The sequence below is a fragment of the Archocentrus centrarchus genome, chromosome 19, assembly GCF_007364275.1.
Source record: "Archocentrus centrarchus isolate MPI-CPG fArcCen1 chromosome 19, fArcCen1, whole genome shotgun sequence".
NCBI lineage: Eukaryota > Metazoa > Chordata > Actinopteri > Cichliformes > Cichlidae > Archocentrus > Archocentrus centrarchus.
The window spans coordinates 22612301-22666973 of NC_044364.1; the positions used below are offsets into that span (position 1 = coordinate 22612301).

At 41.9% G+C, this 54673-nt stretch overlaps 4 protein-coding genes across 5 annotated transcripts in view; 2 read left to right on the plus strand and 2 right to left on the minus strand.

Moving 5' to 3' along the window:
• Positions 1 to 245: 245 nt before the first annotated feature.
• Positions 246 to 3510, plus strand: LOC115797825 (E3 ubiquitin-protein ligase TRIM21-like). Its single transcript, XM_030754346.1, has 2 exons — positions 246 to 362; positions 1326 to 3510. Exon 2 carries the CDS (start codon positions 1335 to 1337, stop codon positions 2979 to 2981), a length of 1647 nt encoding a protein of 548 aa, XP_030610206.1. The 5' UTR covers positions 246 to 362; positions 1326 to 1334; the 3' UTR covers positions 2982 to 3510.
• Positions 3511 to 9027: 5517 nt separating this feature from the next.
• Positions 9028 to 15948, plus strand: smim36 (small integral membrane protein 36). Its single transcript, XM_030754350.1, has 2 exons — positions 9028 to 9707; positions 13824 to 15948. The coding sequence occupies exon 1, from the start codon at positions 9238 to 9240 to the stop codon at positions 9577 to 9579; it is 342 nt and encodes a 113-aa protein (XP_030610210.1). The 5' UTR covers positions 9028 to 9237; the 3' UTR covers positions 9580 to 9707; positions 13824 to 15948.
• A 7334-nt stretch (positions 15949 to 23282) lies between these two features.
• Positions 23283 to 37891, minus strand: hlfb (HLF transcription factor, PAR bZIP family member b). Of its 2 annotated transcripts, none has more exons than XM_030754349.1 (4): positions 37570 to 37891; positions 34702 to 35058; positions 27450 to 27664; positions 23283 to 26277 (listed from the first exon to the last, which is right to left on the minus strand). In XM_030754349.1, exons 1-4 carry the CDS (start codon positions 37700 to 37702, stop codon positions 26062 to 26064), a joined length of 921 nt encoding a protein of 306 aa, XP_030610209.1. In that variant the 5' UTR covers positions 37703 to 37891; the 3' UTR covers positions 23283 to 26061. The 2 variants fall into 2 exon arrangements, with proteins under 2 accessions (XP_030610209.1, XP_030610208.1); XM_030754348.1 differs by having other exon boundaries at positions 23283 to 26280.
• An 11567-nt stretch (positions 37892 to 49458) lies between these two features.
• LOC115797829 (transcriptional coactivator YAP1-A-like) overlaps positions 49459 to 54673 on the minus strand; it is a 10512-nt gene continuing 5297 nt past the window's right edge. Inside the window, exons 2-3 of the mRNA XM_030754351.1 lie at positions 51201 to 51258; positions 49459 to 50532 (exon numbers count right to left, since the gene is read on the minus strand). Of these exons, the coding sequence (XP_030610211.1) occupies positions 50376 to 50532; positions 51201 to 51258 (215 nt within the window). The 3' untranslated portion in view covers positions 49459 to 50375. The remainder of the gene's footprint in view (positions 50533 to 51200; positions 51259 to 54673) is intronic.

Consider the following 54673-nt stretch of genomic DNA (forward strand, 5'->3'; position numbering starts at 1 on the left):
ACAGCAAACTAAAAAAGTTGTACATGAAGGAGACTGGAAAGAGAGAAAAACTCAAAGCTGTAAAGAATTCATTTCTAACATTACTGTGTCAGCTTTACGCACACAGCACTCCTCACACCTCCCACCTGCTGCACAAAGTAACTGAGTATAAACCAGCTGATTCCTCCTCCTGTAAAGGGAGAGACAGCAAAACCAGGCAAAGAGCTGCAGGAGGAGGAGCAACACCGGAAACACAAGAAGGTTGACGTCATTTTCCAGAAGTGAAAGTTAAAGTGTGAGAGCAGCAGCAGAGCTGCAGTCGAGTCCTGTTTGTCTCTAAAAGAAGATTCACCGAGTCCATCAGGCTCCTCTCAGCAACAGTGGTGAGTGCAGCTGATCACATTTCCTGTTTCCACACAAATCTTCAGTTCACTCCGTTCATTTCATGCTGACTCATCACAGTCACACTGGGTCAGTGGAAATGTGTTCATGTAGCCACAGATCCACAGCAGAAACATCGAGCTGCTGTTTGAAAGTCTCGCTGCAGAACTGCTCAGGACTTTGGACTGAATCTCTGTGCTTTGGACTTCAGGCTGACTCCAAACTTCCTGCTCTCACACTGTTTGTTTCCTTTAGCTCTTTCACAATAAAAGCAAAGCAGATGGAGGCTTTTATTGTGAAGCAGTGAGAATAAGTCCAGTGTGTTTGCAACTGAGTGAGCAGAGCTTTGTTAGCAGATGTTCTTCTGTATAAATCAGTGGTTCTTATATTTTGTGGCAGCCTCACATCCCACCATTTTCATCATGAACAATAAAAACATGAACAGGAAGTTAAATGTGAGCTAAATAAAGGTGGAGCAACAGCATCAGCAAACTTCATCCATCTATTTTCATAACTGCTCATGGAATTAAAGGTCCCAGATGGTACTGAGTGAGAGGTGGGGTCCACTCTGACAGGTCACAGTCTATTGGAAGGCTAATGCTACAATTATATTATACATGACTGTAATATAACTATATAACTATAACATTACACATTATTCAAGAACCATCAGAAAGCTGAAAATCTGCCAGTCACACCTGTTTTAAATGTTGTGGCTGAAAAATAGAGTCATTTTGGTGATTTCCATCTTTCAGTGTCACTTGCAGGTTTGGTCATTCAGACGATTAAACTGTTTCATTCTGCTTTTACAAGAAAATAAATCCAATCACAGCAAAGAATCAATAACTCAAACTGTTGATAGACACATGTGAATCGTACAATACTGACACCAGATTCTTTCTTTCTAAAAATGAAATTTAAACTGAATTTCAACTAAAATGTATCTTTTTTTCTTTCTCCCTCAGAGTGCAGACATGTCTGCTTCCAGCAATCTACAATCTGAAGATCAGTTTCTGTGCTCCATCTGTCTGGATGTGTTCACTGATCCAGTCAGCACATCATGTGGACACAACTTCTGTAAGAAATGCATCACTCTGCACTGGGACATGAATCAGAGCTGTCAGTGTCCCATGTGTAAAAAGGTGTTTAATATCAGACCTGAGCTTCATGTTAACACCTTCATCTCTGAGGTGGTTGCTCAGTTCAGACGTGAAGCTGAGCAGAAAGCCAGCAGCAGCAGCTCAGAGCAACAAGCTGCCAAACCAGGAGAAGTTCCCTGTGACGTCTGCACCAGAACCAAACTGAAGGCCCTGAAGTCCTGCCTGGTGTGTCTGACCTCCTACTGTGAGACTCACCTGGAGCCTCATCTGACAGCTTCACGTCTGAAAAGACATCAGCTGGTGGAGCCTGTGGAGAACCTGGAAGGCAGGATGTGTGTGAAGCACGATAAACCTCTGGAGCTGTTCTGTAAGACCGACCAGACATGTGTCTGCATGCTCTGCCCTGTTTTAGACCACAAGAACCACGAGTTTGTTCCTCTCAGAGAAGAATATGAAGGAAAGAGGACAGAGCTGGGGAAGATAGATGCTGAAATTCAGCAGATGATCCTGAAGAAACGACTGAAGGTTCAGGAGGTCAAGAAGTCAGTGAAGATGAGCAGAGATGCTGCAGACAGAGAGAAAGCAGAAGGTGTTCAGGTCTTCACTGCTCTGAAGAAGTCTGTTGAGAGAGGCCTGAAGGAGCTCATAAAGGAGATCGAAGACAAAAAGAAAGCAACAGAGAAACAGGCTGAAGGTTTCATCAAGGATCTGGAACAGGAAATCTCTGAACTGATGAGGAGAAGCTCTGAGGTGGAGCAGCTCTCACGCTCTGAAGACCACCTCCACCTCCTCCAAAGCTTCTCGTCCCTGAAAGCTGCTCCACCCACCAAGGACTGGACAGAGGGCAGTGTCCATCCAACATCATATGAGGGGACTGTGGTGAGCGCTGTGGCTCAGCTGGAGGAGACACTCAGGAAAGAGAAGAAGAAGAAGAAGCTGTTTGAGGCTGAGCTGAAGAGGGTCCAGCAGTATGCAGTGGATGTGACTCTTGATCCTGATACAGCACATCCTAAACTCATCCTGTCTGATGATGGAAAACAAGTGTATGATGGTGATGTGAGGAAGAATCTTCCAGACAACCCAGAGAGATTTTCTAACTATACTATGGTTTTAGCAAAGCAGAGTTTCTCTTCAGGCAGATTTTACTTTGAGGTTCAGGTTAAAGGAAAGACTGACTGGGATTTCGGGGTGGCCACAGAGTCCATCAACAGGAAGGGAAAAATCACACTGAGACCTCAGAATGGTTTCTGGACTGTGTGGCTGAGAAATGGAAACAGGTACAGAGCTCTAATTGGATCTCCACTCCCCCTCTATCTTCAGTCTGGTCCTGAGAAGGTGGGGGTGTTTGTGGATTATGAGGAGGGTCTGGTCTCCTTCTATGATGTAGATGCTGCAGCTCTGATCTACTCCTTTACTGGCTGCTGCTTCACTCAGAAACTCCACCCATACTTCAGTCCCTGTCGTAATCAGGGTGGTAAAAACTCTGCTCCTCTGATCATCTGTGCTGTCAATCAAACTTAGTCGATCACCAACTGATTTGATTTGATGATTTGATTGATTTTTATTGAAGGGAACAAATGAACATATTCAGTGTGAATATCAGACAATAAGTATTAAAAAGCTTCATTTAAGAATAAAGTTTGTTAAATGCTGTTAGTGGATACAGAAACATGTCATTGTTATATGAAGCATTCAGAGCTCAGCTGATGTTTGCTACACAGAGCTTTGGTTACTTAGGGTCTCCTGACATGGCTCAGTTTAGTGCATAGACAGTATAACAGATGAACGTAACTTCTAGCTCTGAAACGTGAAGCTTTTAACCTGCATTCCCTTTAATGGCCACTAGGGGGCGATACCTGTGGTTACAAAAAGACCTCCAGTCCTTTATAAGTGTACGGAAAATGTTGCTCTGACTGACCTCAGTAAACAGTTTACTGCTGACTTTAATGTCTCAGACACTAACTTTGATCATCTTCAGTGTCAGATGGAGGATCATTCATTGAGTTCAATATGAGTTCAACAAATCTAGTCGGTATCTTCTAAAATAAAACAGCTGTTTGCATAAAATGTTCTCCGTTGTTTCCTGGTTGTTTCTTGTTGATTGTGAACCCACTACTCAAAGAGACAAAGGGGTGAGAACTGGCCAACCAAATGGTCCCATTCGGCCCACTGGATGGCTCTGCAAAGTGTGAAAACTGCAGCAGTGAAGTCATTAATTACTCCAAGTTTTCAATAAAATGCTCTGATACCCCTGGTGATGCCAGCTGTGCTACAGAGAAGTGGAAAAGGATGTAAAGTTAAAAGACTCTTAACTCCAGAACAAGTTAGTTTACATAAAAGTGTAAACTACTGTTGTTTAGACACAAAAGCTACGTATGAAGGTTTCACTCTCTCTCCACAGGTTTACATGTCATGACTGCTGCCTCTGCTCGGTGGGAGACTGACGCACATGGGTTTTTTTGGAAAGCGTTTTTCTGTGTGGCTTTTTAGGTGACATTTTTTGTTTTTGTTTTTGAAAAACTCCGTCCAGGGTGAAGATTTCAGAAACTCAGTTTCAGCATTTACACATGGACAAAAAAACAAAGGTTTTGTCTTGTAATGAAAAAAGCTGTGCGGCTGATTGGCTGACGTTTCACTGTGGTGAGGGGGTCGCTTGCTTTGGCATGCTCTGCTCTTGACAGCACTTCGCCATCGTTTTTTGCATTTTCATTTGGATGAAAATATTTTTCAAAATGAATGTGGAAAATCTATGTTTTAAAAAGTACCTGTGTACAAACCTTAACCTTAAAAATGAATCAATCTTGCTACTTTAAAAACTTTGGGGAAAAAAAAAATTTGTGTTTTTACCATAAAATTTCTTTTTTTTTCTTGTTAATTTGCCACTTTTGTATTTTTCTCTTTTTTTTTTCTCTTAAATTTTTAAAGTTAATCTCATAAATTTGCATTTTTGGGGGGAGCCCACCCTGGGGTCCTTTTTTGTTTTTTTTTTAAATTATTTATGTATTTTTTTAAACCTTCAGTGGCCCTCCTTGTAGAGGCACCGAGGACTATGAAGAGACAAAAATTCTGAATTAGCAAAAGTGGGAACAATATTGACTGTAGAAGACTGGAATGCTTGATGTGGCCTGAAACTGAACAAAGGCCCAGAGTAAAACAAAGTTAAAGTGGAAAACAAACAGGGATTACAAATTAAAACTGACAAAAACTGAAAAAATAAAATCCAAACACAATGAGGCTCGAGGAGCAGTTCACTTTTGCTTTCCAGGTGTTTGAAACATCTCCCGGTTAAATCATAATGGCGTTAACGTCATTATGATGGAGACGTCCAGACAGACAAAGCAAGAATGTTTGATCAGATTACCGCAATGCAGAAATTAAATGTACATGATTGTTTTATTTAAAATGTCATTTGATTTAAAACTACATTCATTTGGACAATAAATGATTGTGATTGAACTCCCACACTCTGTTCCTGTACAGACTTGTCATTTTTAGCTGTTTGCCTCTCTGTAAGTTCTGTCTCACTCTTTGTACGGTGAACTAAACATAGTAAATGGTCTAATTCTTATATAGCACTTTTCTACTCTTGCTAAGCACTCAAAGCGCTTTCTACCACACATTTTGCATTTACCCATTCACACAAAGCACTATTTTCAAAGTGCTTTCTGTCTAACATTCACACACATTCATACTCTGACGGTTGCACCGGAAAGCAACCACTGTGCAGACAGGTCTGTGATTGCATTCAGCAGAGATGCACATTCATAACTACATGTTGTCTAAAGAGAACTGAATACTAGCACTGAAGTTTGTAGGCCTGTTTAGGAACTCGCTGAGAGGATTCTCAGATGCACTTGTTTCTTCTTTCTGAATTTTTTTGAGCCTGTCTTGTAGTTTATTAGGTCAGGTTGATGTTCTACCATCAGCAGGTCATGTCAGCTTGTTTGGGTGCTTCTCTCTAAAGTCTAATATCCGCTTTGCTATATTTTTCCTGCTCTGTTACTTTTACTCCGCCTCTTCCCCCCCAGCACTCACCATCTGCTGTCGAGGACAGTAGTTTAGGTGTCCCTGGTCTGAAAGGTATTTCCTGATTTTGTTATTTTACAACATATTTGAAACAACTGGATTTCCTCTTCTCATATTTGTGTTTTATTTACTGGGGATGACAGAGTTCCACAGACAGCAGATTCATTCACAATCAGATCTGTGAAACATGAACTCCAGTTTTTACTGTGAACTTGTTGAACTGTTTCTGCACTCAGAGAAAAACTATGGAGGTTGTTTAAGCCGTGTGTCTTCATGTGAAGCTTGCTGGTGATGCTGGGACTCTGTGGAAGCTGTGACAGTGATGAGTAATGGAGAGCAGATGCAGGATGGATGTTAGATGGAGTTTTGTTCTGCTCTGACACTCAGTCAGATCCACCATTGGTCCTGTGAATGTAAAGTACTGTCTGTGCACGCCTTGAGGCGACTGTTTGTTGTGATTTGGCACTATTTAAATAAAAGATGGACATTTTAACATGGAAGTCATTGGGGGTTGACTCAGACTTTACAGAGATAAAAAAAAGAAAGCCTTTTTCTCACAGACTTCTATAGGACCATTTGCAACCACAGCTTTCACCATCTGATGTCCATCAGACAGAATGCAGGTTTAAGGAAGCTACGTCCATCATTTTTACTGTCTGTGGCAGGGGTGGACAATTCATTTTCCCAAGGGGCCACATGAAAAACTGGAGGTGTGTCCAAATTCAGGGGCTGCATCCTATGAAGGGCACATTCATAGGCTGATCACAGCAATGAATGCTGTCCAAATTCGAGGGCACCTCCAAATGTGCCCTTCTTTGTCCAGACTTTGAAGGGTGTATTGGGTGGATCCTTCAAGGCCCCCCCATCCCAACATACATGGAAGGCCGAAGCCAGTGAGGGATTGTTCTTTTAAAATAGCGGTAGCAGCAGAAGAGGTAGCAGGAGAGGAATACACTTTTAAATGTAAACATATGAGAATCTTAAAGCCTGTGTGCTGATAAGCTTTTGACATTTTTCATAGAATTTTTTTAACACAGAACTCATTGCTGCAGCCAGGGACGATACAGAAATGACCCCTTAAACTGATTTTTAGTTTGCTTGTTTTCCACTGAGTTTTTGGTTCTATCACTAGTTAGCTAACATAAACTAATGCACGTCTGTTACCGGCAACCAACCAACCCACCTACCAACGTTACATTCTGTACTGGCACAAGATGGCGCTGCGCATGCTCTAAAAACTAAAACATTTATTTCTTAAATCCAGCTTCACAGGCAGAGTTAAATCTGGGAACGCTTTGTAGAGCAGGATAAACAAACAAACACAGGACAAAAAAATTAGTCTTTATATGTGTAGTGTTTCATGTGCACTTGAAAGAAAACGCCTACTGTAGTAAACCTGGGGAGGTGTATGCTCATATGGTGGGTCCATTTTTTTTTAAAGTTCATATGAATTGCTGCACACACAAACATGTCAGGAAGAATACACAGCTATTCTCAATTTATATTTTTTGCTAAATAAACTTTTTTTTTTTTTGGTGGTATTAAGCAATGGGGTATTGGGCGGGTTTGTAAAGGGTAGCACCACTGTATGGTACTGGCCACACATCTGCTTCTGTTACACCCTGAAAAGGGGGATAAATCTATAAAGGTGCTCAGACACGATGCTTCTCTTTCACCACTTTCATTGAGAATGAGGCATCGCGGCCGGAGCGCCCCCTTCTGGCAGCTGAAGGCATGACTAATCAATCACATGCATCACATCTCAAAAAAAGCTCAGCAAGTAGATCACAGAGTGAATCATGACAGGTTGTATTCTTATCAGTTACAATGAGGCTTTTTACCTCATTTATAAACATACACTCTTTCAAATGACTTATTTTACTTTCGAACCATGGCTATTTTATTGCTATAATCAATACAATGATAAAATCAATCTATCACACTTCATAGATGTGAGTGCTATGCATTGGTCCTCCACAACTCATGAAGTCATCAAGTATGGCTCCAAATAGCTGGTAGTGCACACCAGGGGCCATATGGCCTGGGCTACACTAAGTAAGGAAAACTCAATTAAAGGAATGTCACTCGTCAGTGCATAAAGACTGGGAATGTTGGAAGAGGCAGAAGAACCTGTAAGTAAGGTCACTGGCTCCAAAGGCATGACAGCAAGGTAATGTGACTCACCAGGACACCCTCTGACAAAGACAAATGAGTGACCAGTCACCTTGGAAAGGACCAGACCTACCAATAATTCACCCATAATCAGCAATGGTAGGTAGTCATAAAAGCAAATCAAGTCATGGAGACCAATCCCGCCTCGCTGCAGTTACGTCTTCTAATGGCTACAGAAGAGGCATCTCTTCTTCCTCTGTGAATAAGGAGGCTAGAAGTGATGAGGTAGGCTCAGAATCTCCTGAAGAGAGGTCTACAGCTGATATCTGTCAACTGAGAACAAGAAGAAGATGCTCAAAGCTGCTCCCTGGAACGTAAGGACACAAAGCCCAGAATATCTGATGTAAATGTTGAGAGGATATTCTCTGGAGGCAAAGAGCACAAAGTATGTTGTTGGCATCATGATGAAGAAGAGAATTGCAGCATCAATGATAGGCTATTGGCCTGTGTCAGACAGATTCATCACGACGAAGCTAAAGAGAGCACGATTCAATATCAGCATCATCCAGATCTATGTACCAATGTCTGACCATGAGGAGGATGAGACAGAGAAGCAATGGCACTCACCAAATCAGGCAAGATTACAGTACCATCCTTATGGGGGACTGGAATGCCAAGGTGGGGGAGGAGAGTGAATACCCAGATGCACTGAGATGTAGAGTAGGAGAAAGAAATGAATGTGATGAGGGTCTGATCAGTTTCTGTTGGACAAACAAAATGTAATTGCCAACACCCTGGCTTTCTTCTTGCTAATGTCCCTAATGTCCCTGCCAACAGGGACATGTTGTTTGATACCCAACATAGCAGCTAGTTCGCTAACCCGAGCTTATTACTTCTACCAAAATTCTATCAATATAGCCAACAATATATTTTTTATCCATATGTGAGCTTTGTGTGTCGTAAAGCTGTGACTCCATAGGTTAAAGGATAAAGTTGGCCTAAAAGAGCAGCTCAGCAGAAATAAGAGCTTTATCAGGATGTACTCTCAAAATTACATGTTTAGAGCAGCCTGCTGTGGGCCCTTATTTCCTTTTAATACAATTTAATTTCAAATGTAAAAATAATCTCTGAGAGTGACATAATAAAGCAGTTGTTTTAATACATATTACATGACTCCCAAATCCCCACAGCAACACTTATGGCAGGCTGACAGGTGTGTGCTACAGCCCGGGGCTCCATTTTGCTGAGTATGATTTTTGTCACTGCGCTGGACGTGTAGTTGGCAAAATCAAAATGGTGGCTTAAGTTATTAAAACTGAGCAGCTTTAATCATTGGCTGCTGAACGTCAAGGTTGGAGGAGCAGCGGGGATTAATGTCCTTTAAAGCACAAAGCCTCATATCCACCCTGGCCTGCTGTCACTGCCCGCTCTCTCTCAGCTGATCCCCGTCATTTCATCATCCGACGCCGTCCTCTGCTCTCTTTTGCTCTTTCTCTCTTTCCGGCCAGCTGTCTGTCCAACATCCATCATCGCAGGCTTTTTTTTTCTGCTTCTCTCTCTCACTTTCCCAGACTTCTGTTCTTGATTTTCCCACCATCTCTTCCTTCTCTGGATCCAGGGCAAGATATGAAGCGGCACCATGGGATTTATGGAATTCTACCTGGAGATTGACCCCGTCACCCTGAACCTCATCATCCTGGTCGCCAGCTATGTCATCCTGCTCCTCGTGTTCCTCATCTCCTGTATCCTGTACGACTGCCGTGGCAAAGACCCCACCAAGGAGTACGCCCCCGACACCACGCCGGCGCCGCCCAGCCAGTCACCCATACGCCTGGTGGTCATGCAGAACTCGCCCGCCACGACCCGCTATGAGCCCAACAACAAAGCAGGCCACGCAGAGCTGCCGACGCCGGACCTGAGCCGGGACAGAGGAGACAGGGAGCGAGAGAGGGAGAGGGAGAAGAGGAGTACTCTTGTCTGAGGAAGGTTATGACTCATAACCATGAAGTGCTGCTGCATCACTGTGCAGTGTTTTCATTCTCAGACACTTATTTTTACATTTTAACATCCCTGGATGGTGTTGATGAGCAGCTGAGGAGCCAGCAGGAGGTAAGGAGCAAGGAGGTCCAAGGAGGCTGAAGGAAAGCAAAGGCTTAGACCTAGTTATTATTTTAACTGGGGGTTATTCTGGTAATTATTTGCTGAATTTACTGTTGCGTCTATAAGGAAACAATTTCAGTTTCAAAATCTTTCTTTTTTGTAATCACAGCCCAAAATACTCTCACATGTCTCACATGCCAACCCACCTGTTCACCTACATTAGTGGGGACACCTACCTTCTGAGGACCTTGATGAAGCTGTCTTCCAAAATGAATGGTTTATTTTGGGGTTAAGTCATATTTAATAAGTAAAGGCTAAAATTGGGTTAATCTTGTGTTTAGCAGCAACAGAAAGCATGTGGAAGGCCCCCAGAGGGATATTATACATCAGCTGGTCCAGTGATGGTCCCAGTAACAGCACTGGTTAGATTAGTCAGTGTGGGGGGGTCCCACGGGGATCTAAAAGGTGTTTCACACACTTTAAAATAAACCTTCAGATGAGAGCCAGAGATGAGTAAAAACGTTCGGCAACAGTGAAACCCCCCCCAAAAAGATCTTCCCCAAACCACATCTGTTTAATCATCTCACATGTGCACATCTGCGTGTGTGCAGATGTTTCCGTTCGCTGTGTGGCCTGCTCGTCCCATACATGCAGGACTCATTCAGACCGGCGGGTGCTCTGGCGGTAATCTGTCGAGCATTAGCAAATGCTTGGAAATCAATTATTTGTGATATGCGTCTCAGTGTGGGACATGAATTGAGGCCGTTGTCACGGCGCCTGTGTCGGAGCAGCTGATTGGTCCCCTTTTGTTAAATCAGATTAACAGAAAATCAAAACCTGATTAATTAGTTTGAGGATGCAGCGGGACGCTGATGTGCTGATGCTGAATGAAAACAGTCACGCGCTCTGCACAAACTGTTCCTGCTCTGTTCAATATGCAGTAAAATGAGAGCCATAGAAGAAATTAGCCTTTCATTTTAAAGCAGTGACATTAAACCCGAATGTCTGGAATCAATGCAGTTATAATGTTAATTAAAGTTAGATGTTTAAAACTCATCATCTGCATTCTGCAGTATCTGTGGCATCCATTTACAATCATATTTAGCAGATTAACAGCTTGATTGTTTAATGTTCACTGAAATATTTGGATGTGACGGCTGCATTTTTCCTGTTGATACTTGGAATCTATGACCATATCTTAAAGTGAAAGTTTCACTTTGTCCATTTCAATATAAATGTAGCTGATTCAGTGACTGATGACATCAACACAGGCGTTTTTTAAACAGAGTTTTTTTGTTTTTCTCTGTTTCTAAAATGAAATGGTGATATTGTAAGGTACAAATATCACGACCATAATTACTAAAGGAGAGAATATTCTCTTTAAATTGTATTAGTTTTAACAAAGAAAACAACAGAGAAATTTATTTGTTTCAATTTTTATTAAAAATGTGTTGAGTGTGAAGAGGTTTCAGACAACATAAGACATTGAAAACTGTCCTCTAATACTCAGAGATGGATATTTCTGACCAAACATAAAGTTTACAGCAATAATCTGCAGATTAGCCAAAGGTGAAAATTTTAAAATGAGCTGACAGGCTGACACACTCAGCGCTCGGTTGCGGGAATGTTTAGACCAAAGGTCATGTATGCTTCAGCTGCTTTCACAGCTGCTTTCTTCTGCAGTCAATTATATTTTGCCAGAGGATGATTACCCTCACTGTGGAAAACCTCATGAGTGAATGTTTTTCATAAATCATGCATGTAAATATGCAGCTTTTTAATGTCCCCTCCATGGTGTGTGTACTCAGATTGTATAGAAAAATATTAAAGTACTGACTGGTGGATATGAAGACAATGAAGTGACACAATATTTTATTTATATTTAGTGACTATAAGCTGATCAAGAATAAATCTTCCCATTCTTTAAAACAATGAAATTCTCAATCATAATATTATATACATAACATCAGAGTTAAGAAAAGTAATTGGATTAATCCAGAGGTGGACATGGATGTCACTGTACCATATCCCCACCATATCCACAGGAAATTATGTTTATATGAGATTAGTGAAGTAAAATAAGGTCAGGTTGATCCAATTGTTTTCTCCTGATCCAAAGAGTTTAAAGTGCATTAAAGGTATGCAGTCCACAAACCACGACTGTCTGTAGAAAATAGGTCAGTCTGTCTAGTGGATGTCCAGATATTTCACTGAAATATTTGCTGGTGGTGCTCAGTGGAAGTTCAGAAGATCATGCTGTTATTCGGGTTCAAATAATGTCAGAGTTTGACGTGGATCAAATCAACTAACCAATCAACCAGTCAGAGGTTACATTTTTGGTATATGACACAACTGCTATGTCAGTCACAGATGAAATAAATAGCACTGATCATCTCAGAACAGTGGCCCATGTGAAACTCTGAGCTACGGTAGCTCAATATGTTTCAGACTTTCTGAACCCAAGGCAACATTTGAAGCACACCTTCATTAATATTGATGTAAAATAGTCTCAGTGCCTCAGTTCTTCGCCGCTAGTATGTAAGTTGCCTCTTTTATCAGATGCTTCACTCAGTCCAACAAATGCTTTTGGAGCTTTGGGCTCAGCACTCTTTTGAAGTCATTTGTTTTAGAGGAGTTTTTGTTTTAAGTGGCTCTTAAATTGCTCTGCGTCACTGTTAGCATCAACCAGCTGCACTCAGGCTGGAGGCTGTTGACATCTCTGTTCCCGATGAAGCCATAAGATGGGTAGCACTCACAAAAGTTTCTTTAGCCTTTGAGGGCTCATGCTGTAATACAGTATTTCCCACAATCTGAAGAGGACTTCCAGTCCATATGGAATTTGGTAGGAGGTTTGGTAGAGCTGGGAGACTTCTGAAGTTCTGGTGGAGTTCTCTGGAGCTGGTTTAGGCTGGTAGTGAATGGTTAGTTGGTTTGGACTGTGAGATATATGACTTCAGAACATGGTCTCTAGTTCTAACATCTTTTTTTTCCATAAAATGTTGACGCAGTTGATCGAGGAGTGTATGAATTGCATAAAAACTGCATGTTCAGACCAGCACCAGACTGCATCCTCCGCCCCCAACCTAAGGTCCCCGAGGACCCAGACTCTTAAGCTTAGCTCCTGCTACATGAAGCTTCAACCCAGCCTGTTAATCCCCTGCCTCTCCCCACCCCGCTTCCATCACAGAGATCAAATAAGCTGACAACATAAACCCTCACTGGACAGGGAAATAATCAATGGAAAGACTCAGGCGTTAACGTCACTCATCCCTTTGACGTACGCTGGACAGCAGGGAGAACCATTTAGATGCCTGATTGTAAGGGCTAATATTTACAGATGTGGGTGGCAGCAGATGCTGGTGTTATTAGAGATTTGTTGGATGTGTTAAAAGAAGCTGAGGGTTGGTTGGAGGGAAATCCTCCATCTGACACACTGCAGTACAGAGAGAACATCCTCTGTTTATCTTGTACTGAAGGATACTTTATACAACAGTGCTAATGATGGAGAGCATTTGTACACGTTTTGGTTCTGAGCACTGACACAAAGCCCAGCTGAGGTACTGTATGGGACACATTCACTAGCAGATATGCTTGTTAAGGAATTTAGGATGGTTGTATTTGATGTTTTTCTTCTGTTTCCATGAGGAACTTCGTGTCTTGCACATTAAACTTTATCTTGACAGAACATTTAACATCCTTACCAACAATCAAAAGGCTCCTTCTAGATGAACTCAGAGCTGCTAGCTGCCTCCAAGCTCAAGAACGAAGTCTGAACCTGAAATTGTCAGGCAGCTTTTAGGGTTTCTTCAGTGACAAATTGTGCAACACGTCAAACTCATAAACACTGAGTCATGACCATTAATCAGTTTGTTGGAGCACCACCAACATATGAAACAGCAAGCTCTGCAGCACTTCAAAGGCTCATACATATGACTCGATTTTGATGAGAATTTGTTGGGATTCAAAGAAAAAGTAATATACAATCTTAAGTACTGCATATATGTGTCACTTTGTATATATCATTATTGAAAAGTTATTAAGAATGGAGAATACTAAAGATAAACTGTAAATCAAAGTATCCATGCTTAATCACTGTGTGATATTTTTCCCCTCATGTTTTTCCAGGGTTTCAACCTCACCTGCAAGTCCCAGAATTCCCTTGAATTCCCACCATTGGGCTCCACTCACCTACAGCATCATCAATTTTTTTGAGGGATAGTTACCCTGTGGGACTCTGGAGACTGACTCGGCTTCATGGGAACAAACAAAAGACCTCACAGTGTGTGAACTTCAGGTCATCAGTATCAGATTCTTCATCTCACTCCGATCTTAACGAGAAACTGAAGAAGACAGAGATCAGCTGGGCTATGACACAAACACAGCTGATTTAAAAAACATCGTTACCCCAACCTGACATACTGAAAAAAGTGGTGAAGGTAATGGTGACATCAGCAGTTTCCCCGTAACCTGCAAGTGTGGCTATCACAGGACAACTGAAGATGACATTAATGGAGGAGGGCGTCGATTGCACTTTTTCAAAGGATGCCATCTTAACGTGAGGGCAACACTATTAATAGCTACCCTGCAGGAGTTTTTTTTTTTTTTTTTTTTTAATTTAATAACTATGTGAAGTCTGACTGCGGAGTTGGATGACTGAACATTTAAAAAAAAACCCACCATTGTACTGTATTAAATCTGAGTGTTTGATTACCTTTAAAGACACATTTTAATAATCTAAGTGTGCTTCCGCATTTTGGCTACACCAGAAAAGTAGAAAAAGTAAATCAGCTTGGTGTTCATGACAAAATCCAATAACAATGATCATTTCCCACACAACCAAAGGGAAATCCAAATGTGTTTTTACCTTTTAAAGTTAAAGCAGCTGATACACCTGTGACCTGCCCTTGCCTGCCAGCTGGTTAACACCGAACGTGTCACCACTGAGACGACTGATCAAATGCACTTTGAATTACCGTAATTATGTGACTGTTTGTCCTATCGGAAAAATTCAAACAGTTTCTGAAAGCTGAGAAATTGTGCATCACAGCCAACATTGGGTTATTACAGTCATTGTTGCCCGAAGTCTGCAAACAGCTGGACATTTGAAGTGCGCTGTGTCCCCGTCGACACGTTTGACTTTATAGGGTTAAAAAGGTCCTTTTATTATTTTATGGATACATGCCTCCTACAATTGATGACTTTAAGGGTACAGACAATATTTTAAAAAATAAATAAAAATAAAATAAAAATAAAATAAATAGTTTCAACACCTTTTAAGTTAAGTTTACATTCCTCAGTACACTAATTCAAACTGATGACGCAGAAAACTCTGCGCTGTCTGCTGGTCTGGCTTACGAACCGACATGGAGGTGAACGTCACAAAACTGTTATTTTACAGATCTTCACCATTTGGAGGTCCCCTCAAGCCAGTGAAACTTGACCTTAAATATTAAACAATAAATGCTGTTGTGCATAACATGTTATAGTTTGAATTTTCATGGACACACACCTTAATTATGATATAGCACCTGTCAAGATGTCTGCTGGGCCTGATTAAGGAGGTTCCCGACTCAGTGGTCCCTAATCCCAGCTTTGTGGTAATTAAACTCCAATTTTGTTTGTATTTACAAAAAACATATTGAAAAATCTAGTTTTGAACCCAAAGATTTTAGTTTACATGCCTCATTACCATTTCATCCTTCTGAATCAGCAAAAAAAAAAAAAAAAATACACGGCTCTTATGCTGGACATGAGGAGGACTTTCTTCAGTTTGTTGCTGCAATTTCTTCTCGTGTTTTTAGGCATATTTTAGTGCTAGAAATAAACTGTAGACATGCAGGTTTACTTCTCTGGTTCTTATTCTGAGATATGTTAAAGCTTTTATTGTGCATAAAAAATATAAATATTTTCAGTTTTTATAGAGTCACTACAGGTGATGTTGCAGTACCTGTGGTGCTATCTGCTGGGCCACATTGTGAACAAAACCAGCAGGTTCTTTTGCACATTTAACCCTCGGGAGGTCTGTTCCAGTCAGTAAAAGACAAAAAATGTTGAAAGCGTTTTAAAAAAAAATGCTGAAAAAATCTGAATAGTTTCACTTTTTGCAGCTGCCCTCTATGCTCATGCTCTGTACCTGTGATAGCACACTCTGTTGGGCTGTATTAAATGGTAAATGGACTAGTTCTTATATAGCGCTTTTCTACTCAGTATGAGCACTCAAAGCGCTTATACAACCTGTTTGCATTCACCCATGCACTCCCATTCATACAAGCACTTCCATTTTTATGAAGCTAAGTGCTTTTAATTAACTAACATTCACTCACATTCATACTCCGACAGAACGGTCGGAGAGCAACTTGGGGTTAAGTATCTTGCCCAAGGATACATTGGCATGTAGCCCGGAGTAGCCAGGATTCGAACCGCTGACCTTCCGATCAGTAGGTGACCTGCTCTACCTACTGAGCTACAGCCACCCCAAGGTGGCTGTAGGAGATCTACGTTTGCTAAATCTGACCTTAAAACACTAAGGTAATGCTGTTATCCATTAAAAAATTAAATTTTTGTAGGCATGTGCTGTGATAACACCTGCAGTGCTGTCAGCTTCGCAAGATTATGAGCTATCCCCAAAGTCCCTGCTTTGTGCTAATTTAAGACTTTTATCATTTTAGCGGTCCATTTGATAAGCCGTGTTTGGATTAGATGATGCTATAGAACCTAAACTTTGCAGTTTGGATCTGCTGCAGTGAGAAGATTTCTTTCTGTGATTCTAAATGTTAGAATTTATTCAAATGTTCATTTGATCTTTCTGGAAAACACTACGGCTATGCTTCAGCAGAGATACACTTTATAAAATGGCAAACTAGCTTAATCCCTCTCCCTTCCTGAAATGACAAAATCCTCCTTGACCAGAAAGACTCCCACCCCCATCCACCGTCACGCTGTCCCCTCCGTTCATTGGCTCTGGCGCCATCTGACAGATGATCCAGCCCCGAGTCTTTTTAGAGGACTTGTGCCACAGAGGCCATCACTGGAGCAAATCCTCTTATATAAAACAGCACAACCAACTGAGCAACCCACCAATGGCTGCATCGCATCCATAATATGAATTGCACAATTATCCACCCCCACTGCATGTTTCATGTTTGGGGATTATATAGTGACCACCGCAGAGTATTAGATGGATGTATTTGTTGATGTCTTTTTGTCCGTGGGGAGGGTTACGTAAGCTTCAGGTTGTCAACAGGCTCAGATTTTGTCATGTTCGGGTCGACCTGGTGGCTCATCTGATGCCTACACAAGCCACAGCACGCAGCACTCAAGAAATGACCAGAAGCCTGCAACGCCAGGCCAGAAGGTCAGGAATCCAATCATGGTGCTGAGCACCCACCGGTATCAGATGATTGAACCAGGCCCAGCTTTCTTAAGAAAACACCTTTAAACACATCAACTTTCCAAACGCCACAGTTTAAGTTTTCACCTCAGCGTCAGAAGCACATTCCAGGTCAGTCACCCGTCTGGGGTTTAGATTGAGTTTTGCTTTAGCCACATACCTGCTGGCATCACCCCCGAGCTTTACAGTTTAAGTTAATTAAAATCAAACGTACGAGGAAAGTGACCCTTTGAACCAAATCAGTGAGATAAGAATTACTTAAAATCTGAAGTGAACTTTTTTCTTTTTAGTTTGATCATTATTTTCTGATGATGCAACCTCCAGATCATAAAAGATGCAGCAATTCCACTTTCTGTTTTCTGCTGAGCTCCACATACACATTATGCAGCTGCTGGTGAAAGAGTCACTGTAGGATATAAACAATCATAAAAAGGAAACCTAAATTTGTATTAAGTTGACAGAACTGATGAGGACAAAATTATTCACCTGAGTGTGAAATTTAAAGTTTGTGTCAAAATTTTCCAGTGTTTTTTGTAACAGAGCATTTCTAAACACCCTAGCTTTCTTTAGAAATCATAAATTACTTCTGTTTGCACACAATAACAGAATGATTTTAGAAAAAAACTCAATTACCAGGGTCAATATTATTAGCCCCTCAAAAAACTGACCTTTTTGTTGATCACAGCTCACACCACTGCTGTGTAATGATGTGCTTCTACTTTGTAATGCTCAAAGCTTGTAAAATGAAGTTAAAACACACAGTATGAAAACTTCAGCAAGGGTTTGAACTGTCACTTGAGAACAAATCAGTTTAGATTATATTAGATTAGATATGCTCACAAAGCCATAGACCAATAGATACAAAGTTATCATAGCGTTTCCAAGTGTCAAGAACTGGAGTGAGAAGTATCATCAAGAAATTCAAAGAGAGCCACGCAGTGCAGAACAAGCCTGGCAGAGGTAGAAAGTGAAAGATTTCAAAGACTCTGGAAAAAAAAAGTAGTGAGAGACATGTCCAAAGACTCCAGAAAAACTACCAAGGCACTGGTGAATGAATTAGCCAAATCGAGAATTGTAGTCTCAAAGAAGACAATCACTAGAACCCTGGACAGGAATGGATTGCGAGGTTCTAGACCAAGAAAAACTCTATGCCAGTCAAAGAGAAACATTCAAAGCAGACTGAAGTATGCTAAAGCACCTGGAGAAATATGCATACTGGAACTGCGTCCTTTGGTCAGATGAAACAAAACTAGAGCTCTTTGGCCTCAAAGATGTTGCTTATGTTTTTTGAAAGAAGAACACCAAATCCAAAGAACTCTGTCCCCACAGTGAAACATGGTGGTGGGAGTATTATGCTGTGGGGTTGCAGGAACTGGGAATTTCATTAAGGTTGAAGGAATCATGAAAAAAGAAGGATATGTGAAGTTTTTGAAAGAAAACCTCAAGCAGTCAGCAGCAAAACCGGGTCTTGGTCACTGCTTTGTCTTCCAACATGACAACGACCCAAAACATACGTCACTCTTGGTGAAGAACGACCTTCAGATGACCAAAGTGAACTTTATTGGCCGGCCTCCACAAAGCACTGACTTGAATCCCATTGAAATTCTGTGGGGTGAAGGTCCATGCCTGAACACCACCAGATCTGGAGGAGCTTGTGAGGTTTGCCAGAGAAGAATAATCTGGGATTGATCAGGACACATGTGAGATTTGTTGAAAACTACAGTAAACAACTGCAGGCTGTTATCCAGCAATAAGGATACACAACTGTATATGAGCATCAGGGGGGCTAATATTTTTGCCCTGGTAGTTTTTGTGAAATAATTTTCAATAAAACTTTAAAATTAAACTAAGATGTTTGAAAAAGCTGCATTAAAAAATATTTGCTCTGTTTAACAACACTTCAGAAATACTTTAAACATAGTGAGATTTTAATAGGGGGGCTAATAATTATGTCCTCATCTGTATTAATTCTCTGGTTAAATCTTTTTTCAGGGGAGGCTGTTCCTTTTTTAATGAAAACATTTAAATACTTTTGGATGTTGTGGTTCATGCTGTTAAAGTTAACATGTTGAAAAATAGGAGCTGGTTTTGTTTTAAACATGTTGGAAATTCTTTGGGAGAAAGAAATCTCACCAGTGATGTCAAAACTCTGTTTTCTTTGTAAGTCTGTCACTGTGTAATCTGAATTTCAAAATGTGCAGTAGGCTTCACTTGATCTCGGTGTACAGGAAAAAAATGTGAAAATCTATGAATAAACGAGTGGAAACTAAACTGCTGTGTTTAATAGTAATGAGAATAAAACTCCTGAAAAGGATCTTGGTTAGCTTGGTTAGATACTCACTAATTAGACTTCCGTGCTGGTTCTTTGCGAGGGGCCTATGCATGTAACCCAGCAGCTTTTATTCTTGTATGAGCTTCATTGTGTGTGTTAATTACCTTGTGGTTGTGTGGTGGTGTTTTATGTGCGGTGCCAGCCGACAGAAACCAAAAATTCCAGGACTTTTTCCCCCTCCTTGGTCCTCGCTCTTTGTCCACAGTTTTTTTCACTTTCTTCATTCCTTCACATTTATTCCGATAGTTTCAGCAATCTCCCTCCAGGAATTTGGTGACATTTGTGAGTCCTTATATCGATGTTTTAATGATTATTCCTTATTGTTATTCAAATTAATCATTTTTCATCAATCAATCATTTCAACGTAATTAACGTTACCAACAAGCCATAGTATGGCTAAGGTAAAGCTAGCAGCCTGTATCATTTTGGTAACAAAATCATAGTGTTGTGTTGATGAATGAAATGTTGATTACAGATGTAACCACGATTGTGTAGGTTAAATTGTATTGTTTTAGTATCAGTAAATTGCAATGGCAAAAAACTATATAACTAACATTTATATTCTACAGCAATAGCTAACATGGAGGTGTTAGCCCGCTAGCTGTAACTTAACTAAACAGCTCGTAGGCCTGTCTGACAGTGGTAGCTTCATCACATTCACGTCACATTAAGGTTTTATATTATATATATATATATATATATATATATATATATATATATATAAAAACTTTTGGATAACGTATGTGGCCTAGAGTCCATACAACAGGATGCTTTTCTGATGACTCTGCACTAATTTAATCAGTCCTAGTTTGTACACAGAGTGTTAGCGCAACCTGTAGACGGGGTGATGATAGCAGTTCACTTTATGCCTTGGAGATCCTTTGACTTAAAAGAATAATGTTTAAGAGCTCCTTCTACAGTGTAAATAGATTTTTGTTTTAATATTTTGTCCTGATTTCACCATTATGCTTTTGTCATCCTACACTGATAACCTCTGACTAACATGTTGTAGAGCTTTGGGACTAAAACACTACAGGGATCATTTCATGGTCTTGCTCGCTCTGAAACGCCTAAAAAGTGCTCGGCTGTCAGCATGTGATGGTCTGAACTGGTTGGATTAGCAGAACATCCTGATCTGCCTTCCACTTTGAGAAAGTGGCATTACATAATGACATTTCCAGCTGAGTGGAGTGATATAGATGTTCATCTACGTGACAGCAGGAATCAGAAGAGCTCTGCGTGCTGGGCATGCAGCGGGATTAAAGCCGGACTCGGCCCGGGCAGCTAGCAGTCAGATATTTGGATGAGGGACCTGATGTTTTCGGGCGGTAAGAGTGTGGCGGGATTATCAGATAACGGACACCTTGAATCATGAATGAAGTTTAGAATATTTTACAGGAATTAGAAATATTTTTCTCCACCCTGAAAAAAAGAACTCAGCTTGCAATCAAAGCCACTAAAATGCCTTCACATCAAACTTTTAACCCACCAAATACTTCCTGACCTGTGCACAACCATTTTATAATGAACACCCACAAAATGCTTCTTCATTATGATTTGTGCCCAGGGGTTACAGAGGGCACCTTCAGTTAATGAGCCACTAAATCTGACAGGCAGGTTAATGCACGTTACTGTAGAATGAGTTCATTTTTCATGTCCTGCAGCTTGAAGTTGCTTCTAGAGAAGGCATGGAGATACCTGCTCATTAATAATAAAATAATCCCTTCCCACTGCTGGTTTACAACCTCAGCACATCCTTTTTCCTGTGAGGCCTTCATGGTGCAGATGTAAAGTTGTGGTTGCGGTACCTCAGCATCTAGGTAGCTCCACAGAAAAGGAAGCGTTTTAACCCATGTTAGTACCTAATCCCTTTAACATTAGTCAACTTTAATTAAACTTACATAGAAAGAGCTGAAAGTTAATTAACAAGAATCCCAACAAACAGAGATCCAAACCAGAATAAAGGTGAGGTATGAACACACCAGAGGAGCAGACAGGTGAATGAGGAACAGGTGGAACCAGTGAGGGTAGGCAATCATAGAGGAGGGCAAAAGACAAAGGAAGTAACACAGAGAGCTGAAATTATCCTATATTAAATGTACACAGATATTCTGAACATTTACTGATATGTGTAGGAGACATTTATTGATAAAGCGTTCCAAGAAAGTTCCAGGAAGATCAATATAGACACAATGCTTTAGACATAAATCAACCTCTGTGTGCAGTTTTGTGTGTTTGGGCAGGTGACCACCTGCACTGTAAGGGTGCATTAGTCTGCAGACCCCGCCCTGCCTAACCTTTGACCTCTGCATCTGTTTGCGTGCTTTAGACTGATGGTAGGGTGCTTTATGCATGATAACATCTGCACTCAGGAGACCCTGTATCCATCAGCAACGCCATCAGGTGCCTGAGACGAGTGAGGCTCTGAGCACCTCTGGTGGAGAAGATGAGGGATTACAGCTGCGTTCATTCTGATGTTCTTGCTCTCTCGAGTTTGTCGGAAAAACTGATGGTTGAGTAAATCTTCAAATCAAATGTGAAAATAAACATTTTCTTCCTCATGATGTGTTCAAACATTAGAAATGGAGGTGCTGCCTCCTGGTGGTCATCAGCTGTCTGAGCTTTTGTAATTGTGGAGGCTGTTCTGATGGATAACACTATGAGGAAGCATGAAGTTATCTGCTCTCAATCAATCAGGAAGGTATCCTGACTTTTATTGTTGAAGGGAAAATAATGATAAACCTGTTAAGCTGTCAGTGAACCTGAAATCAAAATGATCAAAGAATCAAACAAAGAATGTAGTAGATTTTTATCCATTCCTATTATTTTTAACAATTTATTTTCATCTTTTCCATTAATATATTATTTATTTAAATAAATTTTTAAAGTATTGCATTTTTTGGTATTTTGTTTGATGCATTCCATTATTATTTTGATCACTTGTTTACTCAAGTATAGTTTTTTCTAGTTATGTATTCCAACAATTTGTTTAAAATATTTGTATCTATATATTTGTTATTGTCGTTTAATCCATTCACAGTAGTTATTTTTTTATTAATTAATTTTATTACTTTAATTTTTAAAATTGTATTAATTTCCTTTAATTATTTTTACTTTCCTGTTTCCACTTTATAGGATTTATTTTGGCAGGGAAAGAAGCAGAGGACAGGAAGTATAGATGAGAGATGACACAGATGCCGGGATTTAAACCGGACCGTCCAGTACACACCCCGACCACTCGGCCCCCCCCCCGCGCCGAAAAGCCAAATCAACCCAGTATGAGCTCGTTTAATCCCCGATTGTTCACCTGGTTTCTTTACCTGCTGCTTCAGACGAGCACAAAACAAAAAGCTGTGACACGAACTGTATTTAAATTTGTATTTATTATTTTGATCATGAGAAACAATCAATGACAATTACAGGAAAAAAGGTTTCTGTGAACACAGAATAAACAGCAGGAGGCAGAAAGAGAAAACAGCAAATGACAGATTAAAAAAAAATGAGTGCTTCATTGGGGGTGTGGTGGGGGTTACATTCCTCTGGGCCAAAACCAGCCATGAAACTAAAAGCAACTGCACACCTGCAAAGGTGTGGTGGAGGCTCAGAAAGTCTGGATGGGGGAGGGGAGGAGGTGTGTTAACTACACAGGGGGGAGGGGGTGAGACATGAACTGAACCTGGTAGGTTAATGCCCATGCATCGCATGCCCCGATCGGACACGCCGCTGTAATATATATATATATATTATATATATATATATATATATATATATATATATATATATATATATATATATATATATATATATATATATATATATATATATGTGTGTGTATGTCATATATATGGTTTACATTTATGAAAGGATTTCCAAAATACACAGGAAATATCTACGTAGGAAAACAGACTGTACAAAAACAAGAAGAATAACTCTGTAGAAACATTAAAACCTGTCATATTTATATCAATATATCCTGTATATACTGTCATCTTTTGGTCTGTAGTAAAGAGTACTAAAGTGAACCCACAGTATAAGACACCACTCACTGAAATATACATTCATGTCTCACTCGGCCACCGGGGGCATCGCTGAGCTACGTGGGAAATAAAGGTCAAAGTTCACTCCGAAGCCTTAAAGAACCTTTTATTGCACTAAAACGGAGCAAGTTTCCACCGCTGCCGGAAAAAAAGACAGCGAAGGAAAGTCTGAGGGAAACTTGCACCGCTGTCTGAGCTTATAGCAACATTTTTCCAACATGTGAAACAAAACATTTTTTCTCCTCGCTGATCAACGCAAAGAAGCTAATGAGGCTTTTTTTTTTTTTTTTGGACTGTCTGATCTGATTTTAAAAGCAAAACAAAAAACAACCAATCAGAAGTCCACAAACCGTGTGTTCTGCTCATTTCCTGCTTGAGCCGCTCTGCATGATTCACAGTTCAAAATAATGGTCCTACAATGGGCCTGTTCACCCTCGGTCTGCCGCTTCAAGACAGCATTCTTCTGATTGGCTGCCATGTTAACGTGGGAAAGTAGTCCATAAAGTTCAATTTTACATTTAAGAAGTGCACGACAGAAAACCACGAACAGTTCAGCTCACAAGCACCTAAGCAAGCTTCCAGAAGCTGGCCAATCAGAAGAAGGCTTTTAAAGAGACAGGAGCTGAAACTGGATGAACTGAAGGGCTGAATAAAGGACCAGTACAAAAAGTTAAAGATTATTTTGAACTGTGATTCAAGCAAAGCTCCTCTGGAGGATTCCAAGAAAAAAAAATAAAATAAAAAAGATGTGGAAATGAGCAGAACAGGTCACTTTAGGAAAGAGTACCTGAAGCTCTCATCACCAGCAGGCGTCCAAACTTATTAAAATTTTCAGTTTTCTCCAAAACAAAGTCATATTTTCACATAACAGCATGGCAGCTGAGCACTGAGCATTAGCGGCATCATTTTTTTTTTAAGTGCATGAATCAAAGTCACGTTTTTATGACGTGTTCCGGCAAATTAAAAACAACAAAGAAATATTTTAAAAAATAAAACTGATGGTAAAGTTCTGAAGATGACAAGTGGGACAGTCGCTGCAGAAATCCCCACACACACACCTTCATCAAAGAAAGCCTGAAAGCAGCCGGTGAGATCACGCTTTATTTTAAGGTCCATAAAACTAAAGCCGGGACAGGAAGGGAAAAGACACGCTCAAGCAAACCAGCAAGATGTTGCCTTTGTTTATAACCTTTGACCTTTCCGAACATTAATTTAAAACCTGTGAAAACACTGGTGATGAAGAATGTCGGGATCAGCACAGGAAGCAGTTTATCCAGACTTTACTCTGATTTCCGGTTAGTTTTTACCTTTTTAAGGTATTCGTTTCTTCTCATTTGAGCCATTTTCGTAGAGGTTGTTTTAAACTTACTTTGCAACAAAGACGTTCACAATACTGGGATAAATAAAGTGCATTTTTTTCATTAACTTTTTATTTAGCTTGTTTTTCAGGTCTAACTGGAGCTCCCAGAGAAACCCCGTGCAAAAGGACTCTTCTAAAGTCTTTTCTTTTCGAGCACGTGCACGGCGGCCATAATCAAACACAAAGAGAAACATGCGTGTTCACTAAGAGTGGAGGATGCTTAATCCATGTACGAACATGTTAGATGGAAGGTGAAAGGTCAAATCTGCAGCCAGACACTGAAAAATGAACTCGAGGCAGACCGGCCACCCCTTGGCCACCAGGGGGCTCCACAAACATGCCGACTCTCTTTGGGTTCCTCTCTGAACTCCCTGAAGATGTTACATTTACATCCGATTATCTTCACAAATATAAAACATTTTCTGGAGGTTGCTATAAAAACTTTTGGCATTTTGGGGCACTTGTTTAAAAAAAAAAAATCATTGAGTGCATGTCATGAAAACCTTCTTCCTGTAAAGATCAAACACTGCTGAGGGGTTCGAGCAGGCTTAAAGGGCCCCACAGAAAAAACCAACAGAGAGCAGGAGCTGACTAACCAATAGGAGAGAGGCAGGAGGCGGTACACATTCATATACAGAGAGAGAAGGCAGGTATGTACATGTGAGCACATCTGCAGGGGGCGGAGTTCATGGTGTTGGTAGGTCTAAAGTGCAAAACATTGGGAGAGGAGGGGTCAGAGGGCAGATGAGTGTTAGTGGAGTCCATGAGAAAAGTTCACAGGGCTGAGGACACACCCTGACAGGTGTGTGACAGGTGTGTGTGTTTGACTAAGAGCTCCAAGTAACGGGCTCGACTCAAACAGGAAGTAATCTGAGGCCATAACGCTGAAAAAAAAACTACAAATAAGTTTCATTGTGTTTTCTTTTTAGAGCATCAAATGTGGATTCATCCGCCACTGAAAATAGTCCCCAGCGAACACGTGACCTGTGCCGTGCATCGTTTTAAAAAATGTAACTAAACGTTTGTGAAGAGTTTCTAAAGCTCTGAGACAGAATCAGAAGTCTTTGAGACAAAAAAAAAAAACAAAAAAAGAGGGTAATGAGAGAGAGGAAGCACTTCCTCCATGTTGATTATCTGATTGGTCCACAGACTAACCTGCTGTGAGTCGAGCCGTTCGGAGCCATGAGAGGAGCTCGCTGGTGGTGTGTGTGAGAACTCTGAACATGTATGTGTGTCCCACGTCCTCACAGCGGCCCGTGCTGGGCCTCATACTTGGCGAGTACGTTCTTGGTGCGCCCGAGCTCTTTCCGCAGGTCGGCCACCTCCTGCCTCAGAGCAGAGTTCTCCTTCTCCAGGAAGCTGGCCCGGATGGCGATCTGGTTCTCTTTGAGCCGCCGGGCGTCCCGGGAACGCTTCGCAGCCAAGTTGTTCTTCCTGCGCCGGGCCCAGTATTTGTCGTCCTGCTCGAAGAAGAGCAGAAAAAGAAGGATTACTTTAGAGAAAGATGGAAAGCTGGAAGAGCTACTTTGAGATATTTACCATTGATTTGTTACTACTACTACTAATTATCTTTGTCATACCACAAATACCATGTTAAATCATCTCTGATCTCCAGTGCATGTGAATGTCAAAGTGCTTTAACGACACTGGACTTCATCTCATGGTATGAAGCATGAGGAAGTATTGACAGTGAATTTGTTGAGCTTATTTCATAAAAGGCAAAAGTATCCTGTCATCATCTCTACCTGAAAGACTACAGTGTAAATAAATAAATGGCTTCCATGTTTCTCGGTCTTTAGCGCCTCCTGCAGCGTTCCGCGTCACACAGATCCATGTTTTATTTGTACAAATTAAAACCCAAATCCTCTGAGCCTGACCTCACAGCAACGTCGCCGCTCCCTCATTCATTCACACATAAGCCTCTTAACCCCGAGACCCCCCACCAGCCAATAGGAGAGCAAGAAGCCACCAAGCTCGTTCTCTCCCAGCATGCCGCGCTGCTTTAAGCTGAGCTGACTACAATCAGCCCTAATGGAGCCGCCGGCCTGCATGTCGCTCAGATTTACTTCAGCAGAACCAGAGGAGGAACCGAGCGCTCTGCACTCTCCTGCTCTCTGAGATGTCGTGCTTTTCCTTAGATAAAACTTTTTAAACCAGGTGTGCCGTGCTCTAAACGATGGGCTGCGTCCTATTTAGCTGATTCCATTCAGACTTTGGCCTGTGAGGACACGGCTGTAAGAATAACAGGAAGTACCCATGCCCTGATAGAAAATGAATATATGAGTTTCTGAAAATGTACTCATTTAGTCTGAAACACAACCTAAGCTAAAAGGGTAACTGTGGAAATCTCCACATACTGCAAAAGCCCCCCCGATATGCATTTTACAGCCCGGTTGAAATCCACCCAAACTACCCACGGTCCTGCCACTGCAAAGGGAAAACACACAGATGGTCCAGAGGTGAAAACTAAATAGAAAATAGTGGAGATTAAATTTTTTGTGTGGGATGCCAGGTGGTGGATTTAGACACTGCAAATATTACACAACACTGCCACCAGCAGGTCAGACTGTGAATTACAGCCCTTCAACAGCACTGAGCTGCCGTCATTGTGGCAGAACCAACTCCAACTTACCTTCATTTCATCTGGGATGAAGACCTTGCGAGCTTTCTTGATCATTGGCTGTGGTTTCAGCTCCTCGGCCGAGAACTTGCGCTTGCGTGGGTCAAAGATCTCCTGGCCCGGCACGCTGGACAGAGCTAGGTCAGCCGGGTCCGGCTCGTAACTCATGGGGACCTGGATGGAGTCTGGGTCGATGGGGCTGGGAGTGTTTCTGGAGTTTGGGAGGCCTGGAAGGAAAATGGAGGACAGTTAAGTCTGGGTGTCATGGGACTGACAAAAAAAACTGATGTAAAAGGTCGCTAATGAGTCCCAACAAGCCACGCCCAAACTTCCTTCATCCTCACTCTGTTTTTGTAGTACGACCTCGAGCTTGGCGAGGATGTTGCTTTGCATTAAGTTTCTTTGGTAATCTGTCAGTGTGTGAGTTATTATGATTCTTTTCAGAACCACCAGACTCCATTCACAAAAACAGTGATTTTTACCTCACAGAAAGCTCATCACTTTTTGGGTCTTTGGATTCAGACTGTTTCACACCAAAGTGGCACAAACTAACACTCTGAAACACCAAAGTCACACAGTAACACAATTCTGGGCAGCAGCACACAAACAGCTCCTGATTGTCAGATAAAGATCCCTGCTTTAGTTATTGGAGGCGGGTGAAGTGGAACGGCTTCGCTTCCTTGTCAGAAAGGATCTGTAGCTAAAGAGATAAAAAGGTTCTTAATAAACACTTAAACTGAATTGTTGTGCCTGCTTGGGGGGGGGGGGGGGGGGGGGGGGGGTGGCGGCCTGCAGGTAACACACAGACTGTGGATCACAATCTCAAACAGTTCCACCTCAAAGAAACTGACCTGAGTGAAAACAAGTGACCCAGCAAAGTAAAATGGTCTGAAAATACAGAGATTGCCAAGCCTATGTGCCAGGCCTTAATCTAAAATGCAGAGGAAAATCATGTGAAAGCACTCGCTGCAGAGTCGAATCACGCAGTGTATTTATTTCTGCGTTAAAGCACCGTGCTGCAGTATTCAGGAGTTTTCTGTCTGAACTGCAGTGTCAAGCTGAGGCCACCAGGTGGGGACAAACCGTGTTTCTTGTGCAGTGCCAGAAGTGACTCATGCTCAGGTGAAAAGCAGGAAATATTTCACCACCCAAATGTGACTCGAACCGTTTCAGCCCCGAAGCTTCGAGTGTCTTTAATATGTTTCAGTCTCTGAGAATTGAGCCCTGAGCTGCTGCTCTGCGCTCAGTGGGCGATCAGAGGAGCTGGGAAACGTGGGCACATCAACCTTGTGAAAATATTAAAAAAAAAAATTTTAAAAATGAGAAGATAAAACAGTCACTTCGCTTTGATGAGGACATGCGTGTGGAGGAAGAGCTCAGCTTTATGCACACTTTCTGCTTCAATTCAGCTTCTTTCAAATGACATGTTTGTTTATGTTTGTTCAGCTTCTTAATTATTATTTTCATCCTGAAAACTATAAAATTCACAAGGTTGAAGTGAAGCGTTTAATTTCAGCTCCTGAAATCGCGCTCAGCACAGTTTCTTCTCTCCGAGGCATTACATAACACACACTGTGGGTGTTTTTAATTAACACATGGTGCCAGAAAAAAAAAAAAACACAAAAAAACTCATTATAGCCACTTCGTAGACACAAGTAAAGAAATCCAGGCACTTTTCTATAGAAAAACACAATATTACAAACTGTATGGAAGCCTGTTTATGCCAAAAAAAAGCTTTAAAAATATAAAAAAGGTTTGAATGTAAAAGTACAAACACTTGTAAGCAAAAGACTTTGAAGATCATTACCTGATCAGAACAGTCATGTTTAAGACATATTATAATGAGACAAAATTATTTGACTTTTTTTCCCAGTTTTGACTAAAAAGCCTTTTCCCCCCACATAAAGCCTGTATTAATTATCAATAAATCAAGAAGTTTTCATTCAGACTTTAAAGTCAAATCACCGATTTTCCAGGTTAAAGAAAATGTCATCTGACGGTAAACATGCAGAGAAACAAGATGCATAGATTTTATTCTTGCTTGTTAAATTTATCACCATTTCTTGGCAGCTCAGTGAATTTAGGAAGTTTGGAAGATGGCCTGAGTGAGAAATGATGCAAAACTTAAAACAGTTCAGCAAAAATTACTATGAGAAAGATGAAAAGCAAATTTGGGACTTTTTACATAGTTTAACAGTTTTTCATCTTTTTGTACAGAAGCCAATTTATGACAAAAATAATAATTAAATTGTGCAATAATTAAAGCACAAAGCTACACACTTGGACAGAAAAATCACATCTTTTTAATTATCATTTAATATCTCAGAGTTTCACTTTCAGTTGCTTCCATTTTTGTATTTTACATTTTAACTGTTTTTTTGTTTTCTTGCTGCTGCTGGCAAACATCCGTACATCGTAACCCCACCTGGGTCTGATTTTGAAACTAGAAACAAAAAAAAAAAAATTTGCTTTAATAAGTGATGCTGCATGACGGAGCTGCAGCTCAGAGTAAAAGAAAAAAAAACAAAACCTGGAGCTAAAAGATGACCCTGATTTCTTTATTTATGCAACAGCTGCCAACAATGAGCCTCTATTTTCCAACATGGAGGTCCAAAGATCTGAAGGTCTGATTAACAAAGCTGCCGCGGTGCCACTGAAACGCCTCAGCTGAGCTGCGAGTGAAGGTCCAGCACCCCCCGCCATCTACCCACCTGCCTCACCAGCACTTCTTGGAAGAGGTTGTTTGTTTTTCCTCTCCAGCTGGTCAGAGTGTGTATGTGTGTGTGTGTGTGTGTGTTCCCATATGTATATCCCTGCTATGAACAGTCACAGGTTTTGACCTTGGAGCAGGGCTGGATAAACATATCGATTTTTCCAATTCCACTGATCTGATATCCTCAGATCCTGAGTTCTGCCTTCATATTTCAGTCCATTATTCACCTGAAGTGGGCAGAAGGAGAAAGCACATCTTCACACTAACACTGAGGTTGAGACAGTGAGGAAATCCGATGTTACATGGAGACTTGAATGTTACTTTAAGCAGCCTGTGATATGGAGGTGGGTGGGGTGGGGGTCCTGCACAAACACTTACAGAAATTAAAAACCAGCGTTTCAGTGATCCTCTGCAGACGCTTGCCCGATGGTGTACGTGTGCTTGCTCACATCACTCTGATTAAATTGAAACTGAGCGGTGATTCCAGCGAGCTTTAATCAGACAAACAGCCCTCAAAGAGCAGCTGCTCCGAGGGGCTTTAGCATGAAGCAGGGAGGCGTGAGAGGAGTTTCCCACCAGGTGACGGGGGACTTGAAGGCAGGACCGGTTTGGCGTTACATGTGGAGGTGAGCGGGAGCACAAGATGTGCCCTCGCTGCCGCAAACGTGACACCGACACGATGTCTGGACATGTGCGTGAGCTGCTGGGTTGTAGTTCCTGATGTTTCCCCACAGAGACCAGCTGGTCTCAGGAGCGCAGAATGACATCCCACACTCCAGTTTGTTATTACTGCTTCTATCTGATGGCTGGATTAACGGATGAGATGGGAGGCACTCAATTAACTAAAAGGCCGTGGTACAGAGCCTGCGTGTCACAGGAAAGGTTTGAACTAAACTTCCAGGAATGAAGCACCAAAGCTGCAGTACCTCTAATGTCCACCGGAGGCACCAGCAGTGAGTCAGGCTCCATAGACTCCCATGTTAAAATGTTACAGCAGAAATAAACATATTTATGGCCTTTTTAAAACCTGTTTAAATTGGATTAAAGTTTAAAGTTTACATTATTAGGGGCCTGGCCTCTCTGATTGACAGGTGGATGGCAACACATGTGGCTGAAGCTGCTAGCTGTCTGCTCGGCCTCACCTCAGCTAACCGGAGTCCCTGAACTGGACCTCTGGTCTGGGTTTGTGCTGTTGGAGCCTTTTGCAGCATTCTTGATGCAATTATCTAGCCAATAATGTGGCTGCTGTGCACTTAATGGTACTAACACACCGTCCAAGAAGGCTGAGCTGCAGTTTCGGTGAGTGCTTTGGCCGATAACACCACCCTCACATCCACATTTCTAACAGTTTGGAAATGAAGAGGAGCTGAAGTGACATTTAAACTTTGGGTTTCTAAAGAAAGTGCATTTTCCAAACACATACTAGGGAAAAACTCTGAATATAGTTTGTAAGCAGAGGAATTTGATGGGAATGGGGTTATGACTCTCTCAGTCAGCATCTGTGAACCCTCCACTCAACACAACTAAAAGGAAGGGGGCAGAACTCACCAACCCTGTACATAAAAATAATGGCAAATACATAAAAAATGACAATTTATGACTTAGTAAAAATGGGCCCCAAATATCCAACAAGTTGCTGTAATTTAGAGGGGAATTATCTGGGATTTGGTGGATGACTTCTGAGATAAATCACAGCTCATGTCCAAATCAACACCAATCTGCTGAGGAACACAAATTATCTTACAGACTTTTTTTTTTTTTTGCATATTTTGAATGTTGCTTATTTGGTCCCTCTCAGTCCTCTAAAAACCAAAACCTGCTTGTGTGACTGCTGATGATGTTTGGAGGAATTTTAGTGAGTGAATCTAAACCTGAACTTTGCTAAAACAGTACTGCTGAAACCACATGTGAGGGGACTGCTGCGCTGGAGCAGACCCTCCGGATCATCTCTGGCTGCTTCTGTGAAATATTAAGTCCACAGTAGCTGCTGCAGGTCAGAGGTGGTTTCACACTGACTAAGGAAACCTTTGAGGTGACTCCACCTAAAGAGCAGGATGAGGATGTTTGCACTCTTCAGTCCCTCCTCCTCCTCCTCCTCTCTGTTTGTTTTCCACTGAACCTTGAGTAACCCTGGTTGTTCCTGCTTCCTTATCTGCTGCGCAGTCACGAGGCCAAGTGGGAATACAAATATGCCAGATTAGGCCACAGATTATTCTGCTATTTTTAGACAGAGCAGCAGATTAGCGTTGGCCTCTGTTGGGGTGAAGCTGCTGTGCAGAGTCGTGACCTGTGATGGAAGAAATATTTAAACTTTAAAGTCAGAGGGAAAATACGAACTGGCATCATCAGCACTGTGAGCTACATGCTGAACTGGTTGGGGACACCACAGAGGCAGAAATCCCACAGAAAGAGGTGGCAGTTAAAAACTAACCCTAACTTTAAGCGGGCCGCTGGGTGATCTGATGGATCCTAGAACCAGACTTTACAGACTAGAGCTGAATGCGGTTTCCTCCTCCTGCAGAGTTAGGGTTAGGGTGGCTGCGGGTTCACAGTTTGCTCAGATTATTACGACATTTGCTCGTTTGTCATTTCAACACTGTTTTTCCATCTCCTGCTTTGCACCTGATCCCTCCTCATTAATCTTCTGTTTGTGGGTTCTTTCACCACACAGAAAAACAGCTCTGCATGAAGAGAGCAAAGTTCAGATCCTGCAAATCCTCCATGTCATGGCCAAGAAATGCTGGTTGGTGCATCAGGGGGGGGGGGGGGGGGGGGGGGGGGGGCAGGTGGCTGTGCAAAGGTGAGAAGAGCTCAGGTGTGTTTGGTCAAGACCTGAGATGTGACCTCACAGATGAGAAAGCTCCTCCTTCGAGGAGTAACGCTGGGGAGAGGTGTCAGATTCCACACCTTGGCAGACGGCAACCCTGGCAGGCATGAAAGGGAGAGGACTTCCTCTTTAGCTCGTCTAGTTGCTCCCCAGAGAAAGAAAACAAGCCCCTCTGACAGCATGCACAGACATGTGACCCTGTGTGTGTGTGTGTGTGTGTGTGTGTACACATGAGATCACTGGTTCAAGAACATAGTGTTCTCTGCAGAAGAAGTAGGCCGGGGGGGCGGCAACTCAAACTTCCACAGCATGTTTCCAAACATGTGTTTACATTCACATTGCCTAATAATACACACACAAAAACACAAACACACACACATACACAAATGCACACACACACCAGTTTTTTCCACAATTAGCTGCAGTTTTCATAGTTCACTCACAGCTAGAGGAAACAACCCATTTTAAATCTACCAGAATCAAACTTTCTTAATAAAACTGAATTTTTGATCCCAAAGTTCAAACTTGAATATGTTCATGCTGCTGTAATTTCCTCTGAGGGATCAATAAAGTCAGGAACGCTGAGCCTTGAACAGCACACAGATGGTTCTTTGACTAAGAACAAAAACAACCCAGATTTCTTCTTTTTCTCTCTAAATCTGAATTTTATTCTTGCTGAGTTTTTTTTTTTAATCTTATTTTGTGTGTGTGTGTGTGTGTGGGGGGGGGGGGGGGGGGGGGGGGGGGGGGTCTTAGAAATTTGTAAATTTTTTTTCTCTAGTTTTTTTAAAAGCTTAATTTGAGCTTTCTTTCCCCTAGTAATTTAATTCTTTTAATCCTGTATTTTACATGTTTCTTCTGTCATATGTTAGTGATCCCCCCCCCCGACCCCCAATTTTGATCTGCATTTTTTCAGGTGAACGAGTAAGCTGTATCTGTGGACACACAGGAGCTGCCAATCAGTAAAAGTTTCTTCCTTGGATTCATCATACTTTCCATGTTTGTGAGTCTGTCTGCAGAGAATTTATTCTGCATTGCACCGACTACGCATGCACACCAGGCGGTGTACTTAAGGCAGAATTCAAAGAAGTCTAACAGGACTAATATCTTGGTAGTCGGACATTCAGCTGTCCGTGTCCAGAGTATAATCTGGGCTTTACATTCAGTATCATCTCATGTAGAGTTATTGTCCTGAGTGGAACACAGAATAAATAAATGGAACCACATTTCTGTTCAGACATTCAGTGGCTTTAAATGACAGTGTTGTGTGAGGTTTTAATTCCAACACCAAAAAGAAGAGAACACCATCAACATGACTTCAGCTGGTATAAACAGTTTCTCATCCTCCAAACCTGGAATCTGTCCCGACAGGATCCCTGCTCTGTTCTCGGCTTAAATTCCCACAATTCGCTGCTATGCTGACGACAATCTGCTTAACCTAAACCTAACAAATAACCAAGTAACACCTGGTAATAACCTAAAAAAATAACCAGGGTTATCCTAAGTTGCTACAGGATTGTCTTTATGACAAATCAAATGATGAGTGACCAGCTGAGATTATTTTTTCAGGCCAAGTTTGTACCAACAAACATTATTGGGAAAAAAAAAAAAACAGCCTGCAAGCATAAAAAAATATTCATAAATTTAACAAACACAGAAACAGAGAAAACGTCCACAAATTTGCTAAAACCTGATAAATAAAAGCAGGCGTGTGTTTTTGTTACCTGCTGCTGCCGGGCTGCTGCGCAGGCAGTTCGGGGGGGCGACGGTCGTGTGTACAGAGGTGGAGGCGTGGTTGCTGAGGTCAATCACCGAGGGCGCTGGCGTGGGGGGGGCTGGTGCCATGATTGACGGCTGGCGTGGTGGAGGATGCGGTGGGTGCTGGTCGTGGTGGTGCTGGGAGGGGCTGGAGGGGATGCCGTTCTCAGACAGAAACTCCTCCAGGTCCATGTACTCCAGCTGGAAGGTGTCTCCATCATAGGGGAGGGTTTTGTCCCACAGCGTGGGGCCCAGAAAGGCTGACTGGGGGGCGCTGCGCTCATCCTCCAGGTTCTTCTCCTTCTCCTGCTCCTTGCTGAAAGCTGCATGGGAACGTGTAGGGAAGAAGAGTTTAGGCTGTGGTGAAGAAGGGGGTCATGCCAAATATTGACTTATTAGAATTGTACAAACTGTGTTTTTGCCTTATTTACTGTATTTCCATGTGTGTTTCCACATGTTCCAATAAACTGCTGCACCTATTTCCCATTTTCCAAGAAAAATGTAAGGAAATGAGGGGTGCATCAAGACTTTTGCACAGTACTGTAGATGTGATTTAGTCACACTGCGTCCAATGACTCCAGAAAATGTATTTTTGGGTGAATCTCTGATTTGTTGGGCTTTTGTGAGCTGGTAGCTGCTGCTTGGTGTTCCACCTAAGAGGCAGTTTTTTTTTTTTTAATAGATTTTGTTTGATATTCTTTTAAAATGATCAAGAATCACACTACTGATCATTTTCCAGGAATATATTGGATTCAAAATGTGTAATTCGTTCATAGCCTGTTGCCCATTTTTCCTCTTTTACCTTTGGCCCCGCCTCCGCAAGCTTTCAGTGTGTTATTGGACAGAACATTCAAACACATACAAATTCATTTCAGGAAAACAGAAAGTGTGTTAAAGTGTGTGTTTGCATATTACAAATATGAAACCTGAATTCATTTATAATTAGATATTCTTTTCTTTCTGTTTTAGAGCAGCAGATTGTATCTGAACATTTTCTAATCTCATGTTCCTGTTGAAGGATATTTTCCTGCTGCTGCCAAACCGGTGCTCACATGACTCTCGTCTTATTTAGCACATGTGAAGGTTTGGTAAGGTTTGGACACAAGACCTGCTTTGTCTGAGTTACAAGGAAGTCATTATGAAATGTCAAAGGAGCTTTGTTGACCCGTCCACCACCCTGGCATCAACAAGGTGGGTTCATACAGAATAGGAAACACATTTTAGAGGCCGGTGTACGACCAGTTTTACCAAAGTTGCATTTGAGGCAAAAGTATTAACCGAGGGCATCTGGAAGCTGTTTTAGGCATTTAAACAAACAAAAATGAACAGGAAGGATCTGTTTCAATGGGATAAAATGACTCCACAGGAAAACATGGTGCCTTTACTCAGCTGCACACGTTTAGCACAAACACCTGGCCAGCGTGTCCTGCAGGGATTTACTCTAAACACACTCAGAGGGGTTTGATAGCATCAAAAACAAAGTGAAATCTTTTTTCTTTTTTTTTATCTGTGTGAACTTCAGATGAAAAAGCAGAAATCAGAGTCATCATCCACAATGTTTCAGGACTTCAGCATCAATGAAAAAAAAAAAAAACCCATCCAAACCAGGAAGGACCAACGCAGATATAATGATGGGACAACTGTGGATTTACTTCTTCACCCTCGCAGGACGACACGTCTCCAAATCAGACTTGTTTAGGTTTTTGTTTGGGAGCTTCAGGCCGCCGAGGTCAGGAACCAAAAAAAGGCCAGACGGCAGCCTCCAATCTCCAAACACACACCAAACCCTGATGTCCTCAACCACCAGCTCCGTGACCTGAACTACCTCTCTCAACAAACCCGTTATTATTAACCGACAGCGTGGATAAAGTCCAGCTAGAGACACTAAATTACCATTAAAGCCTAACAGAGTTCATCAGGAAGACATACAGGTGACTCATTACCTGCTGGCTGCTCTGAACACTATTAATAACTTACTAAAATATCTCAGATTGAAGACACCAGCAAAGAAAGCTCATGTTTCTCCTGTGGGTTATCTGGACTTTTTACGGAAGCTGACCTGGAAGCTTCCCAACATGGATTTTATTCTCTGAGCTAAAACAGGCTGCAAGTAAAGCAAACCTGAAGTCATTTAAAGTTAAATTACGCTGCCTTTTTCTGCTACGGCCCTTCAAAAACCAACAGTGACAGAAGATTTTTCTCTGATTTTTGAATATTTTCTGACTTTCTTTGACTTGTGTGGGTGAAAAATATATTTGTAGAGAGCTGGTTGGAGAAAAGAAAACATCTGAAGGAGAATATTTACAGTTTTACGATCAATCTTTGAGTTATGAATGATCAGTCAGAGCCGGATAACATTTAAACATAAAAAAACAAAAACAGAAGTTAATAGTTAAGCGCTCCATGGGGCCAGTTTTCTAAAATACTATAAAAATGACACGGAATCCGGTTGGGAGACGCGTCCTCGGCGGTGGGAGGGGTTTCTCGCGGGGAATTTGCACTTGTGACCTCCGCGTTTGAGAACTTCTGGCGGCTCTGCGTGAGGAGCAATTTTAACACACACCTCATGTTCAAATACCGCTAATGTAACGCGCGCACACACGCACCTGCAAACACACAGTGAAAGGTGTGTTCTCAGGTGTTTGATTTTTCACTGGGTGCATGTGACCTCTGCCGACAGAAACTCATCTTTCTGGTCCGCCTGCACGCGCGGCTGCTGTGGAAACTTCGCCCGTGACACACAGTTTAAATGCGAAGCGCACAGACACACAAGCAGCAGCCGATTCCTCACAAAGCTCAAAATCCCCCCCCCCCGAAAGAAACACAAACTTCACCTTCATGATGCAGCGGCAGCTTCATCGGGTTTTCCAGCAGAGACTTGAGCACTCCGTGCGTCGCCGGAGGCAGGAAACTTGGGTTGAGCGGGACGGGGTGTCGGGACATTTTCTCCATCACGCCTCCTTGCATCGGGAGGTCCAGTCAGAAAAAAACAAACCAAAGTCCGCAGGTGTGACACGTAAAGGTGAGCTGAGCTGAACTGAGCGGTGTCCTCGCGCTGCAGCCTCACATTAAGATTAAAGAAATCCTTTCAGAATAAAAGCTGCGGCTGCTCTCAGACAGACGACGAGCTGCGAGCGCGTGCGGCGGAGCCTGACCGGAACGCAGACCGAGCACCGAGTCCATGTGTGAGAACGGAGGACTGCTGACGTCAAAGCCATCACCCCGCCCCTCTGACTGACACACACACACACACACACACACACACACCTTTACTGTTCACCCGATCAGTCTGAGCGCTCTGCGCATGCCTCCTGCACAGCGACACCTTCATGGTCAGAATATTTTCCCTGCATGAATAAAACTGAAACATTACTGGAAACAATTCTCACTTTTCTGGAAAATGTGCAAAGGTTTGAGGCTCTAAAAGTAAAAAAACAAAACTGTAACGGTTTTTATCTTTTCTGGCCTCTGCAGGTGCCTCCGTTAAACTAAGAACTGATTATCTGATAAAATAGTGCAACTGAAACCAGTTCACAGATATGATCTTTCAGAAAAATGACTGGAAAGTGGCCGTGATGATTTGATAATGAGGAAATGAAAGCCTGAAACGTGGTGCTAAATACTGATTCTTGGACTTTAATTGGTTCTCGTTTCCCTCCATGAGTTTTCCACTCCGTATGATCCCTCTCTCAGACCTGGTGTTACCCCGTTTTCTCTGATTTCAGGATTGATCTCATTTCCTTCCACAATGTGCACTTTGCTCCCTGCAGGTTTCTGCCTGCGTTTGGATCTTTTCAGAGGATTTCTAAATGTTTCTGGATCGCTCAATCTGCAGACCAACTGTCCAAAACCATCCAAAGTCAGTTCAGCCCTGAACGTTTCTCAGTGTTTTCAGGCTGATTTTCAGTCTGATGTTTGGGGCCATGAATAGTGGACGTTTATGTGAAGTTTGGGGTTTAATGTAGAACTGGGAGCTGCTTTAGAGGTGGGTAAGAACTTTGCTGTTCTCAGGCTTCTCATCCAGACCTTCATGATCTGCAGACGTGCTGACAATTTGTTTCTGAAGCCTCCATTCATATTTTTTTATATCTGCTTCCTTCATATTTTTGTTGGTTTCGCTCTCTGTACCACACACACACACACACACACACACACACACACACACACACACACACACACACACACACACACACACACACACACAGGAGCCTGCATAGAAGTATGCTGGGTCACGAGTGGGCCGGCTTGACCTACTTTTGTCCAATGAGAGGCCGCTGTCTCCTGCTCTCCTCCCCCTCCTCCCCTCCCTCTGCGGCCTGGTCACATTGAATCTCATGTGCTTCAGACCAGAGAAAAACAAATGCAGGCTGAGGAGGAGGAGGAGGAGACCAGCGAGGGAGCCAGAGAGAGGATTTGAGGAAGGGAACGAGGAAACAGAGAGGGTTTAAGGCTTAAAGGTTTTAGACAGGAAATATCACCCTGACTGCTGAAAACTACACCTGAGAATTAAAAACAGTGACTGAAAACTCAAACCCATATTTTACTTTATATGAGTTTTACAGGCACAGATTTTTTTTTTTTTTGGGGGGGGGGGGGGGGGGTGTTACACCCAAATGCAGTCTGATGACAGTTTGTGAAATAAACTGAATCTACTGATCTGAGCCCAAAGGAAGTCTTTTCCAGTTTGAGTCTCAATTTCTACTCTGAAATTTTTTTCTTTTGCTCTTTACTTTCATTTTCTAGCTGTTGTTTGGTTAAATTTATGCAATGAAACTAACTAAAATAAAATAAATAAAGGAAGCTCAGTCTGCTAGGTCTGTTTTAGGTTTCAAATAATGTAGCTCTAATGTAACAGCATCAGGCTGGGGCCCTTCACAGGAACCAGGAAACAAAGCTGTGAATGTGTTACATTTACATTATAAAAAGGATAATGTTACGCTATCAAATACTCAGTGCAACATCACTGCAGTGTCACTAATGTCACTCGTGTTAATCTCGCAGCTTACCGGACTGCTGACCTCAGGTTCTCGAAGGGTTCTAGATCTTGGGGTGGGGGTGAGGGTTCCTTGCTGTGGATCTAAAATGTTAATTTGATGATGGAGCTGCTTAGCAATCATGTTTGGCCTGTGATGGTCCATCATGCTGGAAAATGCAGATTGTCGCCAAAACTGCTCCTCAGTGCTGGAGGTTGATCTTTAAGGACATCTTTAGGATGCTCCAACCTTCAAAAGCAGAAACCCATAAACTGATACAGAAGATGATTGATGGTTAGATGGTTGCAGGAAACCATCAGCACCAATCAGAAGCACAAAACAAAAAATCAGAGCCCTTCACAGAGGACCTGATACACTTTATAAATGCCCTCATTGCCTCTCACCACCTTTTAATGCAGATTTATACAGTTGTCGTGTTCATTTCAAGATGCATCAGCATTTGAATGCAGCTTTGTGTGTGTGTCTGTTGTGGGTGTGTGTGTTTTCTTGTGGAGCGTCTAACCTCAGACAGATTATTTCTGCCATTATGTCATTGACAAAGTTTTATGAATCCTGGGAAAAAAATAAGGGAAACAGAAAGGAGTGGAGAGGAAACAAAGGAAACAGAAGAAGAGCAGAGGGAAGGAAACACATGGGTTTTGGAAAGGAGGGAAAACTTCATTTTAGAGGAGATGAGAAAAAAAGACCAAACTCATTAAATGCTGCAGTATTGCTTTAAATTATTATTATTTAGTGCCGTAAACCTCATTAATATAAAAAAATGAATATTAGAAGAAGTAGCCATGAAGCTCTTCCTCCTCACAGTGGTGCTCACAGGGATCCTCTGAGTGCTGGGATTGCTCTCTAACCTCTATAAAGCAAACTGAGCTGCTGTGAACTGTTCAAAAGTCCCAGTAAACTGTTGACAGTCATGTAACTGGTTTTCTATGTCAGACTTTAGACCTGATTTGATGCTGATTTATGAAGCAGCTCACCCACGGGGGTCCTCTTTCATACAGCAGCTAAACGCCATATGTGACAGTAGACGGAAAGAAAGCCCGTCAGCCTGGCTCTCAGTAAAACCTCCTTAGCAACAGCGGTTGCTAAAGCACAGTGATGTTGTGATGACCTTTGTGAGAGAGGAAAGTAGGGCAGTGCTGAGACACGCCTGCTTCAGAGCGGTGACTGGGCCAAACGCCGCTCTGACTCATCCCTTTAACACGCACACTGCACCTGTGAGTGCCTCATTAACAATCGCCACACATTAACCACCACACCTGCTGAGCACACCTTCAGACTGCATATTAAAGCTGCTCTAATTAACACTTACACATTCATAATGCATCCGGATCCCACGCAGAGTGATCTAACTAAACAGATCTATCAAAAGCAGATGAAGCTAAGTGTCTTACACCTGCATTCTTTCTAATTTTCAGTAGGGGACGACTCCTCTAAAGTCTGATTGTATGGACATCTATGAGGAAACGAGTGTCCTGCTCAGCTGATCTGAGCTCAGTGAACTCTGTCCTGATGAGTTGATAGTCGCTGCTTTCAGGTCTGACTGAATAAAACAGAAACAGACGATTAACCTGGCTGTGCGCACTGACTAATGGCTTGGGATTGATAAGTTATTGATAAGTATCGAGCCGGCTGCCTCACGCGTGGCTGATCATCTTCAGACTCATTCTCGTTTTCATGTCTGTCCTGATCAGCTAGCTTTAGAGGCTGCTGGATGCTCTGCCGCAGACATCTGTTCACTCAAGAGGTTCAGGGTCATGTTTTGTGCCAGTTAAGCTTTTTGTCTTTTAATTGTTCTGCTTTTCGCACAGTTTTAATTATGTAGTTTTGCATTATATAAATTTGTGTGTTTCTTTAAGTTGCTGGGCATAGGCGTAGGAACCGGGGGGGACAGGGGGGACGTGTCTCCCCCAATATTGGAGACAGGCGCATTTGTCCCACCTCAGAGTATTTACGGATCTGTCAGATGTGTCCCCCACAATACTAAACTCATTCCTACACCCTTGTTGCTGGGGGAGGTTTGAAAAGCCACTAAATCTAGTGACAAAGTCACTAAGCTGGCAACACTGCCGTGCTGTCAATTCCTGCATGATTTACGGGTGAAGCGGTGAGGGAAAGAGGCGGGGAGTGTGAAGTTGTGCAGAGACAAAATGGGAGAAGAGAAAGGTGAACTGGTGGATCCACAAGCATGATTGTAATGTTACCTACACTATATCGACATAAACAATATTGTCTCATCTTATATCGTGTATGAAAATATATCGATATTTCCTAAAAACTTGATATATCGCCCAGCTCTACTGCAGAGCAGGGTTATTATAGTTAACGAAAACGAACTAAAACTGTATTGTGAGTTTAAAAAACTAACTAAAACTAACTGAAATTATTGTGGATTGATCATTTTTCCGCTCTCCGAGTTTAAATTAGGAGTGCCGTCGGGCAGACCACGGTGTACATGGGTGTGCACGAGAAAGCGGCAGAGTCGCTCCGAACCGTCCGGGTTCAGAGCGGGTCCACGCTGCCGCAACGCTGTGATTAACCTGTTCAGTTCTTGTGCTTTTCCGTCTACTTTATCAGTGAGAGAATAACAATCAGGAATAATAATCAAAGCATCAGTATAAGGACTCACAAATGTCAGCAAATTCCTGGAGGGAGACTGCTAAAACTGACGGAATGGACGTGAGGAAATGAAGGAAGTGAAAAAACAGGGACAAATATGTTTGCAGCCAAAAAACTGAGCACAAAGGACCAAAAAAAGTCCCAGCTGGCACCGCAGCACGACCACAAGGTAATTAACACACACAACACACACAGCTAGCATAAATGCGGACATGAGGTCGACACTTCCGTAGGTTGTGTACAGAGGCTGCAAAGACCCTGCAAGTCTAATCAGCGAGCATCTAACCAAGCTAGCTCCAAAACAGAAGCAGCTTCGGGTGGTGGAGAACATCAGGATGCAGCTGGATTTGACCTTTGACTCCTTCAAAGAGTTTGTTTTTGTCAAACACCACATGTAGCTGTTGTTAATCTGCTGCACTGACACAGGAGTTTATTGGGAGTTTATTGTAGAATTTATTGAGTTTGGGAGTTCATGTTTTTCTTTGTTTCTCCCTGTTGATGTTCATGTGTGTCCTAATTATTACACATTTAGCATGTAGTGCTGCTGTCTTGTGAACCGTTGGTTGTTGAATATATTTCTTTATGGTATCTTTTGTTGAGTTTTTAATTACACAATAGTCACTTTTGCGCATTGAATCTTGCACCTGACAAAGTATGAAAATACTAAAACTAATACTGAAACTAATGAAACTAAACTAAAACTAAGCAATAAACCTAAAATAAAAACTAATAAAAACGAGCAAAACCACTCTGAAAACGAATTAAAACTAATTGAATTAGAGAAAAAAAAGTAAAAACTAACTAAAACTAAACGATAATGTAAAATCCAAAACTATTATAACCCTGCTGCAGAGGGAGTGCGATACTGCAAGATTTGGTATCAGTCCGATACCAAATAAATACATGGCCAGGATACTGATACAGATACTTTTTAATAATTAAAATAATTATAATTTCCATGACGTTGAAGTGTTTTGTGATTTTTTTCCTTTGGATCATTAATTAGTTAAAACCCAGGATAGAATTGGGCAAAGTTTATAGGTAAATAGAAAATACTTTATCAAATTAAATGTTTTTGTTCTGAAACAATAGAACAGTAACAAAATAATTTTCCGCATACATTGTGATGTCTAGATTTTTTTTTCTTAACCTCCTGACACCCTGCGTCCCAGGAGGGGACATTGCATTTTGGCTTTGCTGCACCTTATATTTCATTCTACATGCTCTCTATTTTTAAAATTAGGCTTAAAACTTTCCTTTTTGATCAAGCTTATAGTTAGGGCTGGATCAGGTGACCCTGAAGAACCCCTTAGTTATGCTGCTATAGGCCTAGGCTGTGTGTGTGTGTGTGTGTGTGGGGGGGGGGTCTTTACCCACAATACAAAGCGCCTTGAGGCGACTGTTTGTTGTGATTTGGCGCTATATAAGTAAAACCGAACTGAAATGAATAGTGTTTTGTACTTTGTTAAGTCATGTTGTTTTTGTTGTGTTATGCTATAAAATAATCCCATTGTCCACATCTTAGGACATTTTTTTCCCTAAAAGTATGTAACAACCATGTAACAAAATACAACATCCTGTTCAAAGAGGAAGCTTAGTTTATATATATATCAGGTCACAAATATCTAAAATCACAAATTAAAAATCCATTGCAAACAGGAGCTCAGGTCTCAGGAGGATAAACAAAATAATCGCTCAAGAACAATTTAAAACTTTTCTTTTTCAGGTAGAGTGTTCAGAAAATATAATACAAAAATGTAATAAAAAATATCCCTTCATTCACTAATTTCCTGGATTTTTTCTTAAATAAACACGCTGTACAAAATTATCACTCCACAACGTTATAAAAGATTTAAATCAAATTCCTTTTTTTCCCCAAGTAAAATGTCACGTGACGGTATAACATCAAAACACTGGGGGGTGGGTGGGTGGGGGGGGTGAGCAAAGCGTGCCTGCTCTGTGCTGTGACAGGAGCAGCAGCAGTGCATACAGGAGAGAAACTGAAGCTAAAGTATCGATCTCATTACACTGGTATTGATCAATGTCAACGTTGGTATCAATATTATCAATATTTTAATTGATCTGCCCACCACTAGTGTGTGCTGTCAGATGGGGCAGCGTCTAAAGTATGTGGTCCAACTGGTCTGTGGGTCACTCTTGCTGTTGCTGGCCCATCAGCTGGCCATGGAGAAGTGACACAGAGTGTTAAAAACCATGAAAAGTGTCCAATGCAGCTGCTATCTATACTGTTCATAGTGCATTTTTTTTTTTTTTTCATTCTAAGCATCCTAGCTCTGAAACACTTTCAGTTGTTAAGTAATGTTGCGTTCTGGCCACCATCATGTTGGGGTTTTTTTGGAGCCAAAAGTCACAACTGGAGAAGATGTTTAAGTTCTAAGTTATGATCTAGTGTATAAATTGCTACTTAGGGCTACATCACATCCAAATAAAGTCTGTTAGTCCAATGAATCACAGAGCAGCCATATTATTGGTCAGATAATTACATTAAAAATGCTCCAAAAAGCTCCAACAGCACAAGCACGGTCCAGAGGTCCAGTTCAGGGACTCCAGTTAGCTGAGGTGAAGTGTAGCAGACAGCTAGCAGCCACAGCCGCCTGTGTCACCATCCACCTGTCAGTTAGAGATGCCACACCCCTGATAATGCAGAATTTAAGCTTTGCAATGCAATTTAAACAGGTGAGTTATAGAAACTTCCTCTCCCTCTTTAGCTGTTATGAAGAGGGACGTTAGCTCCAGAGACCAAAACAGTTTCTGTATCAGACTGTAAACATGTTTATTTCTCATCATCTATGGGGACTGACTTACTGTGGCCCCTCTGCTGGAGGAAGGCAGAGGAACTGCCGCTTCTGGATTCATTTATTATTTGGCCTTCAGTCAGTCGGTGGCAGTTCCAGGTACTGAATTTGTTTTGGGGATTTCCGGGAGCTGCGCACATGCAGGCCCGCTCTTTGCTTGTGTCTGAACAGTTTACAACTAAATCTGCAGTGAAGTTACACAACCTGCAAAGCCTCTGTCCCTTGATTCAACCTGAAGAAGTGAAAGGTCACAGACTGCATCAACCCCTCAGTTAGGAGTGGATTAAAAAGCTCGGCCCAAACAGATCAGTTAGATTGGCCTGCTTAATAACATCAGCGATGATGAGTCTTAAAAGGTACAAGCAGGTCACTGCTCCATTCAGGCCAGCTTTGGTTATGTAAATCACAAGTTTAACTGTGCAGTGGTGAAAGAGAGATTGTATGACCGTGCTGCTGTTTACAGTGAACTATTAAAACTGACCCACAAAACAAGGCCTGCAGTGGAAGCGAGCTCCAGGTCTGCAAATGACTGTCTCAGTCACAGCAGACTGAGACTCAGACAGTGACCAGATTACTAACGATGAACCTGCTGAAGCATATCAGAATAAAGTTTTGGAGGTGGTCTGAGAAAGGCCCAAATGTGTGAGGAAAAGTGACAAAGATAAAAGAGAAAAATCAACGTGAAGCATCTGTGACAGAGATAAGAGATGACTGAAAGGATGTAGAAGAAACCAGAGACTTAAGCTGCTAAACTCTTAGGCATGAGGGCCGTATCGACTGCACCGCTGCAAACATCTGCGTTTAGCTGCTTTATGTGCGTGTGTTTGATGTTATTAGTGTTTCCAGCAGCAGATATTTATAGCCGCACTTGCTCACGATGAGGTGGGATCAATGCTCAGAGCCGGAGGCAGGAAGATGATTGGCTCGGCCCTCACAGGCACTATAAATACTGCCGTTCACCTCACACAGCGGTGCACTCGCACACTCCATGGGTGACAAAAACACACATCGATATGTAATAAATGACTCCCCCAATCACATCTTTACTCTGATTAAACTAATTATTTAGTTTCTGTCAGCTGCAGACAGATCAAAGCAGAGAAGATTCGATTTAAAGTCCGACATGAAATGGAAAGATGCTGTATTGATCCGCAGCGATGACATAACGCTTTACAATTCAATAATTACAGCAGCATGTGGTACAGTACGACTCCTGCTGGTACAGCAAACCATGATTAGATCATTAGAGTGTTTCATTCATGCTTTTTTATTTTCTGACATCGGACTGAAAGGTCCCACCGGACAAACATGATAGCTGTGGCAGCTGCCATAGACAGACGCGGTTTACAGGGAAAAAAACTGCTAAAAAACTTCAGGTGACTCACCAGAAAGTTACGGGAAACCTGTTTTTGTCCATTTCTCCCATTTTTCATTCTCATTATGATGAAAAGATAAAGTGAGCTTTGCAGCATTTTGGGGGTTTTATTCAGTTTTTAGTACCAGTGTGTTCCCTTGATTGTGTCCAACGGCTAAATTCAAAGACTGTTACGTTTTAGTGCCTTTCTTCAGCTAAACAATAAACTGATGTTTCTTCTCTGGCAGCAGTGCTAGTGAGGAAGGAAGCTGAGGTTAGCCAGCTGGTGGCTACTTTGGGCAGTTAGCAAATGGTCTCTTTTAGCAAGCAGGCTGTCGTCACCCACATTAACCAAAAGCCAGTTTTAGTGACGCCAAACTTGACAGACTGAAGTTGGGGCAAGAGTTAGCATTCTAACTTGCTAATGTTAGCACATTGCAAATGACTTCACCTGCTGAGGAGGTCCATGTAAAATTTTGTATGATGCCAAACAGTAGTGATCTTTGTCAACAGTAAATGCAATTAATGCTAAAATGCTAAACTTGAAATCTTTGAACAAATCTGGATATCGGTCATTTACATGCTTCACTAAATTTCCTCCCAATAACATAATTTGCATATTACCTTTTGACCCCACCTCAAATACTTCCACAGCTTCCATAGCTGATTTATATGATAGGGTGCTGAGGGAGGAACTACGGTCCTGCATGGGGAAGTCAAGTGCAGCAAAGAAGTATGTGAGGGTGGTGCAGGACATGTATGAGGACAGTGAGACAGTGGTGAGATGTGCAGTTGGAGTTACAGATGGGTTCAAGGTGTGGGTGGGATTACATTAGGGATCTGTTCTGATCCTCATCTTGTTTGCAGTGGTGATGGACAGGTTGACGGACTGTGGACTATGATGTTTGCAGACGACACTCTAATCTGCAGTGAGCGAAAGGCAGGTGGAGGAGAGCCTGGAGAGGTGGAGGTATGCTCTGGAGAGAGGAGGAATGAAGGTGGATGAGTTTATATACCTGTGGTCAACCATCCAAAGCAGGCTGAGATGGTCTGGACATGTGAAGAGGACAGAGAGTGGATAGACTGGACAAAGGATAATGAAAATGGAACTGCCAGGCAGGAGGAAAAGAGATTCAGGGATGTAGTGAAGGAGGACATGCAAAGGGTTGGTGTGACAGAGGAGGATGCTGGGAAAGGGTGAGATGGAGGCAGATGATCCACTGTCGTGACCCCTAAAGGGATCAGCTGAAAGAAGAAGAAAATTTGTAGTGTTTCCTGTGCTTGTGAGCTTCCTTCTGGTTCCTCTGCTGCCCTCTTCAGTTCCACAAGAATTGCCACCTTGGTACATATGCTGTCTAATGTACCAAAGAAAAACAAGTACAATCGTATATTCAGAACTTTGGTATTGAACGGTACCATAAATATTGGTTCTGGTGATAGTCGTAGTTTAGGCCTTCCCTGAGCTTAGGAAGCTTAAACCTGCATTCTTTTTAATGTCCAGCAGGGGGCAACTCCTCTGGTTGGGAAAAACCTTTATGTTGAATAGAAGCCACAGCAAAACAGCCTTCGCCTCCCTCATTCTGTGACCTCACTGGCTAAGTTGTCAGTCAGAAGTTGTTAGCCTCATTAGTTTCACAGTCAGATCCACCCCTGCTCATCATGCTCAGCTTGAGGCTTCATCACAGGACTTCAGTAATTAAGTCTGTGCCATCAGCTGGCTATGCTTCATTTTTACACTAATAACTAAGGGAAATGTGTGTCTGTTGTGTTTTGTGGTTCCTGCAACCAGTGCAGCTTTTCACTCTCCACCTCCGTCACAGAGATCCGAGAAAACGTGTTGCAAGATACGACACCGGTTGTAAAGGTTCTGACAACATGCTGCCGTCTCTGAGATGTGCTTTGGGTTTTTGGGAGGCTGACGCTGTAACTCTTCGGCTGCTAATAGACACACTGGAATGTTTCTTCTTTCAAAGACAAATTAAATCTGCATAAGAATGCAGGAAACGTTCACTCAGCAGACTGGAGGTTCATTGTGTTTAAATCCATGTTTTGTTTTCCATGTCTGATTGGTTGTATTTAAGCTCCAAAACTACTTGGAGTTAGGAAACTCGTCATTTAAGCACTGTTTCATCTCTACATGCTGAAACTGATGCTGAATGTTGTGCATTTCAATGTGAAGCCTGACATAGTGTGAACTGAGACTGGGTTGGTTAGTTTGGCTTTACAAGATGAAATAATAATATTTTGGTATGATAGCTCTGTGTAAAAACTATTGGTTTAGTGCATGGAGTCTGCTGCTGCTGTTTAGCTTGAAAATAAACCATGCAGAACTACAGAGAGCGTTCTCTGTGGTCTTTCCTTATCTTCTCAGTCAGATGGGAAAGCTAATGTTTTGATCTTCTCCTCTTTCCTTTCAGTCCATCTTCCAATGAGTTGCTGCAGCAAGAAAAAAACACGTCTTGTTAGTTTGGACAAGCTTGTGGCAGCAAACTTCAGCTCCACTGTGGCCCTGAAGAACAATTCAGAGGCAGGAATGTAGACCTTCTCAGAATAGCTTCATCCACTGAGAAAACCTTCCTGTTGCTGGGAATAAAAACATATTGAGAGCTCAGTGAGGCTCTCCAGAGAAAAGGCCAGAAACTGAACAGAGACAAAGAAAGGAGACAGAAAAGGGCTGCAGCAATTTAAAATATAATGAACGAGAGTCTAGACAGGCTGAAGTGATTCAAAAACTGTGCTCAAACTCGAATACAGAGAAATGAAATTCCCAGGATCCTCAAAACCCTTCAAAATCTTTGGTTTTTATTGCATGAAGATGTCTTGGGACAGAAGTGGTTCTCAGAATGACAGAACTTGATAAAAACGTTTTCAGTTTTTCCATAATCGTTAACAAGATCCTGCCGAGGTGCATGAAATGTTCTACACAACAAAATAACACAACTTACTTTAGTCTGTGTGCAGCGAAACACCCGCAGACGCAACTCAGGACTAATAATATTGCCTGGAATGAAATGCTTTAGTTCCTCCCCCTTTAAGCTAACTTTCTTCTGATTGGCTGCCCCTGACAAACAAAAGCTTTGAACAGCAGGTGGGTGGGGCTTCTCTTCTCTCAGTCAGACTTTTGAGATGTCTGCATTAAGACTATCTGCTCTCTGTGACATCATACAATCCAAGAAAGCTGTGATAAACCGAGTGTTCAGACAAGCCTGGCTAATGTTTGTTATGTATACTTATTTATATGAGTTATTTTTGCGATAACATGATGATGCAATTTAGAAACCAAAAAGAGCGCCCTCTGGTGGACAGAGTACACAACATCAACACTCATAACGTGGCTGAAGGGTGTTATTAATGTGTGCTAATTAAAAGAGGTCAAACAACACAAACTAAATATTCACTTATTTAATAACACCTTTTAAAGAATGAGATAAGGGACCAAAGCTCCAAACACTCTTTATTATTAAATTGCAGACTTTCTGCTAATGATGGAGATTATGGATGGAAAAATACTGTTGGCTCTGTTAGCTTAGCTGGATATTTTACACTTGATTTCCACACGACTGCAGATATAAATAAATCAGACCTTCATTTATAAAATGCTGGTAGTTTTACAAATAACTTTGTCTTCTTATAAGATTATTTCTGAAGGTTATATTACAGCTGCAGTAACATTGTATTTACATACATGGATTAAAGCTGGATTAAAATCATGGTCAGAAATATTATACGAGGTTTTGGTGAAGGGTTTAAGACCAGCTGAGCCAGTGTGTGTTTCTTGTTTTATCAACACAGAAAACTTCACATATGAAAGCATCACATGGCTGCAGTAATGACGTGGAGGCAGGCTGGAGGATCTGCTCCTACATTTCCGTCTCTGTTGTCGGGTTCTGTCTCTGCTCTGTCACCTCCACCTCCCCCTCTCCCTCCACCTCTGAGCTCTCCTGAGGTGGAGGAGGCGACTCCGGGATGCTGCTGCTTGACACGGCGAGGCTCCACGAGGTCGTCTGGGTCACGTGACTGTCGAAAACAGAAAAGTGGCTCATTCAGTGTCACTGACCACTGAACAGTAACACCTGAAATGGGCTCCTCCTACAGATGTTTCTAAAGCTGTTTCATGACCTTTTGCTTCTTTTCCATTTTATGTTCCTTTTTTAAGGCAGAAAGTATGAAATATACAGGGTGTCTTCTACCAACAAAATGAGATATGCTGCTGGTGACATGAGTGGTTGCTGGAGGCTGACGGCAGTCATGGGGAAAGTGATTGTCCTCTAGATCAGTGCTGTCCACAGATACAGAATCAGATGTAGACGATGTGACGATAAATCGTAGTCAAATATCAGGATCTGCAGCATTTTTTCTGACTTTTAAATTTACTGACTTTCTGCTTTGATGTCCTTAAATCAGTTACAGCCTGTATTCTGTAATTTAACTGAAAAATTCAGTTTTGGATGGTTAAATAATCAGGAACCACAGGGAATCTTTGATCTACCATGCCTTTTTGTTCTGGTAATCCCACCTGAAAGGGGCTTATGGCAGATCTATCATTATTATCCAGTGTTATGGCCCCAGATATGGTTTCAACATAATGTCAAAATTGAATATGTTAACCTCTAATTAGGTGCCTGACAATAAAAGCCCTGTTTGAGGTTATCCTGCCCATGAACATGTGTGAAAACTCCTCTTACTTGACGTAGTATTTCACTCCTTCTGAGGTGTAGGCTTCCTCCCAGCCATAAGGAAGACCTGGTGGGGAAAGTGAAATCTTATTTAGAAGTTGTCATGTTAAATGTGATTTGTTCTTTCTCAGTGAAGCTTGGATGTGCAGCTTCACATCACCAAAATCCCTCACCAAACACACAAATATCCAGTTTCTATCCAGCCTGCTTTTCCTGAGAAGCTTGACTGTCCCATAAACCCTGCCACCCTCAGACTACCTTTACGCCAATTTTCCACTGCAGTGCAGTGATCTCTGCACTCACCATACAAGCCAGCAAGACAATAAGTCACTTAACCTCATTTCAGCGAACAAAATGGGGCAAAGTTTCAAATGCTGCCCACGGGGCATCAGACCTGACACCAAACATCTCACATGTTCAGAGAATACAGGGATTGTGGTGACTGAGGTATCACTGAGCAGGAGCCCTGAGATGTGTTTGGTTGGCTTTAAAACATTTCAACATCATATTTCTGTCATATTCAGCTATTTTTCCTGAACATAGTTCTATCTTTTCTTATTTTTGGTAGATTTGCAATGTTTTCTTTACCCAGCTGCAGGAAAAATTGACTTTCTCTGTGAAAGTTGAAGACCTTGCCATTGTAGACATGCTGTTTCTCAAACTAGGATCTTGGCACATGCAGGTGGTGCCCCAGGCAAAGAGGCAGAGAGTAACTATTTTCTGTCAGTAGTCATTGTACTGGCTGTGATAGTAAAGAGAGAGCTAAGCCTGAAGGCAAAGCTTTTGATCAACAAATATATCTAACTTCTAATCCTCACCTACAGTCACAAGCTCTGGGTAGTGTCTAAGAGGCAACCTCTGGGGTCTGAATAAATGAAGGTAATGCAGAAGTGCCAAAATCTGCAGTTCCTCTAATGTCCACTTGAGGTTCCAAAAGTGAGTCAGTCCCCACAGACTCCAGTGTTAAAGTTAGTGACAGGATAAAAGGCAGACACAGCTACCACGATGTCATCTGCTGGTTTCTGAAGTCCCCTTTTGAAGCCTCGAGATAAATGTTTCCACCGTCGTCATCTTGGTTCCAAAAACTGGATGTGATGAGTCTGACTGTGAAACTGCACGCTCAGTGGTTAACGGCTTGCCACCTGTAATCCTCCATTGTGAAACATATGACCAAGATTTTATTTCCTAAACAGTATAACCCAAAATGAGTGCGTGAGCCCATAAACTCAGCAGGAAAATGTTTATGGATGTCAGGGAGTGGTTTTTCCTTAGACGCCCATTGAGGTTTTTCACCTGACGTCATGTGCACATTGCTCCAGATTTCCTGACTGGTTGGCAGTGGTTCCTGCAGGTTTCTGGCTCTTGCTGGATGACAGTGTTTGCAAAGAAGGTGCAGCACCAAAAACCTCCTTGTGGTTGCTTTGATTTGCCACAGCTGCCTGTAGTTTTTCATGTTTCTCTGCAAACACTAACTACCTGAATAATTTTCTTTGCGGGATCGATCGATCGATCTATCTATCTATCTATCTATCTATCTATCTATCTATCTATCTATCTATCTATCTATCTATCTATCTATCTATCTATCTATCTATCTATCTATCTATCTATCTATCTATCTATCTATCTATCTATCTATCTATCTATCTATCTATCTATCTATCTATCTATCTATCTATCTATCTATCTATCTCCCATTCTACTCTTAAGTATCCTAGGAACCACAAGTAAGCCAGCAGTCAGAGAGTGAAGTGCTCTGTTGGGGTGATATGGTACTATGAGGTCTTTGAGATAAGATGGTGCCTGATTATTCAAGACCTTGTATGTGAGGAGAAGGATTTTAAATTCTATTCTAGATTTAACAGGGAGCCAATGAAGAGAAGCCAATATGGGAGAAATCTGCTCTCTTTCTAGTCCCTGTCAGTACTCTAGCTGCAGCATTTTGGATCAGCTGAAGGCTTTTCAGGGAGCTTTTAGGACAGCCTGATAATAATGAATTACAATAGTCCAGCCTAGAAGTAATAAATGCATGAATTAGCTTTTCAGCATCACTCTGAGAAAGGATGTTTCTAATTTTAGAAATATTGCTCAAATGCAAAAAAGCGGTCCTACATATTTGTTTAATATGTGCATTGAAGGACATATCCTGGTCAAAAATGACTCTAAGATTCCTCACAGTGTTACTGAAGGCCAAAGTAATGCCATCCAGAGTAAGTATCTGGTTTGACACCATGTTTCTAAGATTTGTGGGGCTGAGTACAAGAACCTTATTTTTTTTATGAATTTAGAAGCAGAAAATTAGAGGTCATCCAGGCCTTTATGTCTTTAAGACATTCCTGAGTTTAATTGATGCGTGTCATCGGCTATGCTTCCTCCATCATGCTTTACTTTAAACCGAATCTTTGAACTTGACAAAGATGCCTGACCCGCGGTGTGAAGGTGCTTTGTGTGGCTGTCAACACAAACTGTGAAGCTGTGTGATACATTTCACAGACCATGTTTCACCCTGCCGGTCTGAGTGCTGCAGGAAAGCAGGTGGTGGAAACGTGTCCACGAGGAAGACGCCACTGAACCTGAACAATACAGACCAGCTCACTCGCACGACTCCTGGAAACAAAAGTTCTGCAGTGGTTGAAAGTAACAGGTTACATTTAGATGTTATTCATGTCTAATTAACACATGACCTCAATAAAAAAAAAAACAAAAAAAAAACATGCAAGTGATGGAAGAGCAGACAGGAAGCAAGAGCGCGTGACTGCTGCAGGAGGAGAGAATCATGTTTTTATCATGTGGCTGAGCATGTGTGTGTGTGTGTGTGTGTGTCTGTGTGTGTGGTTCACTGAGCTGAGTCACTAAATCTGTGCTGCAGTGTGTGCATCCACATGGGTTTTGGTGTGAACTTGCATGTTTGTCTTCATGACAGCCAGTTTGAATTATTGACCCTGATCCTGGGAGTCGTCTGGAAAGTTTGCAGATGAACAAAGTGCAATCATAAATGTCCACAACTCATGTAACCAGCAGCAACAACCTTTAGAAATCAAACCTACAAAGACAAAATCAAACTTGCATAACGCCGAGAAACTACGGGCTCCAGACTTGTTCACTAAAAACACAAAGTTCTGTCACAGTTCTGGGTTTCTGACCCTGTGTCTTCTGTTTTGGACTTTCTGGTTCTGTTAATGTCTCTGGTTGATTCTCAGTTTTTTTGTGGTTTTTGCAGTTCTATTTCCCTTGTATCATCTTCAGTGATTAGTTCCAGCTGTGCTCCTACCTGTTTCCTCTCCCCTTGTTACATCATGTGTATATATTGTCTGTCTTTCTCTGTTCTATGTTGTGTTCTTGGTTCCCTTCATGCTATGTGTGCCGTGTGTCCACAGATTATGTGGGGTGTGTATTTCTGGCTCCAGTCCAGCCCTGTGTAGAATCATCACCCTGGTCCTGAGAATAAAAGCTGAGTGTAAGTTTAATCCTTGCCCTTCAAG

Bases quoted from the DNA above. Each gene is read 5' to 3' on its own strand.
- LOC115797825 (XM_030754346.1), top strand. From the start codon at position 1,335: ATGTCTGCTTCCAGCAATCTACAATCTGAAGATCAGTTTCTGTGCTCC.
- smim36 (XM_030754350.1), top strand. From the start codon at position 9,238: ATGGGATTTATGGAATTCTACCTGGAGATTGACCCCGTCACCCTGAAC.
- hlfb (XM_030754348.1), bottom strand. From the start codon at position 37,702: ATGCAAGGAGGCGTGATGGAGAAAATGTCCCGACACCCCGTCCCGCTC. The intron at 27,665-34,701 runs GTAACAAAAACA...TTTTCCTTCCAG, and splicing joins CAGCAGCCCGGCAGCAGCAG to GCCTCCCAAACTCCAGAAAC. The intron at 26,281-27,449 runs GTAAGTTGGAGT...CTCTTCTTCGAG, and splicing joins TCATCCCAGATGAAATGAAG to CAGGACGACAAATACTGGGC.